The sequence below is a fragment of the Diabrotica undecimpunctata genome, chromosome 8 (genome assembly GCF_040954645.1).
Source record: "Diabrotica undecimpunctata isolate CICGRU chromosome 8, icDiaUnde3, whole genome shotgun sequence".
Taxonomy (NCBI): Eukaryota; Metazoa; Arthropoda; class Insecta; order Coleoptera; family Chrysomelidae; genus Diabrotica; species Diabrotica undecimpunctata.
This window is the reverse complement of record NC_092810.1, coordinates 14,877,314-14,949,402: the sequence shown is the minus strand read 5'-3', so window position 1 is coordinate 14,949,402 and position 72,089 is coordinate 14,877,314. Positions and strand designations below refer to the sequence as shown.

At 32.7% G+C, this 72,089-nt stretch overlaps 2 protein-coding genes and 1 long non-coding RNA gene across 4 annotated transcripts; 2 read left to right on the top strand and 1 right to left on the bottom strand.

Annotated features, from left to right (window-relative positions):
- The first annotated feature begins 25,721 nt into the window (after nt 1–25,721).
- LOC140447202 (cathepsin L-like proteinase) lies at nt 25,722–41,607 on the top strand. The gene is made up of 5 exons (XM_072539716.1): nt 25,722–25,785; nt 28,350–28,440; nt 28,920–29,258; nt 31,168–31,450; nt 41,298–41,607. The coding sequence occupies exons 2-5, from the start codon at nt 28,360–28,362 to the stop codon at nt 41,561–41,563; spliced, it is 969 nt and encodes a 322-aa protein (XP_072395817.1). The 5' UTR covers nt 25,722–25,785; nt 28,350–28,359; the 3' UTR covers nt 41,564–41,607.
- LOC140447203 (uncharacterized) lies at nt 39,084–40,406 on the bottom strand. Of its 2 annotated transcripts, XR_011951587.1 has the most exons (4): nt 40,254–40,406; nt 40,002–40,121; nt 39,760–39,943; nt 39,084–39,452 (listed from the first exon to the last, which is right to left on the bottom strand). It is a non-coding gene; the product is annotated as an uncharacterized lncRNA (long non-coding RNA). The 2 variants fall into 2 exon arrangements; XR_011951586.1 differs by having other exon boundaries at nt 40,002–40,406.
- Nucleotides 41,608–48,790: 7,183 nt separating the features above from the next.
- Nucleotides 48,791–60,084, top strand: LOC140447201 (cathepsin L-like proteinase). Its single transcript, XM_072539715.1, has 5 exons — nt 48,791–48,864; nt 52,104–52,187; nt 56,588–56,926; nt 59,279–59,561; nt 59,751–60,084. The coding sequence occupies exons 1-5, from the start codon at nt 48,817–48,819 to the stop codon at nt 60,014–60,016; spliced, it is 1,020 nt and encodes a 339-aa protein (XP_072395816.1). The 5' UTR covers nt 48,791–48,816; the 3' UTR covers nt 60,017–60,084.
- The last annotated feature ends 12,005 nt before the right edge of the window (nt 60,085–72,089 follow it).

Here is a 72,089-nt window from a genome sequence, read left to right as displayed (position 1 = left end):
TGTTTATCTTCTGGTAGAATTTTTGCTAGTCTTTTTTATTGTGGTGGTTAACAATCTCGTTTAGAGCGTTTTATCATCGGACTGTTATTAACTAAACTAAAAATTAGCATTTCCCGAAATGAGATAACATGCTGCTTGTTGTGTTGAAGGATAGATTATTAGACTATTGATAAAAGCCGCATTTAACCCTACAATGCGCAGCGATGTATATTTGCATCATCCTGTATTTTCGCTTCCATGGTACCCTGTAATAAATTTTAAGCTCAGAAAACGACTTCATTCAATTATGTACTAACCGTCCATCTGGTAGACAGACCTAGAAGACCGTGGACCGCACAAGGTCTAATTGCTGCTTTGTAGATTCTTGCCTTAGGTGTTTGTCCTTCCAGATTGTATCAATAAGATATCCCACCGCTTTACTTGCTTTTAAGCTTTGTTGTCGTACTTCTTCTTCATCTCCATAACTAGTTATGTCTATTCCTACATATCTAAACCTTGCTTCCTGTTTTATTTATAATAATATTCCCGCATAAAAGACATTTAAACTAAAATATATGTAGTTATTGTTGTAATCTTTGTACGTGTTTCTCCATTGTTGTCGTCTATAAACCCCCGTGATTCGGACGAAATTATATAAATGTAAATAAAAAAAATGGCGTGCACAACGGACGAATAAATAAACGAACTTGAACAAAAATGTTTCCTCTAAAAAATAGGTTGACATACTTCAAAAAACATATCTGGATTTTTGTCATAACTTTACGGACAAGATTTATGGGATATACGTTTTTTGTTGGCAGCTGAAAATTGGAATAACGTTTATTATTATATATTTTTGCGGGAGGCTTAAGACAATCAAATAAGTTTGTTTTTATACAGACAATAATATTTATTACTTTGTTGGAGTTACGCAGAGCACCATTGTTTATACTTTAAGACTACCAATAAAAGTAGTCTATGATTTTAATTTGGTTTAAAATACTTCCTGGGCTTTTTCTCCATTCCGCTTGTAAAATATTGAATCAAAAATTATAATTTCAGTCGGACACTTTAAAAGGTGGGCTAAATCTTTTATTTAACAATTTGTGAACAAAATTAGAAAAGTTGTATTTTACTTTTTTATTTTGGTTGCTACATTTCGACAGCTATGCATTTTAGAAGAAAATTGTAAAGGCAAAAACAATTTTGCAACTAAATTTCCTAAAAGAAAAAATTGACTTAAAAAAGGGTCAAAAATCAATGTTTTTATTAATTTTTTTCAGGAATTGTAATAGTCACAAGCGATCGAGGAGACAATATTGTAAGAAATCAAATTGATTATATAACAGTCAATGAACTATTTAAAAACTGCATAAAATCGGTCAAGACTTACCCAGGTGCTGATATTCGGTCAGACCATACTCTACTGTGCTCTACAATCACAGCTAAGCTAAAGAGAGTCTGTAAAAATCAGAAAACCTTCAAAATATCACTGGATGAACTCCAAGACCCATGCACTCTAAATAAGGTTTCTCAAGAAATTAACGACAAGTTCCACGAAATTAGACTAGAAGATACCAACAACATAAATTATTGCTGGGAACAAATGAAAACAACAATAACCACTGCATCTCGAGAACATCTTCTAAGACGACCAACAGTTAAAAATGACTGGATGACACAAGACATCTTAGATCTAATGGACGTTCGGAGGCAGTATAAATCCATAAACAGAGAAAAATACAATGAAATACATAAAGAAATCCGAAAAAGAATTAAAGTAGCAAAAGACCGATTGCTACAAGAATCCTGTTTAGAAATTGAGAAACTGGAGCAACAACATGACAGCTTCCATTTGCATAAAAAACTAAAAGAATTAACAGGCAAAAGCAGAACTTATGATCAAAATATATTACAAGACTCTGGTGGTAGAATTTTAAGTGATAAAAAAGAGCGCTGTACCTAATGGTAAAATTACATAACATAATTATTTAACGATGACAAAGAATCTACCAAGAAATAACATCTATCCGAGATACAGGCCCACCGATTCTAATCTCTGGAGTTCAGAAGGCTATCGACCAAGCGAAACGAAGGAAGGCTTCTGGTCCTGACTAAATACCCGCAGAATTGTTAAAACTATTAGATAATGAGAGTGTTGCGATTATCACATCCTTCTTTAATAAAATATACAGCAGCGGCAAATTACCAGACAACTGGTTAGAATCGATATTTATAACTATTCCCAATAAAAAGAATGCCAGACAGTGTAGCGACTATCGACTTATCAGTTTAATGAGTCACACGCTCAAAATTTTTATGAAAATATTGCATTGTCGCATATATAAACTTTGTGAGGGGATAACTGGTGATGAGCAGTTTGGTTTCCGAATCGGTATGGGTACTCGAGAAGCTCTTTTTTGCATGTGAATACTCTTACGAAAGAGCAATGAGTTTAGGAAAAATATTTACGTATGTTTTATAGATTTCGAAAAAGCCTTTGATAGAGTACCACATACATTATTATTTCAATGCTTAGACTCAGTTGGACTCAGAGTCTTGAAGTCTACAAACACGTTGTAAACATTAATGTCATGTTTCCATGATTTACTCAAGTTCTATTTGACTGTAAATATTTGATCCAGTGTCGATCTTCCCCGTCGGAAGCACGTCTGATACTCTCCAATAATATTTTCTGCTAGTGGTTGGAGCCTCTGGTTTATAATATACGTGAGGACTTTACATACTGTACATAGTAGAGAAATTCCACGGCAGTTTTTGCACTGGAGATTTTTTTCCTTTTTTATAGCTCGGGCATACTATACTTTTCTCAGTCGTAGGATATTTTCTCTTTTTGCTATATGTCTTTGATTAGCGTGGATGTGACTTACTAGGTGGACGCCACCTACCTTATACAATTCTGCTGGTATTTCGCCAACGTCCAGGGCTATATTTTTTCTGGGCCGTAATACATTTGAGAACTTCCTCTATGGTTGGAGCTTTTACTCCATTCTTTACTTAATTCTCTTCTACATAGTTTGTACCCATTTCGTCTTCCATGTCTTCTTGTGTACCAAGTAGGGTCTGGTAGGATTCCTACAGTAGTAAAAGACATACAGAGTTTTAAGAAGACAAGGGCAAAAATGCTTAAGTCTAGAATGGATTTCAATCGAGTAGCAGCATAAAGACATGGTGTAGTACAACCAACCATTTTTTAAACCATGTCCTTACCGTGTAAGTTTTTAAGTAAAAAATAGACAGAAAATATAGAATCTTCTGTTATGCATATTACATTCAAGGTAAATATGTTATAGTTAACATGTAGCATGCAAAAAATTCCTTAAAACTATCATATATTCAAATAATAGATTTTCTAGTACACCCCTGGCCTGAGTATTAAATATTTCACCAATTCTGTTTATATTGTTATAAAAGAAAAGAATTGCAAATTCCAGTTATAACTATGAAAATATGGTGTTATTGATTTGTACGTATTATTTCTACAATTTGAAAAGTTGTTTGATTCTAGGTCTTTTTGCGATATAATAGCGGTTTAACAAAAATTTTGGGTTGTTTGATGTTTAAAGAAATGGTAGAACGGTGAGACGCAAATCTAATAGCCTTGGCCGATATCGAGGGTCGAAATGAATTCAAATTTTAGGTTTGGAAAATGGCCCATTGAAGAGAGACGTATTTTAGTGAGTCGGTCAAAAACTGGCAAATTTGTGAGAAAACGTGATTATACTCAAAGTAATGTGTTTGTTAAAGTAAAAGTAACCACTATTTTTTGTTGTATGCCGTATCTGATCTGAGATATTTGTTAAATGGCGTGTATAACAAATTTGAAACATAACCACGATGTTCGAGTTAACTGTTTTTTAAGAAGCTCAGTCGAAGTTTGCGTCTAGCCCCAATTTCAACCTCAATGTCCTAAGCAGCCATTTCAGGATACTTTTTTCACAGTTTGGAGATGCAGTTTTTTTTGTGTGGCAGGGAGAGTATAGTATAAATCCAGTTTACACCTAAAAGTTTTAGTGCGTTTTAGTGAAATCAAGGTAACTTTTTTGTATTAAACTTTTAAAGTAAAGATGGACATTTTTTTCCTAATAATTGCTGTCATACAATTTAAAAATATGGTGTGCGGCCATTGCTGTCATTTTATTTGTTCTCTGTTATAAAATTTAATGTTGATATGTGACAGCTGGCAACTAGCTTTATTATTTTTGTGACATTAATTTGTTTTGTTTTTTTTTTAAGAAGATTAACCCCTCTATAAATGGTTTCATTTTAAAGATATTTCTTTATTTGTAACAATTTTTTTGTAGCATCTCCCACTGGTAAACAGAGTTTGTAAACGGATAGGACATAGTAAGTGTTTCTTTGTAATTTTAGTATTTATCTCTGTAACTATCTATATAGTTCGTTGTGCCATTTATATTTTGTAACTGTTTGTGTTGAGACACTAATAAATGTTTAATTTATTTCTCTGAACCATTTTGTCTATTTATTTAAAAAAAAGTCTCCTTACCCTTTTGTGTTTCTTTTTTAGGAAGAAAGAGCATTTTTTCTTCATCCAGCAGGAACATCCTTCGAAGCGGTGTCCCATCCTAAATAGCTAGAGGTCCTTCTTATTTTGTTTTGTCCATTTGTCTAGAAGATTCATGTAAGTACTCCTTTGTTTCATTTTTTTGTAGTTGTCCCAATCCAATCCCCCTGTTTCATTTACTTATACACAACCCCAGCTTTCCAAGTAAACCCTGAGTGCCGTTCGCAAAAGTTTCGTTTATTTTGCTTGCCCTATCTCCACCCCAGTAACTTCTGTCCCCAATTTTCAACCCCCATAGTAATACCCTATATGGTAGGCAAAATATTTCGTTACAAACAAGACAAATATTGCAATTGTACTTAAAACCATTTCGCTTGCAATATTTTATAATACAATTTTTGTTATTGTTACAATTCTGTATCCAAAGGTGCAAATAATAGTGCAAATCACTCCCTGGACTTAGTGGGTATAAAAAAAATGAAACATATGTCGTTTATTTGCTTCGTGATAAATTTCAAGATAATTCTCTAAAATATAGACTCAATATAAAATATTTCCTTTTATACGAAACCATTAAAACGACTGAACGGTCAATCTTTTATTATTCGAATGCAGATCAAGTGTCCAGATAATTTTATTCGCTTTTCTAAAGCATCGTCAAATTTTACAAATTGAGCAATAAAATTCAGTTGACGATGGAGATCATTAGGACACAGTTCTTCAATCTAACGAGCCGTTTGATTTCGAAAACGTTCCCGTATAATAATTGAGTTGATTGCTAAAGAATTTTCTGCTTGGTTGGATGACCAGCGGTACAGTCAATGCTCTGAATAATAAATAACTAAATGTTTTCACTATATTATATTACACTGTTGATATAGAGAAAAATATAGTATGTAAAAATATTATTTACTCCGAAAATGTTAATACAACTATCACAAAACGCTCATGCTGAATAGTCTATAACGTTATATTAAAGACTACCCCTAACGCTCTCCCAAATAAACCAAAATTTATTTTTTTTTTCCAAAAATACCAATCCATGTATTAAAACAAATAAGACAAAATTATTGTCACACAAACTTTAAAGCCCTGTTTTGAAAAATTACCAGTTTTTGTGTTGTGCCACTATTGCATACTGCCGACGATATGGTGATACAGTCTGTCCCAAACCCTTCTTTCAGTGCGTCACTAATTTTGACATAATATAGGATTTTAAGAATGTCGAGAATTATTGCATGTCATTTTAGTTAAATTTGACAGTTGCAGGATCGTAATCCCTCTTTTTCTAATTGAAAATAATTTAATAATTTTAATATTAGTCTTTGTCCTTTCTCGATATATCTCGGCATATTTAAAATATTTTTATGACAATAAATACAAAATTAAATTTTCACTGTAAAATGTCTGATAATACTAACTTGGAATGACAATTAATTTATCAGTTGACGTTGTGAAAGTACTGTCAAGATCGAGACCTTCTGCGTCAAATTATATTTCTATGTATAATAATCACAGACTCGCGTTTTTTTCTGTCACTTCTAGCTTAATGTGTTAGAGAGAATTCGATCAACTATGACGCACTGAAAGAAGGGTTTGGGACGAACTATAATATCGAATTGTAGCACAGACTTTTAAATTCAACCCTTATTTTCATACTACTGCATATCAACATTTTGTCTTTCAAGACAAATTAAAGCAAAGACAAAACTGGCATTTTTTTTTTTGTTATTCCTATCAACTGAAATAAAGGTTCAATAAAGAATACTAAAAGTTACTTGAATGAGAAAATGTGTTTATAAACAACTATAAAAAAAAAACAAAGTACAAAAAGAACATATTAATAATAATAGGAAAAGTTATGATCAACAATGCTTTAAATGTCGGTAGAAATCAGCTGAATTGATGGAACAACACTCTGGTCTTGACAAAGGCTAGTAAGATCTTTTTTTATTTTCATTTACTGGCAGACTGTCACTGTAAGCATTTTCTAGTTCTATAATATCCATGCTTTCTTAACCTTTTCTTGGTGGTACCAATTGATCAATACTCCTCTTGTCCAAATGAAGTTTTATAATAGTAGTAAGTACCAAAGTTTTTTTTATGTAATTCGTGTACTTTGAATCATTGTTTGCAACGAGCAGTTCTGATTAGTATAACATAATGAGTCGGTAGATAAATAAGCCCTCCTTTTAAAGCTTTACTGATATTTCCTTCTATTAAAGAGTGGTAGCTGTCACCCTCATTTTGAGTATGACTGACAACTAAATAGCGATAAGGTATAGAAGAAATTTTGAAATGGTTAACAGCGTACTGATACAATAAAATTGGGTACTTGTTTTTTCCTTGGTCAACACAATTATCTGAGTAAAACATAAATTTCAAATCGGTTGTTCAGAATCGGTTGTTATGAATGTTTGTTCTAATTACATCAACAAGCACGAACCAAGTTTTATGACACCTTTACTGCCTTCAACTTTATACCAAACATAGCTGTGCACATATCCCAATTCCTTTTTTTAAAGTTCACATATAGGGAACTGATATGTTGATAACTTAGATATAGAGCAGCTTGTAAGTCAAAACAAGAACTTTTTGTAAGTTAGTTAAAATCTCTTTGTTAAGTGTTTTTAGCTCCCAGCTTAAGTTTTTCTTCTTATGATGGCTATTATTATCATCTTCTAGGGCTATTTTTTTCTTACTGATTAAATTTTTGTATTTTTCACAATACTGACATTGATCTTTTTTGAGAGAAAAGAATGCATAGTTAAATATATAATTAAAAAGTTTAAGATATAAACCAATTTCTACAAATTCATCATTGTCTCTTTGGCCATCAGTTTCATAACCATCGTACAGATCTCTCAAAATATTGCCTCCTTCTATATATTTTTTGAGGTACTACTTCAACAATAGTGGCTCTCCATTGTCAGAATTGAAGAAAGGCGTTTACGAACCCTGTTCATAGTTTCGTTACAAAATGTTTTATGCAAGCTTTGTTTACCTCTTTGATCCTTGCTTATAAAGCCACTTTCCGTCTTTCCAATAACAGTTCGAATACATCTATTAGTAACTCCAATGATGGATATAAAAAATCTTTTGCACACTGTTATTTTTTTCTTATCACAGTTTTCCAAATAAAATGCATGATTATAACCACGGCTTGATGTGTTACCTTTATCTGCATATCGATATGTTGGTTTAATTGAATCACTTGTTTCGAAAAGGTAACAAATGACACTTTTTGCCAAATACACTTTTTGACGCAATACTGCTCACAAATTGTTCCTACACAGTATGTAGTTTGAAAACGTAACATATCTCATCTCGTCCCTGTTTAAAATAGACATTGAGTTTTGATTTAGTTAGAAAAGGTAACAAATGTTGGCCATGTTACCTTTTCGAACTAAACCAACTGAATTGGTTCGACAACGGTCGGCTTTCGGCTAACGGTAACGTATTGGAATGATAATATCACGCCAGTTCTTGCAAGTACAGCTAGCTCATTTGATCGTTGTTTATTGTAATACACTCAGTGATGTCGTCTAGTAGCAAGAGTAAAGATGAAATAATACGAAAAAAGAGGGAGGGTGTTGTGACTGCAGACAACTATAAACAAAATTTTATACGAAATGCTAAGGTGAAAGGAAAAGCTCATATAAATCATCAAGAAGTTCCTCAGAGAAAAACAGGAGAAAACTGTGGGTAAGTAAAAATAGTACAGTTTTTAGAGTACAGAGTTTAATAGATTTTTAAATATTTTTAGATGTCTAAAGAAGTGTTGCCAAACTTAACCAAATTTCAAACAAAAATGAGCAGGATCTACATCCGCATGGACTCATAGACTCGAATCCGGTGCAAAACATTAGAAATCGTAAGGCATCCGTAGCATAAATTAAGCATTAAAGTTATTCTTGTAAATACTATGTTTGTAGTAATGGACAGAGAAAAGAAGTATGCAAGAAAGCTTTCATAAGCTTGCATGGAATTACAATAAAAAGAGTTTATCGTTTATGCAAACTAAAGTCTCAGAACAAACTTCCTCGTGATTAAGGAGGAACAGCAATATCATCATCATCATCATCATCATTGGCTTTTACAACTCTTCGTGAGTTTTTGCCGCGTTTACTATTGCCTTCCATTGATTCCGATCCTGTGCTATTATTTCCCATGGTCTTACTTTCATCTTCTCCAGGTCTTCCCTGACTGCGTCTTTCCACCTTTTTCTAGGCCTTCCTGTCGATCTTCTACCATCTGGTCTTTCCCAAAACACATTGCTAATCAGTCTGTCGTCGTCACTCCGTACCACGTGGCCTGTCCATCTTAATCTATTGGCTTTTATGTATCTTACGATGTTTCCTTTCCCGAAGAGAGTCTCTATTTCATTGTTGTATCTGCTCCTCCATTCATTTGTCACGCTGTCCCTGCAAGGACCATATATAATTCGCAGGATTTTGCGTTCCCATACTAATAGCTTATTGATTTCTTTCTTTCTCAATGTCCATGTTTCACTTCCATATGTCACTGCGGGTCGTATTATGGTTTTGTACATTTGGATTTTGGCACGCCTTGAGAGAAGCTTTGACCTCATTAGATGTTGAATGGCAAAGAATGATTTATTCCCCGCCAGTATTCGTATTTCAACCTCCCGTTCTGCTGTGTTTTCACTGGTAATTGTTGCTCCTAGGTATTTGAATTCTTTGACCACCTCAAAATTATGATCGTTTATGGTAATGTTTTGTCTTATTCGCTGTCGTTCCTTTTTTGATACGACCATGTATTTAGTTTTTTCTTCGTTTATTTTCAGGCCTACGCTTAGTGTTGCTTCTTCAAAGTTCGATACTATATTCTTAACTTCCAGTATTGTCTGTGCTACTGCATCTGCATCATCTGCAAATGCGAGAATAATCTTTGCTCCTCTGGCAGTTGTGTCTGGTTTGACTCTGGTATAGATTTTTCGCATTGCATATTCCAATGCTAGGTTAAATAGTAATGGGGACAGCGGGTCTCCCTGTCTGAGTCCGGTGCTTATGCCGAAAGCAATATCGTCTAGGCAAAAAAATTAGTTTGTTAAATATAACAAATGCAATATGTAAATAATAATAAATAGAATGTTCTATTAAAATATTGTTTCAATATCTCAATAAATAGCTGTAGCAATAACACTTTTTTGTGGAAAAAAGTTAAAAACTGCCCTCCTGTAAAGTTGTGTGTAAATGAAAATGGATATAGTGTTGTATCCTTCCAGATATATTATTTGTTAGCATAACAATATCAAAATAAATCGGAAAATAATCAGAAAGAAAAATAAAACGGTTTTAATATTTTAGCCGTCCTTTCTCGTTAGTACATAAATGCATATAAACGTAAATAAATTCCTTTGTTATTTCGATGAGATAACTAATACTCTGACATAACTTGTTTCCATTTAATAATCATAGCAAATTTTTTTAACTTTGTTTAACATACTTAAATTGGTTTTAGTTTTTATTAACCAGCAGATTAAAATGTAACTTATTTTAGTAGTAAATTCGGTTCTGAGCCAATTTTCCTCTTATAGAATTTCGTCTCTCGTTCGAAGAATGTATGGGTTTTAAGAGCTAATTGAGTTTTGTTGTCCTAAGAAGCATGAGCGGAACAATTGCTTTAAATGACATGAGACGGCTGTGTGAGCAGAACCGTAATAAATATAAATTGTATTTAGTAAATAAATTTTTAAATTCTACTAGGCCTTTCGTTTTTTAATCATAAGTGTACATGCTTACTAGAATAAAAAAAAATAATAAAGGATTTAAACTTTTCAATATAAAAATTGCTTCTAATAAACTCAAAAAAAAACAGTTAAAACACCACATTTTTAGACTTTGTCCATTGTTTATAAAAAAATAGGGCCGATCTAAATATCTCAATAGGGCGAATGCGCCGGTGATCGACCATGCACCAGTTACCGACCAGTCTGCTAGATGATGAATGGATGAAAAGATACTCGTATTAATTTTAACTTGCATTTTTTTTAAACAATAATTTATGGTCACAATTTGATTTTTTGTCTATAAGTTTTCTCCCTTATATTTTAAATAAACAATATTTATATCATTTTTTTATATCCCTTAAGTACTAACACCTTAAATCAATGGCGTAAACACTAACTAACCGCCTGACAGACGGGTTTAACATTTTAGTGAATATTTTTTGTTTTTTATATACCTTGATGCAAAAAAATATTGCAATGACTTACTGAAAGTATTAGTTATCCAAAAAATACAGTAATTAATATAGTTTATCTGTATTTATTAAAATAAAAAATATTATAACAAGAATGGATCGGTTTTTTGTGGACATTTTTACGCCTGAAAAAAAATGTGATAAAAATTAAACAAATTAAACTATATTGATAAAAATTTATAATCGGGTTAAGTAAAGAGTAAGAAACATTAAAACAATAATATTTTTAAAAAATGTTCAAACAAAAAAAAAGTGACAGTCACTAAAGTTGGTAGAGTGTAGCGCACTCCAAACAAATTTTTTTCGCACATTCCAAACAAATTGGTTTCTGACAATGAAAGCAGACATAAGCTGTTCTTCTTTTCTTTTTATAATGACAGTAAGAACAGTCCTTCCTTTTTTCTAATTTTTCCACTCTTACTTCTGGACGCTGTTGAGGTTCATCTATATTCAGTATCTCGCATATGCTCAACTTTAGTTTTCTAGGTAAAGAGGAACTTACTAGTCTTCTGTGTAGCTGAGGTTGAAATGCCAGTTTTTCAATAAAATTGGGCCTTTCTAAATGAGTATTATTTTTAAAAGATTCATAAAGAATATAAGCATTTACTGTACTTATATCAAACATTCTGAAAAATATAGCCATAGGCCAACGGCGAGTTCGACGACTGCTTGTAAATTTGGCACATTTTTCATCCATTGAATCGACACCACCCTTTGTTGAATTATAATCCACTATTATGTGTGGTTTTTTACCATGTGTGGAGATGATGATACCAAAATTACGGCTTTATTTTTATGTGTTGTGTGTGAAAGTAAAGTAATGTGTTTTCTAAATCCGTAAATTGCCGTTCCCACTTTTAGTCGTCTGGTGGGTAAGAAGATAGGAGGAATTTCTTTACGATTCTTACGAAGAGTTCCAATGCAAGTTAGACCTTTACTCCTCAATACGTCTACCAGTTCTATAGATGTAAACCAGTTGTCAAAGGTTATAGATCTGTTGGTCCCATAGAGAGGAGTAGTTAAGCGCATAATAGCCTTTGTCGGCTTACTGTATCTTTTCTGTTCCTCTGTAAGTCCAATACCGTCAGAATTTTTTCCCGTATATATATAAGCATTGAATAAATAGCTAGTTTGAGCATCAGTACAACACATAATTTTTATACCATACTTTACGGGCTTACTCGGTATGTACATTTTGAAGCGACATCGACCTCTGAATCCCACTAGCATCTCATCAATACAGGCTGAAGTTCCCACAGTGTAGCATGCCTGACTGTTGTTAATAAATTTACTAAAAATTTCTGAAATCGGTGCTGCTGGATCCAACACTATTCTCTCATTTCTGTCTTCGGGATTGTCAAATCGCAAACATGACAAAAGGAACGCACATCTCTCTTTTGACATAATGCATCTCATTATTTCTCTACCAGTTCCATTAGTAACAAAAATAGTATCTAGGTTTTCATTGTTTGATTTAAATAAGCATGTAAATGCTAAAAATCCCAAAAATGCGTGAAGTTCTGTCATGTCAAGGTCTTTGAGAGAAAGTGAATTTTGATTTTTGTACTTGGCTCTTTCTTTGCCGATTTTCACATTCGTCCATCTAAGAATTATGTTGCAAATATTATCACTGAATAATAACTTCCAAACCTGCAAAGGGTCTGCACTATCTCCAATTTTAGCTGCAGGGCGTAATCCAGGTAACTGTAAAACTATATTCTGCTGTGGACGCCGGCCTCTATTTGAAGTGGGAGGATTTTTTGACCATTTGTATCTATTTCTACCATAGAAATAATTCCCTGTCTCCTCTGGATCGTCTTCTTCACTGCTTTGGTCAACATTATCTTCTCTACAAGCCTGTTCTACTTCATTTTCATTTTCTGAAACTAAAAAGAGAACTTTAGGTAATGGTATACTATGCGGTCTGCCGTCGCGTTTCTACTATAGCTTACGGTCTACCCAGGGATGCGGTGTATACGCTGTATTCGACAAAAAAATCTTTACAAAGTGAACAAAACGCATAAATCATAAGAATTTCTATTTTAATTTTACATATCAATACTTTCAATAAATAATTCTTTAACATTATCCGTTTTATTCACTTTGTAAAAATTGTTTTTTTTTGGTATTGTATACATGTGTTGCTAATCACCATATTCTTTTCTCAGAAGGGTTTGCAAACAATAATGAAAGGCACCATTGTAGACGAACTGTTTATTGCTAAGTACAATAAACATTTATACTACTATTATTTAGGAATATAAAATAAACTACGCAAATTTATTTTCTTTACTAATATGCAAATAACACCCTAATATTTTCCCAGGGTATGCACAAATATGAACCCCTCTTTTCAAATAACATGGCAAGGTAGATTTACTTTCATTTCATTTTACATTGATTTTGCTCCAAAATAAATGTAAAATAGTTGTTACTTGTGAATAATTAATTTTTCCACAAGATTTTTCTTGCATATCATTATTTTGTGCATCAGGTAGATCGCACCCTCGAGGTAGACCACATACTAGAGTAATACCGAACTTTAGTACAATACATACATAATAATTCCAAGAGATTTGACATACCCTCTATTTCCGATTCCGTTTCGTGATCGCTGTCAATAGCAACATTTCCATCACAAATTGATTTAACTTCGCTTATGTCGTCATCTACCTCATCAAGCCATTTCAAAAGAGTTTCCTCATAGTTTTTATTCCTAAATTTGACCTTTTTTGACGTACTGGGTCCCTCATCCATTTTCAGATAAATAGAAAATAAATACGAACACTAACAACCCGTCTATCAGACGGAAATCACACTTTGAATCTAAATATCTTTAGAATAACACCCTGCAGCAAACTGCCGATCTCAATAATAATAAATAACAACCCAACTTGAAAAGTCAGGAACAGGCGACCTTCAAAATTTTTTAGGTAGGGAGATATCCCACTTTCGACAAGCGATGCCGTCTGAGAGACGGGGCGTTAGTACTTAAAAGAATGTCTGCATTTTTCCGTTTTTTTTTTCAATTAAAATTGATAAATAATTTACGGAGATATTTGCAAAAAAGCAGTTTTTTTGCACTAATTTATAAATTTTATTAATTTTTTTATTAACAAAATAAAATGTTAATACATATGAACATCTAGGAATTACTGTTGACAACATTGACAACAGTTATGTAATGAATTATTTTATAAATTTTTACTCTAAAGAAATGTTTAAAGAATAAAATCTATCAGATACCAGTAATAAATTTTCCTATAAAATCGAACATTTTTTTATTTCTAGACTGGGTTAGGATTTCTAAAATTATTTTGTGTTGTCAGTTTTACCGCTCGAATGAAATGTAAACAACTAAATCGTCATTTTTTAATAGAATACATAAATTCTATAAAAAATTAATAATACCTTTTAAATTAAACAAAATAGAAAATAATTAATTAATAATTTTGTTAAGTAATTGCGTGCAATTTCATATTTTATTATGCAATTATAATTTCAATACCTGTAAATTAATCAGTCTAATTGGAGTAGAAATTGTGAGTGTAATTTAAATTTTTAATAAATGCGATGGAATAGCCTGGTTATGCCGTAAAAAATTATCTGTCACGATTGCAAAGCACATAACTGAAGTATTATATCTAGCTAAACAATAATAACGATACTGGGAATATATAGCCACCAAATGTAATTCCTTTAAAAAGAATTTATAAAAAATTTGTACATTTAGAGGAGAAGGTGGGAATATGGCCCCTTAATTTGTTTTTCGATTAGAGATTATAAACAATCAACATTTTTAAATTTTAATTTTCGTCCACATAACTATTAGTCTAATACTAATACAGTAGTTTTAAAAAATATAAAAAAAATCAATATCTAACATAAAAAAAATTATTCTTGCCAGTATCTAGGATACTGTGAAAAACAAAAACGTCACTCTAATATGGCCCCCAGAAGAAGAATACAAAAATCTATCGGCAGAAATCGCAGATATAATGTTCAGTTTCTGCACCGGCACATTCATTGTATGCCCACAAAAGACAGCTATAACACTGTACCCAAGATTCCCCCCTGCTATTACTTGAATAAGACTCCTCGCAAAAAATGCACACGGCGTCGTCGTTATCAGAAATTTAACCATGTGAACTTAGTTCGGACTCTGTATCCTCTTCAATATTGATAAAAATCACTTTCTTCGGTGTTAGAATCTTTGACGGCAATACGTTTCCGAACTTTCTCTTGGGCTTTTTTGCAAATTTGACCTCGTCTTCGTCCCCTTCCGCATCCACAACTCTGTTTACGGTCTTCAGTCTTCTTAAGAGATTGTTCTAATTCAAATTTATAAGGTGATGATGTAATTACAGTGCCTTTTGTTGATTTTCTTTCTCGATTTGAGGTTTTTATTTTAGGCTTGGATATTGGTGAAATGAATGATGATGTTCCTGGTTTTGAGGCTTTATAGTTAGCAGTCTTCCATGCTTGTTAGATGATTTGGGTTGAAGAGATACTGAATCTGAAGTTGACGTGCTTGGAGCACATGACTTCAGTTGAATTGAGGATTCAGGAACAGTATATGAAGTGGGTTGGAGAGACGATTCTGCAGTTAATGTAGCAATTTCGACAGACAGCTTAGGTGGCTTCATCATCGAAGAGGTTGTACTCGATGATATATTCTTCTCTTACATTTAAAGCGATTGTGACTCTGCTAGAAAATCAAATTAGCATCCTGAAAAATTGAGGATTGAAGGGATATATTCCAGTCGCTCTAAAACCATTTACTGCTATCTCAGCTATTGCATATTTTAAGTAAGCTTTACCCAATAACTTAGCAATATCATGAAGCTTAAGCATTCTGTCAGAATGTAACAGAAATTTTTTTATTTCCTTACTATAATGAGATTTAACTGCACCCATAAATGTTTTATCAAGCGGTTGCAGCTTGTGCGTAGTATGAGGAAACAAGTAGATAATGGTGACATGCTTTTCACGAGCAACTCGAGTGTGGCTGTAATGTCCATCGAGTATAAGAAGGACAGGAGAATCCTCTGTTGGATTGGTCTTTGATATAAAATGACTGAACCATTCAGAAAATAAATTGGTTTGTATCCAACCAGAAGGGTGTACTTTTCCAATTGCTGCTGGCGGAGCCCCTTTCATTAATACATCTGTAAAAGATAAGCGACTAATTGTTTCTCCAGAATTAAAGGTAAAACAGTTTTTCTACTTAACGGTTTTCGTATTAATAGATCTAATGATAACTCAGGATCATGAACTAGCCTTTTAAATTGGTACAATAACCCCTTCTTTGCATTCATTTGGCATTAGTTCTTCTCACCAAATGCCTTAAATTCGCTTTTATATATAGATTTGTGTAATGGTACCCCTCCTTATTTTAAGCACTCTGCGGGTATACCATCGCTGTCTGGTGCCTTGTTTTTTTGTTGCTTTTTTTTTATTGTCTGGGTGACTTCTTGTATGTCGAGTATTGGTTTACTATTTCAGCTGTATACACTTCTATGTTAGATGTAGTTCTGATAGATTGGTCGATTAATAGTTGATGAAAGTAGTCCTTCCAAGTTTTTAACATTTCCTTGTCATCAGTATTGAGCTGTCCGATTTAGTTTTAAAGAAACTTTCATGTTCTTTTTTGATAGCCAGCCTTGATCTCTAAAACTTCTTTAACGATTTGTCTTACTTGGTTGTTCTTCCAATTTTCTTCTATATCTCGTATTATTTGTTCCTTGTATTTCTTTTTTCTTTTTAGTATTATTTTTGTCTTTGTTTTTGTCTACTTATATTTTCACTGCTATTGTGTGAGGGATTTTACAGCAAGTTCCTTCTAGGCATGTTTCTTTCTTTTATGGATTTCAGGCAATCCTCATCGAACCGTGTTTTGGTGTTACCTTTTTGTGTCCAAGTATTTTATCTTATACGCTTGTTGAAGTTAATTTTATATTTTTCCAAGCAATGTCTATGTTGTTATAATTCTCTGTCTTTTTTACCGCAATTTGTTTAGCCTTTTGAAATGTCTACTCTGTCTCATTATCCTCCAAAATTTCGTTATTCCATAATGTTGTTGGCGTATTCTTGTGCATTTTTTGAGACGATGTTCCCTTTCTTACCTTTATCTTTACCAGAAAATGATCTGTATCTCCGTTCACCCCTCTTAGGCTTCTCCTACGTCTAAGCAGTTACTACCCCTCCTGGCATCTACCAAAACATGATCGATATGAATACTTGTGACACCGTCATTGGAGATTTATTTTTCTTTGTGTATTTTCTAACAAGAGAAGAAAGAAAAGACTAAGAACACAAATATTAGAACAAATAATAAGCTATTTTGTGCTTGTGACATGTGCTTCGAAGAAATGGTCTGAAAAACTTACCATCCAGGGAAAAGTAGAAGGCAAAAGAAATAGAGGTAGATCTCCCACACGATACACGGACCACATTGTTGCTACCATTAGCGCTCCATTGTCAGAATGTGCTAGAATGTCAGAAGATAGAAAAACGTGGAAGAACATTGGGAAATTTAGCTAATAGTTTCATGATATCACGATACCTGCATCAGGTCAACGACTAAGAAGAAGTGTATTTTCTAGTAGGTTGCGGGATGCTGCAAAATCTAATAACCTTGTTTCATTATCGTTACTATGGATACCTATTGAAGATATGGATACATCATGGAGACTATGGTTATGTACTGTTGGTCTGCAAGCTGGTTCTTTCCCAATCTTTCATGCACCTGTTTGCAATTGAAATATAAAGGCTTTAAATATTTAACATTTAATTTTTTGGTTCTTTTTTTATCTCTTCCTTTATCATTCTTTTATATAGATCGCTATACCTATATAGTATTAGAATTTTGCGTACCCATATTTTTCTATTTTTATTACGTTTCACTTTCTTATACTAATCGAATTTTCATTTACTGTAACGTTTTTTGGCAAGCGAAAAAAAATATTTACATAAACCATCCCTTCATTATTTAAATCAATTCGTTTGATATCTCGTGAAAGAAAATACCAGTAAATGACCATCAACGGAGCAAAAAATACCGGTTTTATTTTCCAAGTGCTACTTTGTGTTTACCTCTTCGCGCGAGTGGCTCAATTCAATAGGAAACTTATTTAAAATTTTCATACAAACGATCTATCGATCATTTTGAAACTGGCAGTGGCTAAGCAACCCCTTTATGTAAACTAGATATACAATGTTGTATTTGTTATTCTATTTGCAAATATTAGAAACAAAATTAAACTATTTAAATGGCGGTTGCCTGATGATAGAAATTCGTGAAACCAATAAAAACAGAAGACTGTTTTGTTAATTCTAAAGAATATACACTTGACATGTTCACCCGCTGTAATGTTAGCTTCCTAAGTAAAAAAATTTTAACTTGGTGTGGAAAACAATAATTTGTAATATTACCCAACTAAAGATATTATGAATGTCCTTTCTACCTAATTATGCCTCTAATACCCTGCTAGCTATTGAGGGATGACGGGAGGTTAGGGAGAAAAGACAGTAATAAAATCTTGCGTTGATTATAATTTCAGTTGATTATTTCTAAAATGTCTCTTGAAAAGAAGCTAATGTTACAGCCAAACTGAATCTTCTCTATAAACTCAGAAACAGTTATATATTGATATTTTTGTATATATCATTTTGTAATACACGATATCCGTCTATAAATAATAATTTAGATTACAACTTAATAATATTTTGGAACACCAGTAATAATATGACTAGTAGAATAGTTATCCTACTGTCTGCGCCATTTTCTATAAGTCATTTCTTTGCGTTTCTGCTATTAAATTTAAATTTTTCTGTACATTAAATTGAGTTCCATTAAATAAATAATAAAAGATAAAATAAATTTGATATATATATATATATATATATATATATATATATATATATATATATATATAAGAAAAAAGAAGTACTTGTGACTCGTTTGGAACAAATATATAACTGTTTTGGATGGGTTGGAGTCAATAATAGGGCTATTGGTTAACTATTTTTTTATTCTCGAGCTTTCAATTGTGTTTACAATTATTATCAAGAGCTAAAAAAGACAAAATACTTACAAGGTTGAACTAAAAAGAAAAAACAATTTTTGTTAACTTACCAAATAAAAATTAGTTTGGTAAGTAAAAATCACTGCTTACATGTTCAAAATATTTAATACAAAAATGCTTTTATCTAACAAATGTTTCTCTGAAAAATTTTATAATTTTGAAAACATTTTTTTTTTAATATAAGAATAATTGAATTTATAAATAAGTTCAAATAGCAACCAATTACAAAATTTTGGCATTTATGACATTGAGGCTATTTGTAATTGGTTGCTATTTGAACTTATTTATAAATTCAATTATTCTTATATTAAAAAAAAAATGTTTTCAAAATTATAAAATTTTTCAGAGAAACATTTGTTAGATAAAAGCATTTTTGTATTAAATATTTTGAACATGTAAGCAGTGATTTTTACTTACCAAACTAATTTTTATTTGGTAAGTTAACAAAAATTGTTTTTTCTTTTTAGTTCAACCTTGTAAGTATTTTGTCTTTTTTAGCTCTTGATAATAATTGTAAACACAATTGAAAGCTCGAGAATAAAAAAATAGTTAACCAATAGCCCTATTATTGACTCCAACCCATCCAAAACAGTTATATGTATATATATATATATATATATATATATATATATATATATATATATATATATATATATTGTTATGATATGTGAATGCGATGTAAGAAAACTACAAGTTGCTCTTATTTACCGGCTAGCTTTATGAAGATAAAAATAATTTTTTTTTTTAGTTGATTAATTTGTAATATTGATAAATTTAGAAATGCTTTAAATAAAAAAATTATTGAACGCCTGAAAATATAAAAAATTTGACAAACATTTATTCTACTCACCTTGTATTCTCTAAATCTCACAGGATACTGCTTTTTTTATGCAAAGTGAATCTTTTCTATTATTGATAAAAGAAAATTTCGTTTGTTTATCTAAAGTATAGAAAGACACGTGCTGTATTTTGAATTTGAATTTTTTTTTCTTATTTGTCTTAGAACATGCAGACTCTTAACTCAAGCGAGTTCTGTGACCTGTAGTGCTTGATAAAGAAATACAAAATTATATAAAGCAAAAATCACCACACAAGAAGTTTTATTTTTAATGTACTGTGCAATTATTCACAAGTGATCAATTAAATATTACACAACGATATCTTGTATAATATATAAAAAAATTATTTAAGATTCTTCCAATAAATAAGCCAATACTTAACCGTTTAATACTAATATGAATGGATTTAGATTTATGACGTAATACAATATTGAAGTAAGTATATGAAATTAGTGCTTTGTGAAGTTGCAACAAGAAATACTTGTTCTAATACGTGTTTGTTTGTCAAAGTATATATAACCTCACTCACTATCTTTTTAGAGCGAAAACAAAGGTTTATAATCCTTCAATTTTTAGTTTAATATCGATTAACTGTTTTGTTTAATGATTTTAGGAAGCAAAAGAAACGGCGAATTATATTTGGTTAATATTACAAAAGCGATAATAAAATTTTAGTGAACTTGACTTCAAATTAATTTTTTTTTAACACAAAGATGATTTAGAATGATATAGGCTGTTTTAAAAAAGGTTATTTCTAAAGAAATTTCAAAACTTGCGTTTAACTTTATTAAAGTTCACTTCCGTCTTTCAGATAATCCCTTCTCTGAAAATTTTATGGAAATCTTCAATAACAAAGATTGCATCTTTCAGTGACGTCTTCTAATGGATTAGGGCCGCAAAATTGTGATATAAAATAATGTTCTCTGTGCAAACTATCAGAATTATCTCTCCAATGGTTGAGAAATATTTATAAGTACCCAGAATGAATTTTAAATGATCTTCAGTCAAAAATAAACACCAAACGGTCTCTTTATTCAGCGAGAATTCAAATGAGTGGAAAAACTCACCTTTCTGGTCACCGTTGACCTCTTTATGATGGCTGCTAACAATTCCCTTATCGGAAAATGTACTGTTAATCTGCAGGCTCTGCTGAAATTTGATCAGAAACGATGGTTTTCTTATCGGCAAGGTAATTTGAATATACTTTGTTATATTTTAGGACTTTTTCAAGGTTTTTAAAATACTTTTGAAAAATTGTGACTGCTGAAAAATCAAAAGTTTTCTGGACTTCTTTGTAACTATTGATTTTCTATCTTCTTATTTTTCATTGCTTACCAGATCTCCAAGCATTTTGACAATGTTTTTAAAGATCTGACAGGATTTTTGTATATTTTTGACATGTATGAATAAAATAAAAAATATTTTAAATTTTAATAAATTGTTAAATCTTGAGAACTGTATTGACTTTTGAAATGAATTGAAACAAATACTAGAGAATTTAAGCTTACTTTTGACATACAATTTCTACAAGAAATGATAATTTAAATATTAAAATTTTTACTAACAAATTTGACATACACCAATTTTAACATGAATTAGTTGCTTTTATTTTGCTTTTATTTAATTTTAAAGCTATCTGAAAGCACTTTTGATATTGAATCACTGAGAATTGTCTTCAGATTACCTGTCCATTAAAGATTATATCATTCTGAACTCTTATTTATGAGCTATATCCTATTTCACCTCCTAACACGTTTTATTTTCCGAGCTCTATCCATGTTAACTGTATGTTTACTAACAAATTAAAACTTCTTACTTTGTGAATAAATGACTTAAATATTTTATCTCTTTTAGGACTTTTGAAGATTCTATTGACTTGTATATATTAGAATTTGGATTATAATAAAAAATGAAATTAATTAATAAATACAAATTTATGGTTTTTATTTCCACTCGATCCGAAGTGGTTTGATATTTGCTTTTTGTATCTTTATGTTGTGGCTATATTGGCTTATTCTGTAAGTATCTCTTACATAAATAATATAATATATATAACGAACAATAACTTAAGTTTAAATCATAATCAATTTCATTATCAACAATTGTTTTTGGTTTAATTATATATATATATATATATATATTTAATTGAAAAGTGTTTATCAACCAACTATAACTCAGTGGCTATAATAACTCACGTATTAAAAGAATCTTATTTCTATTATGCTAAATTTGTTTATAATAAACCAACTGGTTTTAATTATAATAATAATAAAATTATTTTGAAAACATTAATTAAATCTGGTGATACAATATAGTCGTTATTGGTTTGTTACATGTCTGTGAATTCTGCTTATTTTTGCTTTTAGTTTCTTTCTTATTGTGAATCTAGTTTCAACTATTAAATGAACAACAATAATATAATTGTTTGAGTTAAATATATATGTGGTATATTCAATATTGTCATTTTGTTTTATGTTCATACTATTCATATAAAGAAAACTGTTTAGGAGCTTTAATTTCATAACAATATATATATATATATATATATATATATATATATATATATATATATATATATATATATATATATATATATATATATATATATTAAAACGTAAAACGGAAGTTAAAAAAATAGTAACAGCAGCGCACAAAAAGCGACCTACTTTTTATATAAAAAATGAAGCCCGTGTATCGGTGATCTAGGTAGAACCTTTCATTACGTTGGTCTGCTGTCATGATAAGAAATTTATTCGGCCGTCTTGTTGTATCGAAGTCGGTTCAGGGTGGATTTCTCTTTAGTTTTATGCCCCCGCTGGGAGTAATTTTTGGCCATCAAAAGTAGGGGAAATCATTAGGTTAGCCTCGTGAAATTTTTCGTTATTTTTATGAGTCTGGAAAACGATTTATGAATACACCACCTCCCATATGGATATCTTTCATTCCTCAAGGGTGTTTTGGGAGTGGCTGTTATTTTGATGGAGTTTTGCCTGATTTATTTATAGTGTCTTTTAAAAGTTATATGGAGCTCTAAATATAGAATAGGTATATTATTCAGAAAAAATTACTTTTAAAATAAGATCAATATCTTGTGTGTAACTTTAGAGAGCTGCCGAACATCTTTCAAGTATATTGTTCTGAAGCTATTTTCTGATGGCATCTTATATATCTTATAAAATAAAGTTGTCCCAGAAACGGAACTCAGTAATATTAGCAATATTATTTTAAAGTTGTCTACTTTAAAATGTATAATGAATTGTCAATATGAATTAGTCAGATAAAATAAGTTACAAAAAACAAAATTTGTTTAATTTATTAATTTCCGATTTCCGAAGTGGAAATTGAAACGCCAATAAACTTATTTGAAACCTAAATTGTGGCTTATTACCAATTACAATAGTAACTTTTCAGGAAAAAATATTAAAAAAATTCTGGGTATACATATTTTTGCGACAAAATAAAGGAAACATAAAGAAAAATATTTTAAAAATTACTTTTCTCCTTGTTTATCTCTGTCAGAAATAAGAGACTCCCATGCACAAAATTCCGCTACTAAAAATGTTTGATTAAGTTTGACAATTTATAACTTTTTTATTTGTAATCTGATTTTCAAGATTCTCAAATCAGTTTGTAGGTACATTACTGACATCGTTTGTTATTATTCTGGTAATAAACAGTTTTTGATTAGATGACATTAATCGTTGCTGAATCACAATTAATTTATTATCTTCTTCTTCAAGTGCCGTCTCTGCAGCAGAGGTTGGCAATCATCATAGCTATTCGGACTTTTAAGGCGGCTGCTCTGAAAAGTTAATTTGATGTACATCAGTACCACTCTCTCAGGTTGCGCAGCCATGACATTTTACGCCTCCCTATGCTTCTCTTTCCTTGGATCTTTTCCTGGATAATCAATTGAAGCAAGGTGTATTTCTCTCCACGTGTGATATGTCCGAGAGATATTCCAATTTTCTTGTTCTAATTTTATTTTACTACCAAGGACCAGTTTCGCATAACATAATTTGATATGCATCTTCAGGTCTTAAGGTACATGGTAAACTAAATGATGCCGATACAAGGATTATTATTTAGTGTTTTAGAAAACATAGTTCAAACTTTTATGGTAAACTGGTGACAAGTGATCATCGGTTTTATTGTAACAATTTAACAAATATGGAGAAAGTTCTTGAAAGGAAAGATATTATCAAGATTTACAACGTATGCTGCACCAATTTAAAATATCTTCCAGAAAATTTAACAGGTTAATTTCCCCAAATAAGACAAAATGCATGGTACAACAGCAAATTTACTAAGATGTAAATTGAAGCTGGAAGGTTAAAAAATAGAACAAGTGATGGAGTTTAAATATCTAGGCATCACATTATCTAGCTAAGGAAAGCTCAAAACTGAACTTTAGAAGATTAAGTGAATAGAGCAAATAGAGCCGCAGGCTACCTGAATAAACCAATATGGAGAAATAAAAATATCAAAAAATAAACGAAAGGCAGAATTTACAGAACAGTCATCAGACCAATAATGACATGCGCGGCAGAAACAAGATCTGACACAGAGAGAAAAAAAAACGGGTGTGGCAGTCCAGTGGGACTACCGGTAGAAGTTGGAGAATTCCACTGTCACGTACGGGACATATGCACATTTTTTCCTAGATTATAATGTTTGCCAAATTACACTTAGATCACAATATTTATGCATTTCCTAGACTTACGTTGAAAAGACATGCAAGATGTACTTTTTAACATGTGTTTTTTAAGTTTGAAAACAAAAGGAAGCCACACGGGCTCAAATCTAGTATACACGGGCTCATAGCAACGGCAGAGGTATAAGCGGGTCCGTTGTTATGATGGAAGAGTACTTTTACGGAGTAATTTTTTCTGAAATTCGGCAAATTCACCCAAAAATTCAGCGTTATAGAGCTTTGTGACCGCATCGCCATTTTTCAGGTAGTCGATGTAGGTCACTTCTTATGAATTTCAGAAAATAGTGGGCATCGCCCTTTCGGTCGATGAGACAGTCTTCGCCTCCTTCGGAACACGTCCGCTGGGTGCCACCACTGTGTCGAATGTTTCTGGGTCCCTGGTGTGTACCAATGGATTCATGTTTCGTTAAAGGTTACGAAACGACGTAAATACACTGCTCTGAAGTGATATTACGGTTAAACTTCTTGTATGAAGTGAGCAAACGCGGCAATTATCGCGCCGACAGTTTTCCCAAAATTCCCAAAATTCCCAAATTCCCAAAATTCCCAAAATTTCACGCAGAACATACTCTCTCTTTTGAAATATCTACTGTCTCAGCTATCTCGCGTACCTTCAGTCGGCGATCTGCCAATATGAGATGGTGGACTTTTGTCACGTTATCCTTCGTGGTAGCCGATTTCAAGCCACCTGGGCGTGGCTCATCAAAAATCAACGTGCGACCACGTTGAACCTCGTTAAATCAATTTTTGAGAGTTGTCATCGAAGGAAAATAGTCACCGTATACAATATCCAAGCGCTCTTTGATTTCGCTGCTCGATTTCGCTTGCAAAAACAACAATCGAATCATTGATCAATATTGCTCCTTTTCTTTTTTGCTAAAATCCGCGGGTAGGGCTGCTTTCACACACGATTGAAACAAATCTAAGAGTTTTATTCGGCTGAAATTTTTACATTGACCATCAACGAGAATGTATTATACGATAGTAGTTTCCTCTTACGATAGTGGCGCCATCGGGTGGTGAGGCTAAGTACTTATCGGACGGCCTACGTATATGGATATTGCAGTAGTAACAATGATTTCATATATCTGCGTCACCCAAGAAGTAGACCGAGTAAGAAAATTTTCTCAAAATCTCAAACGAAACATACTGGTTTCTGGACCAAAATTGTTCGCCAAATATAACACATTTATGGGAGGAACTGATCAAATGAATCAGCATGTAAGTTGTTACCGGATCACTATTCTGTTAAATTTCATTGATGAAGTGGCACAATAATTTCAATACAATTGATAATCAATTTAAAAATCGACATAATCACTACTCACAAAAAAAATAGAATATAAGAGAAATTACTATCGCATTTGTCACTTAGTGTGAAAATACGTTCATAAGGTAAGATTATGTTTTTATTATTGATTTGAAACTGTATATTTTGTAAAAATATTTTAAGATCTTGATAAAACACTTTCAGTATAATTATTTTCATTTAAATAATATTACTTTTTTCATTAATTTTTTTACGATTTTTTTTTGGGAAACATTTTATTTAAGTCAAAAAATTGTGAAATACAGTAAATTCTTTATTATTGGCCACTTTTTCAAAGCCGCACTCCTAACTAATTTTCAGAACATAATAAACCAATTTAGAGACGTAACCACACACTTGTGTGCAGGACGTAACGCGATGCCGTTGTTAAGCAGGACAAGACCTACAAAAGGTTGCAGAGCCTTTAAAAAAGAAGATTACCATAACGATTTCCGTAATTTCAAAATAACACTACCACAGAGATAAACCGCAGAATTTGCACGACTAACAGATGCTATTTTGGCGAAATCTCCTTCTTAAATCCACAATTATATCGAAAAATACAAAAATAAAACTGTACAAAACAATAATACGCTCAGTCCTAACACACGGTTCAGACACCTGGACTCTAACAAAAAGTAATCAAAACATGTTAGGATGTTTCAAAAGAAAAGTACTAGGGCTAATTCATGGAGCAGTGAATGGCAATGGAGTGTGGAGAAGACGATACAACTTCGAACGTCATAGAGTATACCAAGAACCTGATATCGTAAAATATATTAAGATAGGACATCTGAGGTGGATAGGGCATGTAATGGGGATGGAACAAAATAACCCAGTTAGAAAAACGCTCCTTAATAGACACATTGGTCAGGGAAGAAGAGGAAGACCTAGAACAAGGTTCCTTGATATCATTGATGAAGACATGAGAAATATGGTGATACGTACTTGGAGGAGAAAGGCGATGGCTAGGGACGACTGGAGAAAAATTATTGAGGAGACCAGGACCAACTTAGAGTTGTAAAGTCAGAATGATGATGATGATGACTTTTGGTTCTTAAAAGAGCCCCTATTTAGACTTATCGACAAGATCGTAGAACTGATAATGCTGCATGTCAAAAAAATAAATAAGCAAGTGAAACTAACGAGCAACACAAAGCGCAAAACAAAAACGAGATCGAAATCAACAACTTGGAAATATCGCATTTAATCCCCATCAAGCAGCATTGAATTCTAACGTGGCAATTGATTACAGTTTAAAGAAACTCGTTGCTATTAGACGAATAAACTTTATCTGTCTACATTAACGTAACATGTAACGTAAATATTTTGCCTACCACATAGAGTATAATTATGGGAACAGAAAATATTGGGGATAAAGATAGGGCAAGCAAAATAAACGAAACTGTGCGAACTGAACTCAGGGTTTGTTTGGAGAGATGGGTCGTGGATAAGTTAATGGCAAGGGGTCGGATTGGGGTAACTACAAAAAAAATAAAACAAAGGGGTACTGACATAAATCTCCTAGACCAAAGGGTTAACAAAAAACAACAAGAAAGACCTCTAGCTATTTGGAATAAGGACGCCGCTTCTAGAATCCTAATCTTGCTGGATAAAGGAAAAAAGGCTCTTCTTTCCTAAAATAAAGAACACAAACAGGGGTTACGAAATTTTTCTAAAATAAACAAAATGGTTCAGAGAGATAAATTAAACATTTATTGTGTCTTACCACAAACAGTTACAAAAATACAGATAGCACAAAAATTACTATATTAGTAGTTACAAAGATTTATACCAAAAATAACAAAGATATATATATATATATATATATATATATATATATATATATATATATATATATATATATATATATATATATATGTATATATATATATATATATCAAGGAATTTATATACCAAAGAATTTAAGTTGAAATATGAAACTCCTGGATTGTGTTGCGCCAGTGACCAAGCCAAATTAAGGCTATTGATTCTATTTATTTACAGTTAAGATAGGACAACATCTCTCTGATCATCTAGTTATTAATAATAATGGAAATTTTCGTATTGTGCAACTTTTTTGGTATCCCCAGAAATCAGGAATAAACCGCAAGCAAATGACACATACTTAATTTAGTTATGTCATTGAACTGTGCGTCTATTGAAATCATTATGTTGGTATCTCAAGAAAAAACGTGTTAGTATTAAAAATAAATTGATAATATTTTGGAAAGTAACAGGTTCAGTACAAGCTCTAGAAAACTGAATAAAAGGTTTGACGGAAAGACGCAAGTGAACGTAATTCACAGTAAATAAACCAATAAAAACTGCTGTAATCTTACTCCTATCCAGTATTGGGTCTGTCCAGGATAAATTCCTATAGGCCACAACTTAGTACTGGAAATGCTGCTTACCATTTTCGGTCAACACACGCAATGTTTAGCGTTATCAGGAGTACCTCGTATAGGACGTGGTTCTTTATCACGTATTACAGTCTTGATTACACAGACGCTGAGGCTCCATTTGGAAGAGCTATACTCGCTTGTGAGAACCAGTGTTTAATCAACCAAACACACAGTCACTACCTGTCTTTATATATGAAAAAAAAAGGTTTTTACAATATTATAGTATCTGAAAATGTCATTTTTAGGTACCTAAAAATGAGGTTTCTTGTTCTCCTTGTAACATTAGCTGTAGCTGCAAATGCTCTGACTAGCCACGAAAAATGGTCCCAATTCAAGGTGAGTTATTTTTGAATAATATAAAGTGTTAAAAACCAAATTATTTTACTATTATACTATGGTATGTCTTTTTTGCTAATCGTTTTGTATATTCTTGTTGAATACCCAATTAAATATGTTGTATAAAAAAAGTTGGTATTCTCGCTTATACCAGTTTCAACTATCTAGCGAATTAGGTAACTATAATTTGCTATAAGTGTTAAATTTTTACTGACTTGCAGTTGCTGGAAATTACTATACAACCACTTATACGTGCTCATGCTCAACATTTAACCAAAAAAATATTCACATGCAATTTAGGAACAAAATAAAACTAATTATTTCTGTTTTTTTTTTCAATTAAAGTAGTGTGAAACAGTAAGTTTGTTATAGTTACTACTACTGGAAGGTAGGGCGAATAAAGAAAAACATAACTTTATAATAATATCTTTTACATAAATTGTTAAATTTGTTTGCATACTTAATCATTTTGATTTTAGGTTGACCATTTAAAGAAATACGAACATCTTAGAGAAGAGCAAGTTCGTTTCCAGATTTTCTCTGACAATCTCCGCAAAATTGAAGAACACAATACAAGATACGAAAGTGGTGAAGTGTCCTACTTCTTGGCTGTTAATCAGTTCGCAGATATGACTCCAGAGGAATTCAAGGCTATGCTCGACTCTCAAATCGTTCACATGCCTAAACCAAACATTACATCTCGCTTTGTGGTTGATTCTCAATCGGTTGTTCCAGAATCAATTGACTGGAGAGAAAGAGGAGCAGTTACTCCCGTAAGGGACCAAGGGGATTGTGGATCAAGCTTTGCCTTTACTGCGGTGAGTTAAAATTTAGATGAACGACGAACCAACACCAGTTTAATCAAAGCTTTGGTCAGATTATCTAAATAAGGTCCATGTTTTTTTATATACTCTATTTGAATTATTAGCAGCAACGTCCAAAACCGTCAAAAACTCCAAGTGGCTAGCTGTAGCAAAATCTGGAAACAGATTCTTCGTCTTATTGCGCCGTCTTCTTTCGAAGATTAGTGATCCAATTGGAATTGTAGCTTTGGAAACTGCTACATGAAAGATTTCTGTAGATGAGCGGTCAATCCATCTCCTCAGGTTTTAGCTACGAGTTCTGGCGTCTTCCAACTGATATTTTGCCTTGCACTTTCCTTCCAATATGATTTGAAGTAATTCCAAAATTATCTTAATTTATTAACCACATTGACTACTCCTTTTGTTAGGTTGTAAAACGTAATAATCTAATCTATTACCAGTTTACCAGACTTCTTATCGATGTAGTAATCGGAGTAAATTGTAAACAACATAAGTACGTTATTTTGAGAATTTGGTTTATACGATAGCAACAAAATATCCTTCTGGAAACCAAACATGCTACTAGGTGCAGGCTTTCTCTTGTATTAAATTCTGCTGGAATTTTTTATCTTGTTTTTCCTCAAGGACTCACGAGTGTAGTTTCTACCTGTAATATAGGGGTATGATATACGCTTAACAATATCAAATGAAGAGTCTAGATGAAAAGGACAATCCGTATATTTTCCTGCATATATTTCCATATTTCAGGTATAAAACGATCTCGAATCTACTAAGTTATAATATATTATATATATATTTAGGGATTCTACAGTATTCACTGCCTTCCCTCGCTCAACCATTTCCATCTCTCTCTGTTGTTTTATTCTCCATCGTTAAGTCCTCTCTTACTCATGGCGTCGTCTACTTCGTTCCTCCAGGATTTTCAGGGTCGTCCTCTTTTTCTCCTTCCTATGGGGCTCCATTCGGTTATTCTCTTTATCCATCTGCTGTCACTAGTTCTTCTTACATGTCCATACCACTTTAGTCTTTTTTGTTCCATGTATGTTAGTATGTCTGTTTCTATTGATGTTCTTTGCTTTATTTCGTCATTACTTCTCTTATTCATTCTTGCTACTCTGCAGCATCTTCGCAGGCATTCCATCTCTGTTGCTACTATCTTACTGCTGTTTTTCTTGTTTATGATTCAATTTTCAGCCCCATATGTCATAATACTTCGCACTAATGTTTTATAAATCTGCGTTTTTGTCTTCATATTTAGGTGTCTATCCCACCATACTAAGTTAAGTTGTCGGATTGCTGTTCTTGTTTGTCCTAATCTTTGTGCAATTTCTTCCTCTGTTATTGCCTTTTTTGTGATTATAAACCCCAGGTATTTGAATTTAGCCTTTTCTTTGATTGTTACGTTGTCATCAATCTGTACATCTTCTATGTCTTCTTCACTTGTAGATAGGTACTCTGTTTTCGCGAGGTTAATATCTAGGCCAGCCTTGGTATATTCTTCTTGTAGTTTATTCATCATGTAGCTGAGGTCGTCTTGGTCTTGTGCAATCACTACTTGATCGTCTGTAAAGACGATATAATATATTTTAATGCCATATTTGGCAGGTTTGTTAGCAATACATATATTGCCAAAATGTGCAACGTCCTCTAAAACTTTCTATCATTTCATTTACCGTACAATACTCTTCAACTTGAAAATTTTTTTGACATCTGGACACAAAATGTTGACATATTTCCCTAATAGCAGCCAAATTGTCAAACCCTTTTCTTTCGTTATTGTTATTGGCATTACATTGACATTGTCATATCTTTCTTTTTTTTTATCTTCAGATTGATAACAAATCTTTTGTTTATACGATTATTAACTTACTTACTTGTTACTCTATACCTTTTTATATTTTAGGCTGGTTCTCTTGAGGGACAACGATATATAAGGGAAAATAAATTAGAAGCCCTTAGTATTCAACAGCTAGTAGATTGTTCTAAAGATTACGATAATCTTGGTTGTACTGGTGGTTATCCTCTTTGGGCATATAACTACATCAAAGATAATGGTCTCTGTCTAGATTCTGATTACGAGTATGAAGGAAAAGATGGACAATGTAAGCAATGTAAACCGGTTGTTAAAAATATCAAAGGATATCAATCTATCGATCAAACTGAAGAAGCACTTAAGGAAGCTGTAGGTAAGTTCCTGATAAGCCCTTTTCTATAAGGCTAGCTATAATTTTTTATATGACATTAGTTTATATATCTTTGCTTTACAAATTCATAGATATATTTCTGTTTATTCTAACACTTCTGCTCATTCAATGGTATTTACCTTATTCGAATTACCAAGGTGACCTTATTATTGTTATTTCTTATACTATGTTTGTGTTTGTCTACACAGTAATTAAACCAGTCTTCAAACCACTGATAAAAATCAATTGAGAATATTTAAGCACAAATACTGAGAAAGGTATTTGTATTTGGCCCAACCCATTGTAGCGATGATTCACGGAGAATAAAAATATACTAATCAATTAATCAATCAATCAATAGTGTCTTTTTATTTCCCATTAAAAAAAAAATACAATTTTCTCTTTTAGTGACATTTGTTCTCCTTGGCACATGCCATCAGGAGGGTTGTCAAACTAATATTATTCCCTAATTAATATACAAAAAATTACACTAAGGCTCATTACATCTAACAAGTATATTAAAATTAATAAAAAATAAATTAAGTAAATATTCATATAAATGTAAGTAATAAACTAAATGTGTATATGTGTGAATGTGTCCCTTAGAGGGGGCGAAAACTGTTGATATAATAATAATAATAACAAGATAGTCAAGATAGACAAGACAGATAAAAAGATAATAGCTATTTGCAAACAAATTATTAATACTAATTTTAATATTTTAATACGATTGAAATAACACCATACTAATAGATTTAGTAATTAAATAGGCTCACTAACTCATACCTATACGCCCATGCTTCCCTACAATAACCTGCTAACTCAGCCTTTCCCTGTCTCATCATTGTAACTACTTCCACTCTACTAAGTTCATGTCTACCCAACCACTTTAACCTAATATGTCTCAACACCGAACATTTTTCCAAAAAATGTATCACATCTTCCCTTTCCTTCGTGTTACACATTGAGCAAAATCTTCTTTCATCACTTCTGCCAGGTCGATCATTTAAATATAGAACTACACATCTTAATTTGAAGAGCCATCGAATGTTCCCTAAATTTTTCATTTCCAGTAGATAATGCATGTTTACTCCTTCTTCTCGCAGTTCTTTGTAGTGTCCACAAAAATTTGATTCGAGTGCCCCATTCTCAGCCTGACGCTGTATCTCCTCCTTCTTTTTTTCTATCATATTCTCAATCATACTAGGCCAGCTTTCTCTCCATTCCCATTCACACCTTACCTCAATTCCAAATTTGTCTCTCATGCTCATCCAATCTTTCCACCAGCCACACCTTGCTCTTATCATTTCTTTCAAAAGAAATTTTGGCAACCTATCACTCGAATATCCTAGTTTTTTTTTAACATATTTTTAATGTAAATTCATTGTATATAGGCTGACTCTAGCAATACCTGTCTCCAAATCTAACATAAAGTTAGGACAATGCCTTGGACAAGAGAACATTTTTTTTTATATAAAATCTTCTGATTATTTCCACCTCATCGTACTTAAAAAGACCCCATACCTGAGACCCATAAGTCAAAAAATTGATCTTATCACCGACTCATACACTGTTACTTTAGCAAAAAAGGGTATATCAGCCTTAGACACAAACCTACTCCAAGCCGTGTGAATCGCTACTTTTGCCAAACTCTGGCGCTTTTTTAGATGAGCTTTAAACGACAACTTGGGTGTTAGTATCATTCCCAAATAATTATAGTTATTCACTACCTCTAATACTCGATCATTCAGCTTCCAAGATTCCCTGATTACACCTCCTCCTCTTCTGAATACAAGAATTTTGGATTTATCTAAATTGATTTTTAGATTCCACATCCTACAGTATTTTTCCAGTTCATTATTCATCCGCTGTAGCACCTTCGGATTGATTGCCATCAAAACCAAATCATCTGCATATAATAAAAGTCTTATAATTAAACCATTTATCTCCAAACCGCCTCCCAATGCTACATGCAGGTCATTCACAAAAAGCTCAAACAGTAATGGACTTAAAAGACATCCCTGTCTCACTCCTACATTACAGTCAAACCATTCAGATAGACCTTCCCTTGACCAGACTGCCGATTTTGTACTTGCCAACATACTTTTTAACAAATTCAGCACTTTAGTAGATAATCCTAAGCGACTCAACTTGTAAAAAAGGGCCCACCGATTAACTGTATCAAAGGCAGCACTAAAGTCCACAAAAAATGTATAAACATCTTTTACTCCCCGTGCATGTTGGATGTTTACTATACTCGTAAGATTAAAAATGTTGTCTATAGTTGAATAGCCAGTTCTATATCCTGCCTGGAACTCATTTAAAATGTTATTATTTTGTACCCACGAGGTAAGTCTGGTTGAAGTCAATGCCGCAATGAGTTTGGTTACTGCATTTAAGAAGCTAATACCTCGATAACTTCCTGCACTTTCCATATTTCCTTTCTTATAAAGAGGAAAAATTATTGCATCATAAAATCCCCGAGGAAAGTTTGGTTTGACGAAAAAATTATTAGCAAGCCCAAGTACAAGCACTTTTCCGTTTTCTGGAAGAAACTTGTAGAACTCAAATGTACTATGAGCTTGATAAATTAATGCAGAACGTAGATATCGTTAGATTTGTAAAGTCACAAAGACTGAAATAGTTTGGCCAACAGGCAAAAATATCAGTAGAAGACAAATAAGAGGATATCTGATATGGGGTAGGCAAAAGAGCAGTCCGGATATCAGCAAACACCTGCCGGCGTATGTGGCACGTGTGATTATGTGCATACACATGGCTTACAAAATGTTGCACAAGCTATTCTACTAATGTTCGATAAACGGGTTATAAATGAAATCCAGAGATGGAAACAATAAGTAAATAACGCATATTTCTAAAGTTTTTTACTGGCGTCTGCTTGGTTCCGTGGTAGTTAATTGCAAAGTTCACGATGCTATTGCCTTTCCTTTTGAAAATACGTATGTTTGTGTTGGAGTACCTGTTATCAAAGTCTCCCCTTTAAGAGGTATATCTTCGGCTAAAGTCTTAGGAAAATCCTTTCTATTATTGTAAATTGTTCCACCCGCTAAAGGATTTTCAAGTCACAGTTTTTCCAGTAAAGATATTGGATGTGTAGAAATTATTAAAATGTATAATTTTAATTTTGCCACAGTGTGGCTTTGTTAATGACAACACAACACGTTCTCCTAATCTATGGCATCCAAATTCATTTTCCAGTTTTCCGTTCTTGCCTTGATATACATCAAAATTTGAAATATACCATTTTTGATTATTATTTAACTGGGAATAAGCCACAATTAAAGGTTAAAATACGTTTATTGACGTTTCAATTTCCACTTCGGAAATCGTTCTCAAAATACAAACATTAGTAAATTAAACAAATTTTGTTTTTGTTACTTAGTGAAAAATTCTTCTAATAATTTAATTTTATCTGACTCATCTATATTGACAATTCAGACATACATTATACATTTTAAAGTAGACGACTTTAAAATGATATTGCCAATATTGTTGAGTTGCGTTCCTGGGACGACTTTACTTATAAGATAGTTCATTCGATTACATGAAATCAACTTTAACTTGAGAATATCCGTCAGAAAAGATCATAACATGTAATTCGTCTTTAAAAAGACAAATACATGCCATGATGACAGTAAAATTCTCCTGTTAGTGATTCCATAGTAAATTATGAGGGAAAAACCAGGAAAAAAACCTCATAATACTATCCCGACATGGTAAGTATTTGATCTTGCATTTATTTTACCTTCAATAAATACCAAATTCCGATTTTATATGTTTGTTATTTAAAAAATATAAATGATGTATTCTCTATATGTTACTGACTTACCAATACTGGTATTTTCTTTTTAATAACTTCCTCTTTCAATATGGGTAACCAGATCCTACTACATTCTGCCGAGGAATTCGCGACACAATTGGTCTCATTTAGCATAATTAGAGCCGCTTCTTTGATTTTTCTCTTTTTACCATCCGTTTCTTTTAGGACTATATTTGAATCATTCCATTGAACCCTATGTTCATTATCCCATGCATGTTTACATATTTGAGATCTATCAAATTCTCTATTTTTAATATAGGATTGATGTTCACTTATTCTAACATTTAATGGCCTTGATGTTTCACCTAAATAAAACTGATCGCATTCACAAGGTATTTTATAAATGCAATTCTTTGTCCTTTCTTGTTCAACAAAGAAAGGACAAAGAATTGCATTTATAAAATACCTTGTGAATGCGATCAGTTTTATTTAGGTGAAACATCAAGGCCATTAAATGTTAGAATAAGTGAACATCAATCCTATATTAAAAATAGAGAATTTGATAGATCTCAAATATGTAAACATGCATGGGATAATGAACATAGGGTCCAATGGAATGATTCAAATATAGTCCTAAAAGAAACGGATGGTAAAAAGAGAAAAATCAAAGAAGCGGCTCTAATTATGCTAAATGAGACCAATTGTGTCGCGAATTCCTCGGCAGAATGTAGTAGGATCTGGTTACCCATATTGAAAGAGGAAGTTATTAAAAAGAAAATACCAGTATTGGTAAGTCAGTAACATATAGAGAATACATCATTTATATTTTTTAAATAACAAACATATAAAATCGGAATTTGGTATTTATTGAAGGTAAAATAAATGCAAGATCAAATACTTACCATGTCGGGATAGTATTATGAGGTTTTTTTCCTGGTTTTTCCCTCATAATTTACTATGGAATCACTAACAGGAGAATTTTACTGTCATCATGGCATGTATTTGTCTTTTTAAAGACGAATTACATGTTATGATCTTTTCTGACGGATATTCTCAAGTTAAAGTTGATTTCATGTAATCGAATGAACTATCTTATAAGTAAAGTCGTCCCAGGAACGCAACTCAACAATATTGGCAATATCATTTTAAAGTCGTCTACTTTAAAATGTATAATGTATGTCTGAATTGTCAATATAGATGAGTCAGATAAAATTAAATTATTAGAAGAATTTTTCACTAAGTAACAAAAACAAAATTTGTTTAATTTACTAATGTTTGTATTTTGAGAACGATTTCCGAAGTGGAAATTGAAACGTCAATAAACGTATTTTAACCTTTAATTGTGGCTTATTCCCAGTTAAATAATAATTAATTTAAAATGCCACAAGAAAATAGCTTCAGAACAATATTAAGATACCATTTTTGGTCAGCTAGGCACCAGATATTGTATCCTTGTTTTATAGGCTTCTGGAGATTATATTATTTTAGAGTCGACCTACCCTTGAAAAGTATCATACTTTTATCAACAACGACCCTTCTTGTTGTTTTGTAGAGAGTTTGAAAATTCTGATTGAGTTTTTCCATAACTGGGCGTAATTTGTATAGCTTGCCCTGTTGTTTTTTTGAAATTTCTAAGTTATTGTTGCAATAAATACAGTCGATCCGCCGGATCTTTGCACATCGTCATCATGCTTATTATAGGAAATAAATCAAAACATGTGAGTCAAACGTATGTCGGCTATAAGAATTATTATAAAAATTAGAAAATGGCTAATATTACAATTGACGTTTTTATACTTCTCTTTTATTTCATTTATTGCATTTAGAAAACTGGATACGTATACATTTATGAACGTGATTTTTCAATTTTTGGAAACCTATAGGTTGTCCAATAACATCTACAGTAAATAAATATTTAAACCATAGTAATAAGAAATTAGAGTATTTTTATTGAATATAAGCAAATATATGGTACTGACATATCGTCAGATGATGTTCCTGTTGTTGGTAAATATCGGTTTAGATTTAAGAAGGTTACAAAAAAGAATAGTAACAAAAATGTGATATGAGAAGACTAAAATGTGAGTAAACAAAAGACACGTTTTTAAAGATTAGATAAGAACATCTAATAGAAAAAAGAGAAAAAGAACAGTCAGATGAATGACAAGATACTGCAACTCATGGAAAAAAGAAAAAAATCAAAGAACAACACAAGAATGTACAACAATATTCACAGACAAATAAGAACACAAATACGAAAGGCCCAAGAAAATTGGTTAAAATCACAGTGTGAAGAAATATATTTATTGAAAGAAAAACACGATACGTTTAAAATGCATAAACAAGCAGCTGGTCTTTAGAAATTAAATACAGCTAACAAACTGCGAGATCAACAGAGAAACATCATCACAGATAAAAATCAAGAAATTTGCATATGGACCAAGTTTATCAAAGAACTCTGATGATAGTAGATCCCAACAACCTCCATCCCACATATGTAATGACCACTTACAAATCACATCAAATGAAGTGGAAAAGGCAATATTACAACCAAAAAATGGCAAAGCTCCTGGACCTGACAATGCACATGCTGATCATAAAACTATTTAACACCAACGGTACTCAACTCCTAATAAAAATATTTAATGAACCAAGAACATGGCTGAAGTCACGCCGACGTTTATTGCTGTACCAAAGAAAACAAAATCCGTATCCTGCAGTGATTTGCCGACCATCAGCTTAATGAACCATCTTTTAAAGTTATTTCTAAAAATCATACATCAAAGAATATATAGACTGTGCGAAGACAAATTCAGCCGTAGTACAAAGTTTAGTTTTCGGAATGCAGTGGGTACGAGAGAGGCTCTCTTTAGCATAAAAAGGCTATTTCAACGATGTAGAGATGTGAACTGCAATACATATGCATGCTTCATTGATTACCATAAAGCATTCAGGTTAATGAACAGAAAGAGTAAACATTGGGACCATTCCTTAGAAATTAAATGTAGGATAGAGAAAGCCAAATCTACATTTCAAAAATGGCTAAGCTATTCAAATGTCATGATTTATTCACACCAATAAAAATCAGGTTACTACCATGTTATATCTTTCGTATACTATTGTACGGAGTTGAGTCGTGGACTTTCACAGACACTACCTGCAGGAACATTGAGGCTTTCGAAATGTGGCTTTATCGTCGAATCCTGAAGATATCTTATACCGGTCACGTTACTAATCAGGACGTTTTATTAAGAATGGAAAAAGAAAAACAGCTGATAACCACAATAAAAACAGCCAAAATAGAATACCTTGGTCACATCATTAGCAACAACGAAATATATGAATTGCTGCAACTAATTTTACAGGAAAAAGTAGATGGAAAACGAGGCTCAGGAAGGCGAAGGATTTCCTGGCTGAAGAATCTATGTATGTGGTTCAACACAACAAATATTTTCAGACCAGCAGTGTGCAAAGTACAAATTGTCATGATAGTCGCCAATATCTGAAACGGGTAGACACTACAAGAAGATCTAAAAAACTGAATATAAATCTACTCCAGTGCTCCATCATCTTGATAATTTTGTTTATTCAGTGTTAAATAGGGTTTTCAGACTTAAGTAATCACTTTGTTTTAAAAAATGGTCATACAAAAATTAACACAACGAACTTCAAATAAAGAAATCTATGCATAATAAATTAAAAAATAGAAAACTTGAGCTGGGTAAAAAAGAATTTATTATAACAATAATATAATTTAAATATTTATTGAAGCCTCATACACTATACAGCCATGTAGCCAATCATAAATTTAAGAATTCTTCACTGTCAGAATCTGAGCCACTGATATTACCAGTGTCTATTATGATTGGTTTAATGTTAGTGTCAACCATATTTTTTTCTCGGATATACCACTTTGTAATAATTTCATGAGTATGTTTCACACATTTTTCCCAAATTTCTGTGTTACATTGGTTTAGTGCCTCTTTCCACATATTTATAACAGCATTATCAGAATGTTCATCTCTACCAAGATTCTTATTGTAATATGACTTGCAGTTTGCCCAAATTAATTCAATAGCGTTGAATTCACAGTGATAAGGAGGTAGTCTCAACACTTCATGGCCGTGTTCTTTTAGTAGTTCATGCTAACAGATGTTTTGCCAATAAATGCAACTTCTTTATCCCTTAATTCATTACTTATACTTTGCAGAGTAACATGTTTCTCTAAAAAAAAAAGAACAGATAAGTACAGAATAAACCACACTGTTATAACTAGTTCAATGAAAAAGAAGTAATACTTTGATTTTATAAAACTATAAATTATTTCAAATTAAAAAACTCACAAGAAAATTGACTTAATATCCATTAATGTATTCAGCAGAAATTTTCTTAAACTACTCTCAACAATCTTTTTTACAACATACATTTATATAAAGTATTGATTAAAAAGTACCTTCTGGTTATCATGGTACATGATACCATTATCTTATGGTATATCAAATTCAGATTGAAGAAATTTTTAACTACTTACTTTGTTGGTACATGTCGTATACTGTATTACGCACTGCCATTTTTGATCCCTCAGACAGATCAGTTGTTTTGTTTTTCGGACGAGGTCTACTTTTGCCTGGCTTTGAAAGAATGTGATTATTTTCTTTCCTTTTAATAATTGTACATACTGTTCGTCGTTATATTTTTAATGCAGCAGCTACTCTCTTAAATAAAGAATTGTTTAATGATTTTCATAAACGAACATACATTTCAATATGTTACCTGTTGAACAGACGAAAATGGCTCCAAAGGCCCTCCATTTACTTTTTCTAATTCGAAATACTCCAACACATTCAACACAAGTTGCTAAGCTTGAGAAGTTAAAGGCTTGCCAGGCATACTCTAAAAATAAAAACCTTTAAAAATATTTCATATTGTCCGTTGACGTAGTTTTAGCTATATTTAAATAATTAATGTCAATTTAGAGGTTAAAAAAATTTATTATTCGTTATTAGCTAATACATGAATTCTTACCTTAATAAATTGAACACGAAGGTAAGGGTTAGTCGTTATAACAACTGTTTGTTAAAAATATGTATATTTAAAGTATGAAAAAGGATTGATTATTTAAATCAAACGAAAATAATTTATAAAAATATTACACTCTGTCAAAACAAAATTTCCAATTGTCATGTCAATTGTCAGTAGACGAATCAATCAACGATCATTGTTCTATGGCTGTCTTTGTTCAATGCATGGTGTTGTGTATGGACAGGCGGTTTAAGTTAATAGTTTTAGTTTCTGTGAGTAGGAAAGAGACGTAACATAAAAAATAATTCGTGAATAATGTCATACTTGTGCAAAGATCCGGCGGACCGACTGTATTTGTCAAAATTTTCTCAAAGCAATTATGTGACATTACGTTAGTAACTAGAGAAACGCCTAAATCGGAACTTTCATTCCAGTAATGTTTCCAGTTCGGCAGTTGGTGATAGGTCATAAAGAAATTAATAGCAATGAAACTGGGAAGTTTTTTCCAAGAGATCCAATCTTATATTTTTCTGGATAGCGTACAAATTACTTTGGTAGGTGAATATCACCTATAATGAAGCCAAAAACTTTTATAGAAACGCTGGTAGGAGTTTCAGAACTATCACACAATTCCTTGACCACACCCTTCCGGCTCTGGATAATTGGATATTTTGGTTTTAATACTACTATTTCTTCCATTTACGAGCAGGTTGTTCTTGAACTTCATTATTAGCAGACTCTTCTGCTTCAGCTTTTAATAAACACAGCTTTCTGTTTACATTCTTAGTGTTGTGCCTAAAATATTTTCTTGAAGTATACGCTTCCACAGGGAGTCCAATATCTTGTATAACAATATCCTGATTCTCATCATTATTATCATCGAATTTATTTTCAAATGTATTTGGATATAAAGACTAAAACCCTGTGGCATTATCGTTATTATTTACTTTACTTGAAATGATCGGAGACAGTCCAATATCTTGTAAAATAATCTCGATAAAGCTTGTACTCTATTAGGCACATTATACTAAACTTTAATTTTTTTAGGAACTGCTGGCCCTGTATCAGTTGCGATCTGTGCTAATTTCAATTGGCAGTTGTACGGAGGAGGTATCTTTGATCACGCCCTTTGCTCAAGTGATGTTTTAAATCATACAGTTCTAACAGTCGGATATGCCGAAGAAAATGGTAAAGAATTTTGGATTCTTAAGAACTCATGGGGGACATCATGGGGAGAAGACGGTTATATTAGATTAGTTCGTGGTAAAGCACAATGTGGTATTGACCAATTAGCTAATTATCCCCTACTTTAATTTATATAAATAAAAGAAAATAAAAAGTATAAATTTGAGAATTATTTGCATTTTTTATTTCTTTAACAAGGAAATATAAAATATCAGTAAGTATTTACTTTTGTAATTTACGATTGTGCATAAAGTTTGGGTTTGACTTTTATAATTCAACTTTTGTTAGTCTATAGCTTCATTTTAAAGAAATCAAGAGAAAAATACCTATTTACCTATACCTATTAAAATTTTAACATGAAATTATCTACCTCTCATATTATAGAATGGTTACACCCATTATATGTGCTGAGTCGATTTGAATACCTCCATGCAGCGGTGAAGTCCACAAAATATTCTCCACCTATTAATATTGCTGACATAAGTTATGGAGTTATGGATTTTGAGACCGAAAACAAACAGCAGAGAAGTATATTATAATTATAAAGCTAAATATCAGCAAAGCTACATCTATAGGAATCGAAGCAGCAAATTCTCTACTTACTAAGATAAAAACTGTTTTCTGATCGTCAAGAACTGTGCAGATTAACGTTTTAGACAATTCTAGCTGAACTCAGTCAAGGTGATATATAGGGTAGGATAACACAAAAAAAAGACGTCCCCTTGAAGCATGATTCCATATCTACAGGCTCCATAAAACCAACTATTCTACAAACAGTTATTTTATATTAAAAAAAATACTTGAAAAAATAAGAAAACTCCTTAAAATATATCTCATCAAAGATAATGGACTTACGCCCTTTCCTAATTTGCCTCCAAAAAATAATTTTCTTTATAGTTGTAGGAAGTAACATTTCCGGTGAGCTTTTTTATGATAAATTTACCATTTTATGTTTAATATACATAATAAATAAAGTAATTTATTATTAGTAATGTTTTTAGATGTTTATACTGTTTGTTTAGATTATCTCAAAAACTTGTTTTTGGCACTTTAGTCCTTTCTAGTATCCACTCTGCAGTTAAAAATTACGATATGACCGTATACCATCAGATATGTTACATTAATTTGAATTTAACACCAAAGTATGTTTAATAAACCTAATAGAAAATCAAATAAACAAAACAGAATTGAACAAACAAAAAAATATATTACAGACTTTGTAAATTAAATGATTTAAAATTAGTCAGCTGAGGCCCAGATGAAACAATAGGCTAGCAGTATAATGGGTACGGAAGAATGTCAAGATAAAGTACAGCTAGAACGAGAACAACAGGTAAGGTTTTGAAAAAGTAAGATGTGAACGATACTTAAAAAAACAATATGCTAATCCAAGAAGATACATTTTATACTCTCTTATATACAGAAATATATACGTCTAGGAAAGGAAATGACGACGACATGTGGAAAGACAAAGTGAACTGAAGAAAAGCAAAGAAGAAAAAGAACGAAAGTTTCTGCTCCTGAAGCGATGGAGACGAACCGATAACACAAACAGATAGCGGTAGTACAAACGCTAAAGGTAAAGCGGGAAATAAAAAATTCTTCCAGAATTCTTAAATGACTCTCAAGATTCAAAAGAAATTGCGACATATAAGTTGCTAGGCAAACCAGAGACTTAAAATCAAACTGCTAGTGATAATCTGAGCAAACGAGAAAAAATAAACGAATTTTGTAGATCTTAGATTCAGAAAAACGAGAGTTTGACACTCAGACTTCATATAACCAATCTTAAAAGGCCAAAAACTCGTATCCAAGAACAAAGTTAAAAGAAAATAAATTGGTAAAAATTGTAGATCCAGAAAGTAAGAAGAAATTACATCATGATTATTTTGTTTTTAGTAATTTCATAAATAATAGAAAAATTTCAAAAACATACATTTTAATAAGTTCTAATGTGGTATCTCTATATACCAACATTTCTTCTTATTTAATTCTAAAAAGTATAGAAAAACACTGGAAAGACTGGAAAAGATAAAACTAATACATGTGGCATAATACAAACAAACATCAGACATTCCCATGGAAAGCTCAATATCACCAATCACTTAAAATTATGCTCTTGATGATCTCATTGAGTAATGTTTAAAAATAATACCTTTTTATATTCCATTTGTTAAACGTTTTGTATAGGATTTAATCCTAGCAGACCCAATGACAAAATAACTGAGGTCTTAGATATTTTTAACAACCAATGTAGCCAATTACAATTCACTGCAGAAAGATATGATTGTTCATCGCACACATGCCAATAGTCTCAAAAGAGAATGGTATCCAAAATCGATTTCTAGCAATAGATTCATAAATTGCTGTCGAAAAGAAATTGTCGAAAAAGACAACTTCAGAAAGTAACTCTAAAAATACTTTCGTTCCCAACAATTACCCGAATCAAAATTAATATGTTGTTTTCCTCCATATGGTATAAATTTGTATAAAAAACCTGTATGTGAACAAAGACACCATAATTGAAATCCAAATCTTACAGGCTTTCCCCGAACGAACATCTTGCATGAATGACGTCCAAAATATGGTACCATTTCCTCGTCTATTAAAAGGTTGTGTTCGAATGTACCAAATTGTAGAAATTTTATATTCATCATATGAAAGATAAGAGTAAGTTTACCAAATTTATTATCTTTGTCTAATTGAGTATTATCAGACAAATAAATATTTTGTTTGATTGATCAAAATTTATTTCTAGACATAATTTCTCTCACAATGGCTTCTTCCTTATCTTCATCTTCCGAACAATACGATGCATTACTAAATTAATGCCTACCTAATCAAGTACTATAAATGTCTCCGTTGTTAGTTTCTTTAGTACCCTAAACTATCGTAGAATACGTCTATTAGATTTCTCCATCTTTCTCTAGCAATAAATATGTACAGCTCGTCAAGAATTGCAATGTCTCTGAGTTTTGACAAGAATATAAATTTGGAGGGGAGGATCCGTCAGTAGCCCGAATATACTCAGTTCCATTTTGTTAGCAGAAGCAAACAGATCAGACGCATATCAATTACACTGGTGTAGGACTTATTAATCCGGTTCCGTTACAATGGAATTTAAATCAAAAGTTCATCGTAAAGTTTTGAGTAGTCAATCTCGTAAAATTATAGCAAATGTGATATATTTTATGAAACGAGAAGCGGAGGCTAAACATCCGATAATAGAACTAACGAAAATTCAAGAACGTGTTTCGCGCGCAACGGGTGTTAGTGTTGGTTCTGTAAAGCAAATTTCAAAGGAAACAAGATCAGTTGAAGATGGTGAAAGTGATTCGCTTCATACACCTAATATTAAAAGACAAAAAAGTTCGACCAAAACTAAGTTGGATAATATGGATAAGGAAATTCTTCGGAGATTTGTAATAAATTTTCACGTCCACGAAAAAAAAGTTCCTACGTTGAGAGGCATACACAGGAAATTTGTCAATGAAATTAATTACACAGGATCGTATGAAAGTTTACGAAGAGTATTACATAAAATTGGTTTCCGTTGGCGAAAAACTCAGACAAAGAAAAATTGCTTATGGAAAAACCTGACATCCAACAAAAAAGGATAGCTTTTTGCGAAGTATTAAGAGGTACAGAAACGAAAATCGTCCTATAGTATACATGGACGAAACATTCATCCACTCGTGTCACACATTCACGATCGTTTGCGTAAGCCTATCTCTAAAGGACAGAGGTTAATAATAGTTCATGCAGGAGGAGAAATGGGGTTCATAAAAAATTCCTACTTAAAATTTAAATCAAATTTAAAAACTGGTGATTACCATAGTCAGATAAACTTTAGTTTTCAAGTTGTTAAATTATGTTATATATATATATATATATATATATATATATATATATATATATATATATATATATATATATATATTATTTTGACTTGCTACAAACGTGTATTTTATATGTGTGTAACGTAATGAAATAAAATAAATTTAAATATATTCTTCTGTACAAGCAAACAAAATTTGAAATGATTTTATTAATAAAAATTTCTAAATATCAATCTTTTATAATATATTTCATCTTTAAAAACAATAAAAATCGATAATTTTCATTATCGCATAATATTACGTGGAATAATTACTCCTAATTATTTAAATTTCAATAACTATTGAGTTCAATTGACCCTCCCCCAGTCGTAGTTCCATAATAAAATAATTTTAAAATCCGAACGCATTTGCTATCTTCTTTACTCCGAATGCGTTCTCTGTTTATTTTTCGCATCGCTAGAGTTTAAACTGAAAGACAGAGCTAACTTTGACGAACTGTATTTATCGATAATTCTTTGCCTCAGCTCTCCATCACTTACTAGTTTAGCAAGCAAGCAAGCAATTTGATTAAACCCAGCCTATGAGACATGTTCACCCCTAAGAATTACGTTCGGGTGTAACAATTCATTGGAGCGAGGTGTGTTAACTCGAGTATATACAGGAGTCACCCCACCGCGCTCCAATGCTCTAGACCATCCCTTTCCCCCCTATAGCACTCTGATGCGCGATAGGGGCACAACTATCAGCCAAATGCTCTTCATGTGGAGGTCCTGGGTAATAGAACCCCAACATGGTTTCCTAACCGGTTGCAAAACTCAGGACAGCGCATTGTCGCTATGATCCTGTTATCATGATGTGGCTTATCCGCGAACTAAAATTGCTTACTTGGGCCTCAAGTCTCCGCTCTGAGCCTAGGCTCAGTTCGGTGACTTGGTGCTCAAGGGGTTGGGCCCTACGTGCCCGGGTTTTGGGATTTTTGTTAATTTTTTTGGTGGCTTGCGCCGGTTTTTGTTAGTATTTTTTAATTTTTTTGGTGGCCGAAGCCGGTTTTTGTGTGTTTTTTATAATTTTTTTTGTAGGTGGCCCTGAAACAAAAAATCAGAATTAGTGTAAAGTCCATACTATAACATTGAAAATATATATATATATATATAAACAATATAACAATATAGACCTTATCGTCTATAGGCAACTGGGCCCACTCTGTGCTTTGCGATAGTCTTTGGTGTTTTGAGCTACGAACTGTCTTCTGTGTGCGTTGTTGTTATTTTTGAGGTGTTTTCTCTCTGGTGTTTTTGTTTTCTCTCTAGTATTTTATTTTTTCTCTCTGGTATTATTTTCTCTCTAGTACTTTTTATTTTATTCTACTATTTGTTGTTTTGGTCTTTTGTGCTTCCATCTGTGGAAAGCGTCATACCTCATCATCTCTCTAAGTATGTAGTTGGGGTGGTTCTCTATATCTGCAAACTTTGTCCTGGCTTTTTCTTTCATCGTGTCTGTCACTCTGATTTGTTGCAATTCTCTGAAGAGGAATCTTTCTGCAACGTATCTTGGTACGTTGACTGCTTCTCTAAGGCTGTTGTTGTGAGCCGCTTGTATTTTCTTTTTTGATGTTTTGCATACATGTCCCCAGGCGAGGGGACTCGCCTGGGGACTAGTTTAGTTTTATAAATTCTACTTTTAAAGCATCCCCAATAAAAATAATTTTTCGGATTCAAATCGGGTGAACGAGGGGCCCATTCAATGTTAGGTACCTAATCTACCAGTCGTAAATCAAAATGAGCAGGAAGTTTGTCTTTTTGACCCCATTTGTTATTAAAATTGGTTAAAATTAAAATACGGCAAAGTTGTTATTTCATTATAAATTTTGCAAAGATCAAAAAACTTTCGATAAAGAAAGTATTACAAAACTGACTGGTTATATTATGTTATTAACCCTCCGTTCATCGGGTGACCATTCTGAAACACTTTCGGTCGGGTGTGGTCTGTGAGGACCAAAATGAAATAACCCCTTTCGAGCAACCGCATACATGTTATTGCTAATTTTGGATCAACGTGTTTTAATCAAATCATTTACTATATAATGTTTATTATAGAAACAATTCCAAAATTTTTTTAAGTTGTATTATGTAAATTTTAAAAATGTACAATTTCAACGCATATTTTTTTAAATTTGTGAACAGCGACTAAATAATGAAAAAAAAAACAAAAAAAAAACATTTAGAACTTTAATAAGAAACAAACAAAGTACTACAAAAACATATATAAACTAAAAAATTAAATTGTGGACACAAACTACAGTTTTCAAACTTTGGTGGTCAAATTTTCTAAGCAATCTTTGCAGCATGTCATTATGTGGTCCATACATAGCCAGGATTTGCAAATTTTGCAAAAAAGTGAGTTTTGCGTCTTTTGCAATATTTACAATTTCCTCTTTTACCTGGCTGGGGCTCTGGTACAACGTCGACCTCAATGCCTGAGAGTCTCAAGGCCGAAGCACGCACAGCTTTTGTCAAATGCTTATCAACTGCTCTCCGTCGTATACTCTCCTGTACCAATTCCATACCTAGGTTTTTTTGGAATAATCTTCGCGTTTTGGAAAATTCTCCATCTGAGTTGTTGCCTTTATAAATTACAAATGCATTAATTGCTGCGATATTAAGGAGATTATAAACTACTACCATTGGCCAACGTTTCGTATTTCTGGAAACATTAAATGATGTGATCATTCTGTCTACAACATCTACTCCACTCTTTGTGGAATTATAAACAGTAATTATTTCTGGTTTTTTCTGATCACCAGTATCTTCATCAATCCGATCATCTCTGTGCACAGTGGAAACAGCAATCACATTTTTTCCTTTCTTCGGTATATATGATACGGCAGTCATATCGTTGCTAAATGCAAAAACTGAAGAATATACATGCCTATTTTTAATTTGCGTTATTTCTGGCCAAGTAAAACAAGATTGCAAGAAAAATACAACTAAGAAGTAGTGCAAATATTGTTACACATTTGATCGGGTGGGGTCTGTCAGGACAAACGGCCATGCAGCGGCTATTTAGAAATTTCAAAAACAGTTTTGTATAAAAAAAAACAAATGGTATTTAGCTTCTAGGAAGGTACTGAAAAGGTAGAAATTTAAAAAAATTTAATGAGAGAATTATCCAAAATTTTTATTTTGTCGTAGACTCACAGACCACAACCGATAAACGGAGGGTTAAAAGTGCCCTAATATTGTTTTAATTTTATTACGAGTATGTATTGTTTGATTTAAAAACTGTTTGTTGGATGATCATTTCGTATTTATTATATGCTAAATATCACCTCGTGTTAATGACACCGCAGTCATATGATTTTGCAGACAGTTCTTGTATTGTTATATTTCATATTACTGATCAAGTGGCAAGATAATGTTATTATAATGACAATCAATTTTAAAAAATGACGCTATCAATATATGATCAATAAAAAATATAAGATATATTAGTAAAAAATTTTAAGATAGAACATAAGATAGTATAAAAGAATATAAATACATATGAGGAAGCTGACTATTGTATCTATCAGTGTGACAAGAAGTGTTCAGGTATAACTAAATATTTTTTTATTAGTATTACTTGGTTGTATTGTGACAAACGTTTACAGTCCTCTTAAATTACCAATAGAATCTTAGAATTTAGAGTAATATTTTCTTTTTATTAATATTTTCGATTTTTTCATTTGATTTTTGTAAGATTTTGATAAAACTGACGCGTTTCTTCAAAGTCTGCTAAAGACACCTTTTTTATATTTTGTATGTTTAATTAATCTAATATGCCTTAGGCTTAATTTTGCAAATAAATTATTTTTAATTAAAATTTGATGTCAGAGCTCCTTTTATCGTTGATTATAATAAGTGGCGTCAAAGTCTTCTTTAAGCAGATGCCTTTGAGAAAAGGATGGACAATAGGGAATTAAATTAAACCAAATAATTTTGTGATACTAAACTATTAAATAATTTATTAGAAAAAATAAAAAAATATATTAAAGTCAGACAATTTTACAATTAATCAAAATCATATATCATATGCGGTAAACCGTATAATTGAAATTACAAATTCATTAAAATTCCTATAAAAATTATAAATAATTGTTTGGACTTGTATTCAAAAAAGATCTCTTCTCTGTGTTTTCTCTTTTAAATTAAATCAAGACAAAAAATTATTTTTTAAGATATATTACTTTTAATTTTTTAATATCTCAATTAAAAGATTATATTTATTGTGAAATGAAATCACTGAATATAATATTAAAAACCAAATTAATTATGTTCTAGTTATGATCGTGGTTAAAAGTCTTTGTTGATTATATGGCAAACTAACTTTTTATTTAGAAGAATTCTCTACTGACTCCTTTTCTTCTTACGACTGTGATCTACTCACCTTTTGCTCGTACTCTCAGTTGCTCTACACACGCCTGCTATCTCCTCTGCTTGTCAACGTCTCTCGCACACACTATCGCCGCAAGAGTCTCTCCAAAAGCTACTGGACCTAACTCCTATCTTACAGGAACCCTCTAAACTGAGGCTAGTTCCAAATACACAAAACGCCTTTTACAATTATTATTTGACAAGAAATCTGCTAACTTTCACTGCGGGATATGCAACAAAAACAGCTTGCTTCTTCCGACGTTCAAATTACAGTAATCTTCCTTTTCCCGGGCAAAACATGTCTTCCTTCTACATACCACGCCGTCCCTTTCAACCAATCAAATTCTTCGACTTGTCAAACAGAAACCCAATGCTATTATATATCACACAACCTTGGTATTTCCAAACTTAACATAAATAAGATATTTTCTTTGTTTTCAAGTTTCTAGAGACAATATGAGAATATCGAAAACTCAAAGAAATAACGAGAATCTTCTAATAAACGGAACCAACGTCGAACAAGTGGACACATATGCATATCTGGGAACAATCATTAACTTCACAGATGACTACATTCAGGAGATCAAAATCAGAATAGAAAAGGCTAAAGCAAATTTCAACAAAATGAGGAGAGTGCTATGTACAAGGGATTTAAAATTGGAACTAAGATGGTGAGGTGCTATGTTTTTTCGACTTTATTTTATGGAATGAAATCTTGAACCTTGAATGCGACATCAATGAAAAAACTGGAATCATTCGAGCTGTGGGTGTATAGAAGAATTCTGAAAATATCGTGGACAGAACACGTCACAAACAAAGAGGTTCTGAGAAGGATGAATAAAGAAATAGAAATTTTAAATATAATTAAAACAAGAAAATTGGAATATCTTGAACATATTACACGTGGAGAGAAATACACCTTGCTCCAACTGATCATGCAGGAAAAGATCCAAGAAAAGAGAAGCATAGGGAGGCGTAGAATGTCATGGCTGCGCAACCTGAGAGAGTGGTACGGATGTACATCAAATGAACTTTTCAGAGCAGCCGTCTCGAAAGTCCGAATAGCTATGATGATTGCCGACCTCCGCCGCGGAGATGGCACTTGAAGAAGAAGAAGAAGAGACAATAAAACTAATACTACTTCTTTTATTGTATACTTATCCCTGACCACAAAACTTTCTAATTCTTTCTCCAATTTCTTTGTAAACAAAAGATTTAAACCTTATATTTTAAAATTGCTATCTTCGCAAATTTTTAGACTTGCCTCAGAATTGGACTAACTGCTTATCCACGTACAACTGTTTAGATACATTTTATTTGGGTGTAATATTTCTTATTTTGTTTTAAATTTGTCGAATCTTAGAAAGCATTATAATCTGTTGGAATCTGTTGCTAGATATGGAAGATGATACTACAGGACAACCTAAAGTTGGATCTTGGACCTGATTTACATATTAACTCTTTAGTAGCATGTCAGGCTCCAAAAATTTTTAAGCAAACTAATACATGCTTTCAGTTCTTTATGACCAAAAGAAGGAAAAGTCTTTCAATATTTTATATAGTATGATTCGGCTTTTCTATTTATCTCCAATAGAATATCATTCATATTATCTTGCGAAAAAAATAATTTAAAAACTTCTTTATTGATGAAAATGATGAAAAATTATATCTAATCAAACCTGTAAAACATTACATTTTCTTCTTCATATCTTCGTAGAAAGTGGAAATTTTGCCCACGAACTACCCTCTTTAGACATTGAATTTGGATTTTTAGTATAATTTAATAATTGAGTACTAATCTCACCTTGAAAAACTTCATCTACTTCATCAATTTTTGTCACGATATCAGTCTTTTTGATATTACTTCTAGAAGTATTTTCTAGTGCCAAATCGTTAAAAAACTATTTTAATCATTTGTTTCTAATACCACGAATAGTTCTACATCAGTTACCTGGTTTGGAAATCGAAACTTTGGTGTTTTACTCATTTTTAAAGCACGTACTCGACAATCACTACAATCTTAACCAAACAGACTAGAATTGAAAGTCCTCAAGAGCTCTGACGTCTACATACGTAAAAATACCTCTCCCTTGAATAGTTTGGGGTTCTTTAGTACTATATACTTAACAAGCATGGTGCGGTTGAACCCCAAGGAAAAAACGGACTTTCCCTTGTTGCAATAAACGGCAATCTATCAGAATTTTCTCATGCTAAATTATATATATATATATATATATATATATATATATATATATATATATATATATATATATATATATATAAATATATATATATATTTAAGAAATAAACCTGAAAGGAAATTAAATAAAAAAATATTTTAGCTGCAATTATTTTGTAATTAACATAATAATTTTTATTTGCATAAAATTATTTAATATAATTACCTTAATTTTTAGAAAATGAAGTTATTAATTCTACTTGCCGCATTGGCCGTAGCTACTAATGCTGTGTCAATCAACGAACAATGGGCTCGATTTAAGGTGAGTTATTTTTTGTACATATCAGCATTATCCATGCAAAATTGTTATGGTCATTTGCATTTTGTTTAGGTATTTGTGTTAAGTCAATGCCTTATTACTAAGTAAAGTCAGCTTCGTATATTGACAACAAATTTGTACGAACCATTTACTGTAAATTATAAGTATTACTATTAACTCAGGCGTCAGGCTTAGTTAATTAGTTTATTGGTTTCTTGTAAATAACAAGAAACTAGGAAATAGGTCGGTAAATTTTTAAAAAGACAAGAATAATGTAAAAAAATTAACTAAAATAACGAGGACAAAAAATATTTTATTTGTAACATTATTTGTAAACGATTTAGCTGATTGGCGATATGTAGAGCACTAACTTGTACCTATTTTTTCGTTCTTCAATTTTTTTCCGAGTCATTTCACAATTACTTAAAAACAGAATGTATTTCTAATAAAATCTTTATTTCATTACTTCTGATTAAAAAAAATCGGTTGCCTGTAAAGTCGGTTTTACGGGCGAAGATTTTACGTGACAACGTCTTTTTCTCGGTAGAATATTTATTGATATGAATATTATTAAATTGCACAATAGGAACAAGGAATTGAATGAAAATAAGAATTGCGCAAATTTTAACTATAGAAATATATTTTGTTTACTAAAACATTGTACATGTAAACTTAAACTTAACTAATTTCTATTTGAGTGATTCAACGCGCCTAATTCTCTAGTGCTGCGCGCGCAGCGGACCGATCATGTTTGAGTGGGAGAGAGACGCAAGGCATTCGCCGGTCCGGCATCACTTTATACAACTGTGAGGTATGGCCACTGAAAGAAAGAACACTGTCAACGCTGAAAGCGACGGAAATGGATTTTTGGAGAAGAGCCGCAGGAAGATCTAGAAGAGAAAGGATTACCAACGAACGCATTAGAGAAATAATGGGAATCAAACGAACAATCACAGATGACCTAACAACAAAACAACTTATCTGGTTCGGGCAGATACAAAGAATGGACGAACAACGAATGCCAAAAGAAATATTAAAGTGGCAACCAAAAGGAAAGAGAAAACGAGGTAGACCGAGGAAAAGTTGGAGCGAAGGAATAAATAAAGAACTGAGAGAGAGGGCTATAGAAGAAGATCTATGGAACATTTGGTCTAAGTGGCGATTGGAAGTCGGAAAACGGCGGAGAACGTTATAAACCGACAAGTAGTAGTAGTATGGTCAATTGACCTTCAAATATAAAAAACCGTGGATTGCTACCATTTGAAGGGTTGAGGTTTTGAGAAAGTGGCGTATTTGGGTAAATTCTATGCACTTCTCGTCCATATACATCAACAGAGAAGTTGTTCAACATTAAACTTCCTGTCTAAATGTTGCCTTTTAAAGTAAAAAGTAGTTTTTTTTTAGATAAATGTATTTAAAAACAAAGTAAAAAAAAATCGGTTGCCTGTAAAGTCGGTTTTACGGGCGAAGATTTTACGTGACAACGTCTTTTTCTCGGTAGAATATTTATTGATATGAATATTATTAAATTGCACAATAGGAACAAGGAATTGAATGAAAATAAGAATTGCGCAAATTTTAACTATAGAAATATATTTTGTTTACTAAAACATTGTACATGTAAACTTAAACTTAACTAATTTCTATTTGAGTGATTCAACGCGCCTAATTCTCTAGTGCTGCGCGCGCAGCGGACCGATCATGTTTGAGTGGGAGAGAGACGCAAGGCATTCGCCGGTCCGGCGGGCCTCTCTCTTGTTCGGTGACTCATCGTAACAGACGTGAGCGGGCGTTACACTTTTTCATGAGTGACTCCGAGCCACAACCTAATTTAAGACGTTGTCACGTCAAAAACCGAAAAGTGCTAGAAATGATGGTCGCTCAAACGATGGTAAGAACAACTGTAGAGTAATAAAAGTTCTGCCTTTTCGTGCACTATCGCAAATGGTTAGAGACAAATTAAAGCACTACACGGGAACATTGATTATGATCTGTAGTGCTCTGCTTTTCAAGCTAGACTTTAAATTTTAACAATAAGATGTATCGCTGTCGGACTTTAGCCAGATTTTAATTTTAATGCCGTATTTGACTGGCTTTGTTTTCATATACACCCTAAAACGGCATGTATCGCTGGAAAGCAACGAGCTGTTTATTTATTGTATGGTTGGTTCCCGACATATACTTTTATGACAGTTTCTGGCAAACAACGTCATAAATTTTCATACAAGTACTAAATTGTCAGAAACATTTCTCTGCAACCAATATCATCAAATATTGATACAAAAAAAAATGAATCTGAAATATGGCCTCTAACATCCTATGGTTCTCCCTGCTGTTTTCTTGAATCCAGCGCACATTGGATTTATCAGTGTGCCTTCGGTGTAGCTGGGCATAAGTTCGAAGAACAGAATTGGGCGCCATGTCGGCTCGTCGGAAATAAGTCCTACCACCTTTGTATCCCACACGCTCTGCAGAGGGCCTCGACCGTGGCAGATAAAGAACTGTTAAGTCCAAAGTCCATCTTTGGTTACAGACTATTCGATGTATAGATTCGGTATCTTTCGTCTTGATAAAAAATGCTATTTCTACGTGATTAAACAAAATAAAACACCAATTTTAGTCGCAGAAATTACTCAGCCTCAGAGCCTAGAAGTTCGCGCAAAGTCCCTAGAGTGCAAGTGACTCTAGGAGAGCCCATGAGGGACTGACTTGCCTGACCTGAAAATCGCTTACATTGATATATGTATATCGTAGCGATATTAGGGATTTCCAGGTCGATTGGCCAATAGGAAGGATTAGAGGGTGGACAATGCGCATTGGAGTGCACACTAGTCTGCACTCAATGGCAAAAATCATTTTTCTTGATTTTCAGAGGCTTTTTTTTTCGTCTTTATAGTGGGGGGGCGGTCTGGAATCTTCAAAAGACATCTCAGTCCAGGACGCCGCCTGACTAACTTTAGTGCAGGATTCGTTATTCGTACTTCCGGCGATAGTTCCCGAGGTACTTTAAAATGCCCTCTCGTCGCCGAGTCTACGCCGAACGCCTACCTGCTAAACTAGACCCTTCTCTGTCATCCAGCGATCCGGAAGCGGAATGGCCGCTATAAGGCCGGCATCACTTCTGAATCACTACCTTTATTTATTTATTCTCCATTCATACACATCCACACTTTATTCATCAGCAAGGAGGCTCCCTGTCTCGTTCCAGGTAGCGGGTAGAAGACACTCATCGCTCCTAGTTCGCCATCATTCCCAGATGGGCATTTCCTCCTTCCCCACAGTCTGACTCACGCATTCTAACTCATACAGTGTGACCCACTTCTCTAGCTTCACCTTTCAGCATCATTCACTCTTACCTTTAGCGTTGGTCCAGCAGTCTTTCTTCCTCTTCCTCTTTCTTGATCACTGCACGGATATAGCTGTGTATGTTAGTCCAAACTAATTTATTTTCAATCATTCCATCAATCATTTCTCTCACTGTAACAAAATCCACACCTATCTCTCTCTCCATTCTGTTCCTTTCCACTATCTATCTGCTGCAATCTAACATCGTATGTGTCACAGTGTCCGAGTATCCACAGTATAGGCATTCATCTGTATCAGCCTTTCCGACCCTATAGAGGTAGGCCCTAAAACACCCGTGTCCTGTGAGCACCTGCGTCAGGAAATAATCCAGTCGTCTGTGGCCACAGTCCACCCAATCTCTTATGTTCGGGATCAGCATTTTTATCCACTGTGCCACATCTTCCGTGTTGTTCCATTCTTCTTGCCATCTTTCAACTGACCTTTCTCTTTCCTGTCTTCTCTCGGCCACAGTAAGGTTTGGACCTCTTCTCTCATATCGCTCTTTTCTTTCCACCGCCAAAACATGCACCGAAACACATCCAGTGATGGTCCATAAGGCTGCCTCAGACACAGATTCTCAGAGGCTAGTTAACCGGATGTAGACTGAACGGCTTTAGCGAGTTTGATTTCGCTCCAGAACAGGCCCGTTTGGATTCCCCTTGGCGTGTACCGAAAAAACGAAGTATAGGTGGGGTTCGTCCATGTTTTTTGCATTCAGACAAACAAATAAACAGACAAATAATCAAAAAACATTTCTTTTCCTGGAAGGAAGACTTTACCCAGGAAGGTATCGTTTATTACAACTTTCGGCAAAAGTAACTAAAAATAGTTTATTCTTTTTGTTAATTCGGTAAAGCGTTTGTTGAGAATTACTAATTTATTCACTTAAATGATACCAGTTGCAAACTAGGCTCATACCAGATAGTAGAAATAAACTTTCTAAAAGCATTGGTGTATTTAACTAAAAATTTGTATTAAATGAGTTTTGTCACAACGTGCTGGAAAACTCTTTTACATAGATTATAAGATCTGTAGCATAATTGATTTTTTTCTTTTAGGTTGACCACTTAAAGAAGTACGAACATCTTAGAGAAGAGCAAATTCGTTTCCAGATTTTCTCTCAAAATCTGAACAAAATTGAAGAACACAATGCAAGATACAAAAAAGGTGAAGTATCCTACTACTTGGCTGTTAACCATTTCGCAGATATGACTCCAAAGGAATTTAAGGCTATGGTTGACTCTCAAATCGCTCACATGCCTAGACCAAACATTACATCCCGCTTTGCAGTTGATTCTCAATTGACTGTTCCAGAATCAATGGATTGGAGAAGCAAAGGAGCAGTTGCTCCTATTAGAGATCAAGGCAGTTGTGGGTCATGCTGGGCATTTAGTGCTGTAAGTTAATATGCATTGTTATATTTATTGTTTGACTTTATTGCGTCCAATTTACTCCACTTGAATTATATTTTAATTGTAAGACTTTTAGCTGTGACCACAGGTTTTGAGGAAATATGAAACGATTCTTATTCATATTCCTTTTAAGACTCTTAAGGGTGTAGTTTGATAAAACTATGAGGTGTTCTTATGAATGAATAATTTTTGTTTGTAACAATTCTAAACCTTAAAAATCTGAAGACAAATTGATTTATCATACAAGTGATACAGTGTTTATAGAAGGTGGTTTTTTAATATTTTAATCTAAAAATACCATGAAAATATGAACACTGATTGAAAAATATTTTCAGCATATGATGGAACTATCAAAATGTTCAGTTGCAGTAATAGATAACGCTAGTTATTATTATTACCATTAAATTCGTCTGCTAAATACTTCTTGGAAGAAACAGGATATCATTAAGTAGCTAAAAGACAAAAAGATTAAAACTATAGAAAAGTCTGTATTATTTAAAAATGATTAGTAGCACAAATTTTATAGCAAAGGTCTAAATACGCGAATGATTAATGCAGAAAAAACGTATTCTAATTAATATCCTCTTATTTTAATTTTCACTCGACTTTAAAATGACCACCCCGACAAACCTTAAAAACAATACATCATAAAATGCAAATAAGCAAACCCTAAGGGATTGAGCAATAACTGAACGCCTCAGTGACGGAGAACATAACATTACTTTAATTAAAAAGAAACTAAAATATCTAAATTACGTACTCACATTAATTTTTATTAAAATGCTACTGATTCAGGACGTTTCCTTACAATTTAAAAATAACTAGATTTTGGGTAGTAGGGTTACATAAACATATAATTAATAATATAAATATTTAATGACATAACTAAATACATAAGTTGTCTTCTTTGATAAGAAGGCATAATTATTATCAGTGTCTTCATTTCCCACAGAAATAATAATTCCAGAATAATAATGTTTCCTCTATAAACTTACTGAGTTTCTAGAATATTTCTTTCTCTGTTATGACATGTCTTACAACATTTGCAAACTGTCAAATGAAATTTTGGTATGGAGTCAGCTAATGGTTAACGAACATCTTGAAGTTTAAATTTTGTATTATTTCTCGCGACATATCCCTTCATTTGAGCCCAGTGATAAGGTGGTAATCGCAACACTTTAACTCAATGTTCTTTTGCTATTTCATATACCCCATACTTCTTAAATTTTTGTAAATGTTGTTTGCATTGCTGCAATAACTCTTTTTCAAGTAAACCTTCTGCTAGAACTACTATTTCTTTGTTTATTGGGTCATCCAAGAGCTCTTGCTTTCTCTATTTAGTGTTAGATAACAATTCCTCTAATCGTAAATGGTAACGGGCATCATCCATGACTATTACAGAATTGGTCGGTGATAAATCATCTGAATAAATATTTCTTAAAAGGATCAGCAGTCAATTCTTCATGGTAATCGTTCGTAGAATTTAAATCCTTTATCTCTTCCAAAATAAATATCTCAAAGCATAATCCTGTTTCTATGAGCTATATAACTAATAACTGTACTAACTTGGCTGTAGACACCTTCCTCTTTTTTCCGGGCTTGGGATCGGCAACACTTCTGTGAGGCTATTCAATCCACCTAACAAAACTGCAAAACATAAATCGTTCCCAAGACGAATAACTCCATGGTTTTATGCAGAAGTGAAGGAAAAATGTTAATAAAAGAAAAAATCTTACTTAAAATACATGTCAACCAAAACACAAGAGGCACACCATATTTACAAGAAACGAAACACATGCACTTGTACGAAAAAAAAAAATGATCACCGGATACGCTTTTCGAAAGAAATAGAACATGATTTTTACCAAATCCGCCGAAGAACAAGACAAAGACAAAGAAGAAGAAAAAAATAAATATATCCTCTGAAAAAGCCAAACTTTAAAAGTTGGAAATTACAGCGTTGCGTGATTCTCACCATACAATTCACTGTAAATTGTGCTTTCGATTATTATCATAGAAAGCGATCAATAAAAATATGTCAAATTATATTCACGTCAAACTAGTGTAATAATTTACATATTTGTATATTATTTTAGCCTGACTGACTTGATTAGCCTAACTCACTTTTTTACCAAAGATAACACAAAAAGCTTTGCTTCAAAATTTTTTTGAATTTCTTAAAATGTAATTTTAATATTAAAAATTTGTTCATGTTTTATATATATTTTTATATATTTTTTAACTTTCTTCATTTTTCTTTTGTAGATTTACGTAAAAATTTTAAAATATATTGTTTCCTTATTTTCAGTCGGTCTTTTAATATATTTTATATTTTAGGCTGGTGCACTTGAAGGACAAAGATTTTTAAAGGAAAACAAACTAGAAGTACTTAGTACCCAACAGTTAGTAGATTGTTCCGGCGATTACAGTAATTTGGGTTGTGATGGTGGTTATCCTCATTGGGCATATAACTACGTTAAAGATAATGGTCTCTGTCTAGATTCTGATTACAAATATGTAGGAGAAGACAATCTATGCAAACAGTGTAATCCTGTCATTAAACATATCAACTCGTATGTGTCTATAGCTCAAACTGAAGAAGCGCTTAAAGAGGCTGTAGGTAAGTTAATGATAAGTCCTTTCCTATAAGCTCAGTGAGATTTTTTTTAACAATTTAGTTTATATGTGTTTGTTTCATTAACAGAACTATTTTTTGGAATGTTAGCTTGTTTAATGCTAAGCTTAAAAACAGTTTTAAACTTAAAATTAATATCAAACTATGTTTATACTACATATTGTAATGTTTTAGGTACTGTTGGCCCAATATCAGTATGTGTCAATGCTAACTTTGACTGGCAATTGTATGGAGGGGGTGTACTTGACAGCGAATATTGTTTAGGTGACATTTTAAACCATGCAGTGTTAACAGTTGGATATGGTTCAGAAAATGGTAAAGATTTTTGGCTAATCAAGAACTCGTGGGCCGCTGATTGGGGAGAAGCAGGTTATCTGAGATTAGTACGTGGTAAAGCACAGTGTGGTATTAACCAATTGGCCAATTATCCCGTCCTATGATTTTAAAAATTGTAGTGCCTTCTATTTTATATAAATAAACTTAAATAAAAAGTATTATTTCTTTAGTATTTTTATTTGTTTAGTTTTTTATACATAATTGATCATAAATTAAAGAACTTATTAAAATAATAAAAAAATATGCAATGAAATGAGGATACCCCAATCAACAATAGTACTCTATATATGAAGACTTGAAAGAACTAATGTGGTAAGGGCCAAAATCATTATTTCGAAATAATCGATTTTTTTTCTTCCACAATGAATGTATTAGAATTAACTTTCTCAAAATTAAACAAAGGATTATTTAAGTGAGTTTTGTTTTTGTGCATTAAATAGTTTTGCGAACTTTTTGTAAAATAATTGTAAAAAAAATAAAACAGCTATAAAATCTTCAAAAATATAAAATATTGAGGTAAGTAATAATGAAAAACACAAAACATGTAGGTTCTAAGGAGTATTGGGATTAAATAGGTCTTCATAAAATGTTCTATTTTCTTTCTTTAAATAGGTAACCATTGCCAACAAGTTTGTTTCTTTTTCTTCAGAAATTCTACTCTGGCAGGTCAAGTTAGGAAGAGTCATTTCTGCAATAGTTTTAATTGTAACATTTTTCTTTAAAACCTTTGTTGATTTCCAAGTTTCCAATTCACTCAGAGTTTCTCGTATTTTAACCCATCCCGGATGTTGTCGGTTAATGTTAATCCATTGAGCTTTTGAAATTTGAAGCTTGAATGTACTGATTAAACTTTCAGAAGCAACAATAAAGTCGAAGAAGTCCTCACGGTTCATTAATGTAACAAGAAATGGTGTTTTTTTTTACAGCTGTTGTCATCATTTTTACGAAATCCATAGGTACCCCACACTTCTCTTGCTTTTTTCGCTTTTCAATTTGTGCGAAATCCCTGTTGCAACTCATAATAAATGAATGACCCGATACTAGATACTTGTGATTTATCTCATCGAAATACCCCTTGGACACTAAATAAATCCATAAAAACAATAACATTTTATTTTTATTTTGTCTGGCACAGTTGCCGCTCCAAATTGTTACTTTTCCTTTCTGTGTACGTATATTAGTGAATGCTTTCAACACACACGACGCAATTTCATTCCCTCCACGTCCTGTTATACCATCATGCCACACAAACATGAAGTTAGTGTTATTGTCCCCTAGGTGAACACAAAGGTTGTAGTTGAAAAGCTGGCACATATAATACATTTGACTATGAGTTAGAGTTGGCAATGATAAGACCTGCTGTAGATCCATAGAAACTGTCATGGTGTCACTCGTGGTTTGCTGACAATTCTGATGGTCTTTTCTCATTGCTTCTACAGCTGCTTCTGCTTTTCGAAGGTAAAGTTCTAAATTAAATTAAGCATCTTTATGTGTGGTATCTTTTGTTTGGATGTGCAGTAAATCACAGGTAGCACAGGTATCCATCTTAGGCTTACGAAAGCTTACATTGGAAAATTCTTTTTGAAAATTTGAAAGTAAAAACGATAGCTCACTGCTGAATCAAGATGAGCTTCCTTAAGCGCCAAGTAAAGTCTATTTATATTGAGACCAGAGCTCAGATACGGTTTCTCGCTTTTTAAATGGGTATATTGTCCCACATCTCTAGGAAATTTGTTTATGTCCTCGATAACCAATGCTCTAACTGGAGATTTTAATTTCCCAGAAATCACCTGGCCATTAACTTAATTTTCTGATGCCGAAAACGCACATAATTTATTTAAAAGCTTAGTAGTTAATTCAAACCTGATACAACTCATCACAGAACCTACTAGATTTAAAATTAATAACCAACCTTCTACTTTAGATCTAGTGCTCATTAATGACGAACAGCTGATTTCATCTACCGAAGTCAGTTCTACTATAGGAAACTCAGATCATGCAGTTATAATAGCTCACATCCAGCTCAATCAAATACTACCCCGCAAAAATAATATTGTAACATATGCTACTACCATCCTTTCTGAAGTCGACACTGAACTCTCTCAAATTGACTGGCATTTATTTTTTTCAGACTTAAACAACCCCTCTTTAATGTGGACTGTATTTCTCAATATCATCTTTAATATAATTTCTACAAATACCACCTTCTGTAATATTTATAAAAACAACCTTAAACCCTGGATAAATCGAACAGCAATAAAAAAAAATAATTATAAACGACATCAATAGCGGAAATTTAAACACACCGGGCTTCTTAGTGATTTCCATAGCCACCGTAGATTTTCAAATAACTTACAAACATCTCTAAAAACTTTAACACAAGCAAATGTTATTGAAAAAGAGCCTGCGTAGCGCAAGCGGTAGGATGCTTGGCTCACGAGCCGGTGGTCCGGAGTTCGAATCCCACCGCCGGCAAGAACATCTAGACATTTTAAAAATGTCTATAGGCCCCAGGTCGACTCAGCCTGAATAAAAATGAGTACCTTGGGTAAAACCAGGGGTAATAATAGACGGTTGAAGCGTAGCACTGGCCATGTTACCTTCCCTGTATACCGTAGGCCCTAGATATAGCAGACTACCCTGCTATACTCCCAAAGCCGCGACAGCGGTATAAAACGGGAGACTATTATAAACGTTATTGAAAATAAAAAAAGTTTACAAATAGATAAGTTCCTCCTTACTGTCTAAAATTTCCATTTATTCACTTCAAAAACCCAACCATACTTTATGGTCTTCTGACAAAGAATCTTCCGAAACTCTCTCTTTAGCATTTTTACAGGTTTTTACTGAAGAATCGAATGATGGCTATCTACCTGCTATTAACGGTTATCGTGTCGGCGCATCCTTACATCAAGCTGAATTCACAGTGGATCATGTCAAACAATACTTAATTAAACTTCGCCCAGCTGCTTCCCCTAGTATAGATGGTTTAACACCAAAGTTAAAAGATGCACAGACGCGCTTGCAGTACACTTAACGTTAATAATGCAAACTTCTTTTATTCAGAATTCCTTACTTCCTAGTTGAAAAAAACCATCCGTCATCTCTCTTTTTAAGAAAGGCAATAAACTCGCCCACAATAATTACTGTGCGATTAGCTTGCTGCCAGTAGTTGGCAAAGGCATGAAAGTCATTATTTCCGAGAAGATGACCAAATTTCTTCTCCAGAAACATGTTATTTCAACACAAAACCATATATTTGTCAATGGTTGCCCTACTCTAACCAATCTCCTACATTGTGTTAAAGACTGGACGTCATCCATTAACAGTTCGCAGCTGGCCGATATTGTTTCTCTAGATTCCTCCAAAGCCTTTTACCGTGTCTCAAGAGCAGACTTTTACATAAGCTAGAACATTTTGGAGATTGCAGTACTTTACTTCGCTGGAAAGACGATTTCCTAACAGATCAATACTACAAAGTTAGAGTTAGCAAATCTTTCTCACAGGACAGGTTAGTGGAAAGTGGAGTGCCTTAGGGTTCTGTCCTTGGATTTCTGCTTTTTACGGTTTATACCAGCGATGTTTCTTATTATGTTTCAAGTTAAATACGCTGATGACATAAAAATATAAGCCAATCCAATCACAAACCAGCTAACCCTCCAAATGGACTCTATTTTAACTTGGTGTTCCCAGTGGTTACTACCCTTAAATGCGGAAAAATGTGTGGTGCTTCGAATTGGTAAAAATAATCCACTTGTGCCTTACTTTGTTAACGGGCAGCCATTAGATTCTGTGTTCTCGTATAACGACCTTGGTGTTATCGTAAACAGCAGCCTAACTTGGTCCGACCATATTACCTCTATTTGTAATCGTACGAACTCCAGACTATATCTTATTCGGAGGTGTTTTTCTAGAGTTTTAATGCAGTCATTCTGTAAACTTTACACTTTTTGGTTTTTTTTTTAATTTTTTAATTTACTTGTAGGTTACTAATAATTTTTTTTTAGTTTTTGGGCATAATTGGGACTTGTCCCTCTGCGTTTTCCTATGTATAATAATGATAAAAATAATAATAAATATGATTTTCCGCAATTACTTGCCAACGAAAACCAATTTTTCGAATATATCAAAATGAATCCGTATACCTTTTCTTTTATTTTGTCAAAAATTGAACACAGACTTACAAAGAACTGGGCGAATTTCCACAAATACCTATTATGCCAGAAGAGAGAATAGTAACGCTAAGATAAGTAAATACTGTTATTTCATAGTTTCATATTTGCGTTGTATATATTTTTAACTTATAAATATAAACTTATAGAACATACAAAAATAAAAATAAAATTGAAAAAAAATTAGAATTGAATTAAAAATTCTGCTCAAACTAAAAAGCCTGAGTCAGATTACCAGCGCACAGGTAGTCAGCGCGCTGGTACATTTTGGCCAGATCCGCCTAAATACGAAGGATTATTTCTACACCGACTCGGTGAGGATCGGCGCCGGCTGTCTGACTACGAAAACCAGCGTTTATCTTGGACGTACCTAAAATGTACAAGAAAAGGTTAGAATGAGAAATTCAGAAAATAGCTAAAAGTAGAAATTTTTGAAGAACCCTGTCTTGCTTAAGATTAGTTCTAGAACCTACAATCGAAAATTTTAAAGCTAATTCATTTTTATTTATTAGATGCACCATTGTATGTACTTAAAACTGCATAGAAAAAATTGTAAAAAAAATTATCACATACAATAAGTTTTCCATTCACAACAAAAATGATGTGAGTGGCTAACTTTGAAAAATCGTATCTCAGACAGTATGAACTTTAAAAACTTCTACCCAACGCCATTTTAAAGGTGAAAGATAGAATTTTTATTTCTGTAAAACAATGGGTATACCTATACCCCGTGAAAAAGGTTATAGGGGAAAATAATTGCGTTTCTTTGTTTTTGACGTGACAACGTCTTAAATTAGGTTGTGGCTCGGAGTCACTCATGAAAAAGTGTAACGCCCGCTCACGTCTGTTACGATGAGTCACCGAACGAGAGAGAGGCCCGCCGGACCGGCGAATGCCTTGCGTCTCTCTCCCACTCAAACATGATCGGTCCGCTGCGCGCGCAACACTAGAGAATTAGACGCGTTGAATCGGTGCGTGCTTCCGTGCTTGTGCGATCATCGTCCTATCCTCAACAAAATCACTCAAATAGAAATTAGTTAAGTTTAAGTTTACATGTACAATGTTTTAGTAAACAAAATATATTTCTATAGTTAAAATTTGTGCAATTCTTATTTTCATTCAATTCCTTGTTCCTATTGTGCAATTTAATAATATTCATATCAATAAATATTCTACCGAGAAAAAGACGTTGTCACGTAAAATCTTCGCCCGTAAAACCGACTTTACAGGCAACCGATTTTTTTTTTACTTTGTTTTTAAATACATTTATCTAAAAAAAACTACTTTTTACTTTAAAAGGCGACATTTAGACAGGAAATTTAATGTTGAACAACTTCTCTGTTGATGTATATGGACGAGAAGTGCATAGAATTCACCCAAATACGCCACTTTCTCAAAACCTCAACCCTTCAAATGGTAGCAATCCACGGTTTTTTATATTTGAAGGTCAATTGACCATACTACTACTACTACTTGTCGGTTTATAACGTTCTCCGCCGTTTTCCGACTTCCAATCGCCACTTAGACCGAATGTTCCATAGATCTTCTTCTATAGCCCTCTCTCTCAGTTCTTTATTTATTCCTTCGCTCCAACTTTTCCTCGGTCTACCTCGTTTTCTCTTTCCTTTTGGTTGCCACTTTAATATTTATTTTGGCATTCGTTGTTCGTCCATTCTTTGTATCTGCCCGAACCAGATAAGTTGTTTTGTTGTTAGGTCATCTGTGATTGTTCGTTTGATTCCCATTATTTCTCTAATGCGTTCGTTGGTAATCCTTTCTCCTCTAGATCTTCCTGCGGCTCTTCTCCAAAAATCCATTTTCGTCGCTTTCAGCGTTGACAGTGTTCTTTCTTTCAGTGGCCATACGTCACAGTTGTATAAAGTGATACTTTTTACTATAGTCTCATATATCCTCTTTTTATTTTCTTTGCTGATGGATTGGTCCCATAAAATGGTGTTTAACATTGTGATGGCTTTTCTCCCTGACGTATTTTTCTCTCTTATGGCTTTGTCTAATGTTCAATCTTGTGAAATAGTGATACCTAGGTATTTGTAGTCACAGCAGTGCTTTATCATAGTGTTATCGTCTAATATGAGATGTTTTTGTTCTGCTCCAATGCACAGGTATCCGGTTTTCTTTTTATTTACTTCTAGACCCCGTATATCATACTCGTCAATTAATTTTCGTGCCATATAGTTTAAATCGTCATAATCTTAAGCCATTATTACTTGATCGTCTGCAAAGTTAAGCGTATATACCATAGTATTAGTGAGCGGTATCCCCATTGTCCTGCATTTTTGTTTCCATCTTTTTAAAGCAGTTTCGAGGTATATTTTAAATAAAGTGGGAGACAAGCAACATCCTTGCTTTAATTCTTTTGATGTTATAAATCCTGTTGTTATTAATTACGGCTTTTATTAATTCTATATTAATATTCGTGCTTTCCAATTGATCATATAAAACCATAAAACCCCTTTACCTTTGTAGTTCCTTTTACTTCTATTTTTTGGACATAATCAATAGCCTAACTACTCGGTCGCGTCTTCTTTCCTTTAATAACAAAAATGCATTATAATATCTTTTGCATCAAAATTAGTTTTGTTTTAACTTTCCCGTTGATTTTATTGTATTCTTTGATGTTAATTTTTCTATTTTTATTTGTTTTCCACCAATCTCACAATAACGTCAGGTATACATTTTTATTTTTGTTTAATAAGAGATTTATAATTTTTATCAAAATAATAAAACCGTTAAACAAACAATTTAGTTACTACTAGTCATTGCGAAAGTTCAAAACTTGTACCCAATTGAATAGATTATTTAATTGATAAATTTTGGGATAAACCGTCTGCGATAAAATCTGATATTTAAGTACAATGGAGTGTCTAATTTCAGATATGATCAATTATTAGTAATGCACTTAAAAAAACAAATTATTAATAATTATTAATTGCTAATACATTTTGTACAGATAAGTAAAAATGACAGGTATTGCAATTCATTATTCTAGTACAGGGGCTGTTGAAGTAAGAGGCTTGATTATAATCATTATCTTTGCTTTGATTATTATGCAGGGTCGGCTGTCGTAATTACAATTCTCCATAAGTTTAAATCCTGGGTAAAACTTGAGAATGTAATCCTACTTTTAGAAGAAATGTATCCATCTCTCCCACACTTCTCTCCCACACTATTATAACACTAGTTAGTATGTCATATTTATTTCTTGTACACTTTTCACATCCTCAACAGGGACTCTTTTATTTTAAGTGGGTACTACAGAGCTTCTCAGTTATTATATGCTTTCTGAAGATCAACGTGTTTTGCTGAGGCTGAGCTGAAGGCTACTAGTAGAGACACAGAGGGTATAGTGTATATTTCTTGGAAAAGAGTACCTTAAAAGCTATAAAATCTCAAACAAAGAATCATGATATGGCGACTATTGCTACTATTAAATAACCTTATAATATATAACAGGGTTGCAGCTATGAAGAAAGAACTTGCTCATGGTGTCAATACTGGATAATTGCAGCAGACAACTACGTCTAAGTCCAATTGACTGTAACCGCACACAAAAACAACAAAAAATTATCTATCGCAATTACATTATGACAAAATCACTTGCCTTTGAAATTTTCAAATGATAAACCTCTGAAAACATGTGGCCACCTAGATTTAGAAATAACGTATGTTTGCCTTTTACGGCAAAAATTTTAATAAAAGGGAGTTGTCTGTGAATGCGTAGCGGCAAAAAGTGAATTGCCATATCTGTTCTTGTGTCTTTCACTTAGTACGAAACCCATCCCCCTTGCCGACCTGGTGAATTGCCATAAAATATTGGGTATTTTTGATATTCCCAGATGCCTTTTTTCTTCCATTTTGTTTCCTGTAACGCTAAAATATCTATTTTAAAGATTTTTGTTTATTCAATAAGGTTATGTAGTTCTCCTATTTCTCCTAATGTTTTTATATTCCATGTTTCAATTAAAATTGTTCCACTTTTCTTATGTTTCTTCTTCCTGTTGTACTTATTTATTTTTTTATTTGTTTTATCCTGTCCACTAGTCTCTGCAGTACATTCAGTTTTTTTATCATCAGTGTGGTCCCTTTTTGTTTCAGCGTTATTTATTGTATATACTTTGCTTTCTAGCGGTAATTTGACTAAAGCTATTTTAGTAAGCTAAGTTATTTTATTTTCAGCCCTATTTTGATGTTTCTTGTAGCACACTGTGTAAAAATTTATAAATTTAAATTTAGTACAGTTTTTTAGTTTTATAATAAAATTTTGTATTTGACTTATTATACAGGGTTAATCGAAAGGTGGTTTTTTATCCTAACTTTGAAACATCCTGTGGAATAATTCCGTTAGTGGATTTTCGTAAAGTCTTGTTTTTCGGTTGCAACCATGTCTTCCGAGTATTGTGTTTTTTGTTTCATGTGAAAATATGTTTTTTTTTATTTTTTGGAGCGAAATGACTTTGCCACCCACAATTTACGACTTTTCCTATTATTACCAATATCTTTTGTATTAATTTGTAATACGACAATAGGGGCTTTGCTGACTGATATCGAAGGAATATCATATCGACATTCCAGAAGTACTGTATTTGAATAATGATGTAAAGCAACGAGATGATCTTGATTTTAATGAAGAATGATAACAGTAACAAAACATAAAAAAAAAACTTAAATGTAACTTAACCTAAGTACGCAAATAACAGAAAAAAACAACTTAAAAATAACTTAATACTTTGTATTGCCACCCCTAGCATCTATAACTACCTGTACATGTCGGCTCATGCTGTCTATGAGGTTGTGAATATCATCTTGCTGGATGTTTTGCCATTCCTCTTCGAGAGCCAAGCGAAGTTCGTTAATTGAGGCTTGTGCGACTTCGCGACCTCTAATACTTCTATCAAGTACGTCCCAAACGTGCTCTATTGGCTTCAGATCTGGCAAACACGCTGGTCAGATCAGTTTATTAATACCAACTTCCTCTAAATATTGCGTGACACACATTGCAAAGTTGGGTCGTGCATTATCTTGCCTTAATAGAAAATCATCGCCGATATATTGAGAAACGGGTACTACGGGATTCGCTAAAATTTACTTAATATACCGGTGTGCAGTCAACGAACCCTCAATAAATACTAATTCAGTGTGCGCCTCTCGGGATATTCCTGCTCATACCATCACCGAACCCCCTCCATGACTAATGCGGGGATAAATCTCTCTCCAGTTCGACGCCATACTCATTCCTTCCCATCTGATAAGTGAAGACAGTATCTTGACTCATCCATAAAAAGCACATTACTAAATTGTCCTAAATTCCAATGTTAATGTTCCCTGGAAAATTGTAGTCTAGCCACTCTATGCCATGGAAGTAATTTGAGCCCAGTTGCTAGTCTGCAACTTTGCAAACCAAATTCATGTAATCTTCGGGGAACTGTTAATACACTTTCATTATTGCCTTGAATCTCTTGAAGCTGATTTCTTGTTTGCACCGCTGTTAAATGACGATCCCGCAAAGCGTTGACTCCTATAAAACGATCATCTAAAGCGGTAGTTTTACGCTTCCGGCCACTTCCCGCTTCACGCTTGTCTGTTCCAGTTAGTATAAAACGTTCCACCACCCTTTGGACGGTAGAGCGATGAGTGTGTAGTACTCTAGGCACACATTCATAACTTAGCCCATCTTCATCCAAAGGAACCGCTTTCGCACAATCTTCGACACTAAGAACCATGATCAGTCATAGTTAAATTATATATATATATATATATATATATATATATATATATATATATATATATATATATATATATATATATATATATATATATATATATATATAAGAAAAATGTAATAATTTGTTACGATCTATATCCATGGGATTTAACAAACATATGTATATTATGCATTTCAGCAAATATAATCAAAAAGTTGGAAAATCAACGAAATATCTAAGTTTCCTAGTAATCGTAAAAAGTTTTTCCCTTCGAAAAAGTATCGCAGGAGTAAATCTTTCGAACCTCGATCACTCTAATTTGGTTTCTTCATACAACTACTATCCATACCACGTTTACGAGTGGCAAACCGAAAATCTGTTAAAAATAAAACCAATATTACTATTATTAAATCGTTTTGTTCTGATAAAAATTATGACGTAAATTCTATTTTTTGGTTTTAATTGGATTGGTTCAATTAGATACTTGTTTACCGAGCACTTGTGATTCGCCACATTGTTGAATGATTGTATTTAAATACGCCAAATCTAACTTGTAATGTTTTTTGTTTATATTAACTAAAACGAGTGTTATGTGCAAAAATTCAAATTATCAATAAAAATGCCAACAAATAAATAAAAAAATAGGATTTCGATAAACAGAAAATAGTCAGGTTGCATTCTAATTATATTTTAATATATTTTTACTACACTACTCGTTTTATCCGTTTTCTCTTATTTCGAAAGTTATTGCTTCTTCGTCTTCTTTCTTTCTTTATATATTTGATATGTTAATTCTTCTAGACTGGCTTTACAACTCTGGGTGAGTCTTAGCCGTATCCATCTATCTTCTACGATTTTGCGCTTCTATTTCCATTGTTGTACCCCAATCCTCTTCATTATTATTCTTCAATCTTTCTCTGGGACGGCCTACTGTTCTTTTACCGTGTGGTCTCTCAAAAAACACTGTCTTAGCGCTCTGTGCTTCCTCTGATCTTACCACATGACCTACCCATCCTATCCGGTTAGCTTTTATATGTCTGACAATGTTTTTAGTACCAAATAGACTCACCAATTGCGGCGCCTTATCTCTTATCCTGCCAGTTCATCTCTTTGAGGTCCAAATATCATTATAATGTGTTATTGGACTATCTGGTAATTTTTATGACCGATTTATAGAGTCAATATTTCATGGAAGGTAGATTTCCACTATTCTGGGATATTTTCGTCCGTATTTCTTGATTTTGGTTTCTAATTGGCTTTCTGTTCAGAGCAGTAGTCTGTTCCTCTATTTTTCTGTTTTTTTTTGTTCCTTTGTTTGTTTTTGTTTAGAGTATTAATCTGTTCCCTTGTTTTTCTTATAATAGACCACTGACGTTGCCTCCGTCTTTACCATCTTGTCGCCTTCATACTTATTAACATTTAATGCTAACAATTATTTTGAATGGACAGAGTTCAAGCATATTAGACTTTTACACAATCCAAGACAGAAGCCTTCCTTTTTTCTACCACATGAAAAAAGGCTAAAATCCAGATCTCGCATTTATATCCACCAAAGACGAGTGTCATTACCATGACATTATAGAAGTTCTTGATATTTTACCAAAATCGCTGTATAGGCCAGTAATACAGTAATAATAACTATGAGCATTGCTATTTCCATTTTTCTGCCTAGATGAAACTTTCCTTAGGCAAACTGAGATAAATATCAAGTCCAATTTGATAACGGTATAAGACATATTGAGGTTAAGGCATAAAACTACGAAAGATTTGCCAAACTTATAATTATTACCTGTGCTAAAAAACATATTTCATACGGCATAACCAAATCCTACATTCCATTCTAGACTAAAGTGTAAAGACCTATATGATTAATACTAGCAATCTAGAGAACGAGACGTAGGTGAACAATTTCAAGAGTTTCGTCTAGAGTAAAAAAGTCCTTTTATAAACCATTTATTTGGGAATAGTATCTTACATCTCTTTGTAATGTTTGCCGTTTTTATTGTTTATATTACCTTCTTTCCATCTTGCTTTCCAAACGTACAAATTTTTCTACTGTATTCCTGATTCCACCAATGTTTATTAAATTTTTAATTAATCGATTTTTGCTGCTCTTTCATACTAATTTCTTTGGCCTTATTTAGTTTATTAATAAAGACTTTGATCGAAAAATCTCAGCTTGATGGTGGACGCAATAATAAATATTAGTGGGGTACCGTGAGCACGAAGTTCATAGTTTAAGCCCCTCTCTTTTTATACCGTCTAGTACGATTCTTGGGTCT

Coding starts and splice junctions, on each gene's coding strand:
- LOC140447202 (XM_072539716.1), top strand. CDS start 28,360: ATGAGGTTTCTTGTTCTCCTTGTAACATTAGCTGTAGCTGCAAATGCT. Junction 28,441..28,919: donor AAAAATGGTCCCAATTCAAG/GTGAGTTATTTT, acceptor TTTTGATTTTAG/GTTGACCATTTAAAGAAATA. Junction 31,451..41,297: donor AGCACTTAAGGAAGCTGTAG/GTAAGTTCCTGA, acceptor TAATTTTTTTAG/GAACTGCTGGCCCTGTATCA.
- LOC140447201 (XM_072539715.1), top strand. CDS start 48,817: ATGAGGAAGCTGACTATTGTATCTATCAGTGTGACAAGAAGTGTTCAG. Junction 56,927..59,278: donor CATGCTGGGCATTTAGTGCT/GTAAGTTAATAT, acceptor TTTATATTTTAG/GCTGGTGCACTTGAAGGACA. Junction 59,562..59,750: donor AGCGCTTAAAGAGGCTGTAG/GTAAGTTAATGA, acceptor GTAATGTTTTAG/GTACTGTTGGCCCAATATCA.